Below are 66,654 nucleotides of genomic sequence, written 5' to 3' on the forward strand. Positions count from 1 at the left end.
TAGCCCCGATTGCTGCAATGCAAAAGAAGAGTGTCAATGGTCAGTCAATTGTTTATCTAATGTGTTTGTGGGTTTTTTTCTGAGAACAGATGTTTACATGACACGAGTGTGACTGTGTTTCCAAAACCTCATTTCATATTTGGTCCAGAAGGATTTTTCTGTTTGATAGAGTGTGTGTGTGTTGTGTGTGTTGTGTGCGTGTGTGCGTGCACTCAGATGACCAAATCTCCTGGCCTTGGATACCTCGGCACTTCTTCTGTTCTGTTACATTTCCCAAGGTAAACAACAGTATGTGTGAGTTTTCAATGCTTGATTATAACTCACACTCAGCGCAGAGTACTTAATTTAAGGTAAGAGGTATTGCCTGGTTTGAGCCATCAGAGCCAACTAATTTCAGTCATGATCAAGGATGGGAATATCTACTGCCAAACAAATCATCCAAGTACAACAAACCTGCTCATATCGCTCACATCCAACCACAGTCCCTCAGCGCCCTCAAATCTGTGCTGCATTAGCCCTTCCCAACAACCAATCCTTCGTCGCACGTCTAGGTCCAGAGAAGTTTGCCCTTTGACCTAAATCGGAGTTCTTCTGAGGACAGGGCCTGTAATTTGCAAAATGTCCACTGATTGAAAGTATGGTGTATGTATGCCAAGTATTCATAAACAATTAACTCATGGTCCAATCAAAGTTAATTCGGCCTCACCCTGTACATCAGACTCTTTAAAATACAATCGGACTATTGTCATTTGGGGAGTGTGCAGGAACAATTTCAGGCACTGACCCAAAATTTAAGGCACTGTTGTACACACATTCAAAACAATGGGATGATATAGAATAGAACTGTTGACCCCCGGCCATTTGGACCCGACTGTGGTGGGATCTTCATAGCGTGACTCTGCTCTGTCCTCTGTCATTTCATTATAGCCATAAAAACTATTGAAACTATGAAAGATGAGTTTATTTTACGGTTGGTAAAGTTCATCTCGCTGGTGCCCAATTGGCTAAGAAGGACGCAGATTTTCCAAAGAATAACTAAGTGCCAGGTCATTCACAATCACAAAGAATGTTTCTGTAATTGATCAGTGAGTGAAATATTAGTAGTGATGTATTTTGCAAGGGCACAAATCAAATCACAATGTTTGCTAGAAGAGAAAAAGAGGCTGTGCTTGATTTCAGAGTTATTGTTCTTTTTTGCTCCACCACAAAAGGAGAAGAGATTTCATCGGAGACTTGCAATTCCTGCTGCATTTCTATAAACCATACCAACCATACCAACCTCTACTGTATGTTGCCCTCCTCAATTCATATATATACTGAGGACACCGGGGATGCCAAACACTTTAATACCTAACCATGTCAACAATCCTCACCTAGAATCCAATATGTAGCTTTAGCTGCTTTAAAAAAACAAACTGTACTTGTGCTTTAGTTATGAGAGGAAAATAAACCGGTTTGCTTGGTGCTCGTAGCTGCACTATGCATCATGCACCTTGTGTCATGAAATAACCTCCTGATGTCACAAACACACTAGCACAATTAGCCAACCGTTGCTTTTATATGGAGGCCATTATCACTGGCTATAAACAGCCACTGTAGTCAAGTCGCCGCCTCTATTTTGGTTGGATGCAGGATCAGTCGTATTTTACTGGCCTCATGTGCTTCACACACGTTGAGCATGTGTGTGTTGTCCGGCAACTCTCAAGCGTTCTGTGAGCGAACACTGTGCGTATAGTCCACGTAAGACTCGAGGGATGAAGCAATCAAATTTCTTGCGCAGGCACAAATTACTATTCAAAACAGAATCAAATCATAGGACACATCACAGACAGCAGAGTTTCACTTCACCATAGTATTTGTGGTTTGTGCTGCAGATGTTGCTTGCCCTTTGGTTAAAGAAGATTTTCCAGCTTGTTATGTTATTACGGGTTGATGGGTTGGGTTTTTAATAAAAGGTAAACAGCTTATTTTCTTTGGTTTTTCAAAAATGACTCCAACTTATATGAATATTTTCAGATAACTGATGTTCATATTGATATGCCAATGAAATGTAAGCATTTCCTGCATTATATGTGCATATTGTATGCAGTGTATTACAACATATTCTGTCACTGGAACTGAATAATATACTGTAATGCAACACTTCAATGTTCTTTGTACATTTGCTTGGAAACTTACCACTGCAGGACTTATAAAACTTGCTTGAGTTGGTCCATGAACACAGCACTTAGAGGCTTGGCATAACAACTCGTACACTCAGACACACTGTTCCCTCCCTCACGCTCATATTTTAACCTCCCAGTTGTTGTTGTTTTTATCATTTCATCTTACTTTATTTTATTTCCTACAGCCGCTGCAGATCATTTGGGTTTACTCAGTGTGCAGCACACATTTACTGTCCCCACTGAACACTCCCACTCCGGTCATTAGCAGGAATGAACTTTGGCTTTAATTATGAAAACACCAGCTCTTGAATCCTGCTGTTTTATGGGTCGCGGGTATTTTTATATGACTGGTTTTCAAACATGAAATGGATTGCTTGTGTGAGATTAATCAACACTTGTTAATTGTACGAGCCTCCGGCCTTTTGGAGGGGAGAGTCTGAGACCAACGTTAAACAGAGGCAGAGCAGTGACAGATAATTGATGTTAGCTTTATCATGAACATGACATCCTTCTCGTGTTCAGGTTTCAGAGTTTTGCAAATGTACTGTATACTGTATCTCTAAAATCTATACTGCAATATTCCCAATTGGATACGGCATGATGGCAAGCACCCATACATCTGTTCGTTCATTCAACATAATGAGCAGAACACTGCATTCCGTTTTTTTTAGCCATGCTATTGCTGTTCTCTGGGAATGGCGGCATTGGTTACAACGTTTGGCTGAATTGCCACAAAAGTTTGAACTGATATTAATAATTCCCAGAAAATGAACCACCAAGAAGTTGATATTTTCTCTGTGCTTCGTGAAATAGCGTGACAATTTCTGGATGGACTGCCATCTAATTTGGTCACTTTCACGTTTCCCTCAGGATGAACTGTAATTACTTTGTGTAGCCCTCTCACTCAATTCCAACTTCGACACAACTTCCATTAATTTAATAAATTTTAAAAAAATGCGCTACACATCTCACTATTTTCCCTCCGTCTCGTTTTATTTCTTTTTCCCCCGGCGTCTAGTCCCACCTGTGTAATAATCCGGTAAGTTACCACACTCGTCCCAGCTGGACACCGATTGGCTGATGAAAACAAAATTACACCTGATAAACCCAATAAAGAAACAGAACACGGACCCGATAAGTTCAAGTTCTACTCAAAACGTGGGACATTTCAGCACATTGCCAAAATACACATTACTCCGCATGAACTTATTTACATATCAACAGAAAACAATGTGTCAACAAATTGCATCTGTGCTAACACACAGAACTAAGATGTTGGTTCACATTGTGAGCGACATGCGACCCCTGCCACTTAGAGCAAGTACAACCTCATGAACCTGCTAGCATAGCATCGGCCTTTAGTCTCCCGGGGCCCAATCTTACACCCGGTGTAAACTGACACACAGCAAGTGTCTTTGCTAGTTTCCCACTGACACGGTTGTTGTTTTCCTGTCGAGCAGCCATGTTGTTCAAATAGCAAATGCACTTGCACCCATCTGTGCTCCCATGGGCATGTTGGTCTTAAAATGAGGTGTGGTCATGCAGATAGTTGGCGCATTACTATCTTGAGGTGGTGGAACACGAGTACACGTTTGAAAAAAAACTGGTCTGAAGTCAATGGCGAAGTATTTCACTGTTATTTCAGGGACAGATTATCAAGGTCGAAAATTGCGCCTGCATGACGGCTGCACAACATGTACACACTCTGCTTGTTTCTCACACAGATGGTTTGTTCAAACTTCACTTCACCTTGAGCATGAGCAAATCTGTTTCTTCTGGAGGGAAGTGTTCCTCTCTTACTACCTGGCAAATCTGCTCTTACCACAGCAATCCGCCAAGGGGCGAGTGCACCTGGCTCAAAGGAAGATGGCCCTCTGGTCCGCATGCTGTGTGCAGGAAACCCGGCCATGATTATTAAAGCGACTGAGCACGACGCTGTTGACTATGCGCCTGGCAAAGCGACTTATTTTCCAGCGTTAAACTCAGCAAAATTGGTTGTGGACACGCTCTAAATGCTCTCCATGTGCTTTCAACCATGCACTTAGATCGTTAAAATAGAGTCCTTGGTCTTGTTCAAAAGTCTAAATTTGGTTTGCATTAATTGGTAGCCGTCTGTACAACTGTTCTTGGCTCAGTATGGAACATTACGTTTGTGTGTATCAAATCATACAAAGACCTACAAGTTCATCTCACTGTAAATTTGACCTCCTTTGCACAAATTATCCTTAAATCACTTCAAAACATTTTGGAAGTAGGCAACGCACAGGATTTAATTGTCAGAGGTCTTCCAAGATCTCCGGCGTGATATAATGTGGTGCGTTTGAGAAAAATGAGGCATCACTCCAATGTCTTAATGTTTGGAACATCTGAGAAGCTATTTGTTGACTGTTAAAACCACACTGTCTCAACAGTTCCTGAAATCAATAACCCAACATTAGCCACTGGTAACTCCAGCAGAACAGATGTGGCCAACAATGAGCTCTGCTGGAGGAGGGAGAGTCCTAATTCTTTCACTGGATGGAAAAATGTCTACATTAATTTGCTTCATCAAAAGACAAATTCTCTTTTCAGTGTGGTTCGCCGGGGTTGTTCTGCCTGGGTGAGAAACGAGGGGCTGAATTGTACTTTCACACATGTTTTAATTCAGAGTCTTTCCATTAGGACCCCTTAGAGTGAGAGGAAATTGTTCACTAGAAAAATAAAGCTCAGGCCATCTGCCTTCTTTCAACTTACTATTGCAAGTAATCTTGAAGTTTCCCGAGGACCGTTCCTGGACCATATGTGCTATGTAAAAAGTCAACAAAAATGATTTACAGTATTTGCATGATAATCAACATTCTCCCCGAGGGATGCACCTTTGCAAACTTCCCTGGATGATTACAGGGTTTTGCATCTCTAACACATACACACACACCTACCCTCACACATAGGTTCTCTTTGAGGGGGTTGCCTGACACGAGGCCCCGCAGAGCTGAATGATCACAGGACAAAAGTCAAGGGCAGACGGGCGGCCTGCTATAAAGAAGGGGCAGAAGGGGTTTTATCAGGGAGAAAAAAAGAAAAGACTCCCCATGCAGATTAATAAAATAAACCCTGAGGTTCTTCTATACACACCCTGATCTGCACTCCCTCCCCACACACATGCACACACATGCACATGCGCACACACACACACACACACACACACACACACACACACAGAGGGAATACCTGGGGTCTGCCTCACCTGTTGCCTGGCAACAACTGAGGGGGAAAAAAAGATGGTTTTGCTGTGATGATTAAAATTTCCTAGGTAGCAGCGTTTGATCCCCAGTGTGCTGTCATTGTCTCGTCAGGGTTTCATAAGAAAGTAGCGAGAGACGGAAAAGAAAATAGAAACTTTCTCACTGTTGTCAAGAGGTGGCTGGCTTTGCTCACTGACTTTTTCCTCTAATCTAAAATCAGGGCTCTCTTTTCTTTTCTCCCTCCTGTCATACCAGGCACTTTGACAATTCACTGGGCAGTCACGTTTTTCAAAGAGAAGCTGGGAAAAAAAGCGGAAATACATCAATTGAGGTCGTACCAAGGGTCAGACGCAGAAAGTGGTGGCCTTTCCTTTACAGTCCTGTGCTCAGTTTATTTAAAGTATTGCTGTCAAGGGGGAGAGGGAAGCGGAGACGCCACTTCGGAAGGAATGTGTAGTTAATGCCACGCTCATGGCCAAATTAGTCAGGCCTGTTTGGGGGAAACCTCTTGGGGTCAATTCCATGGTAAAAGACATATATACTGCAGCACATTCACATTCAAGGGAAGCATGCACTATACGTTCACATTCATCTATAGAAAAGATATTTTTATATTATTTATAAAATGCTATGCTAAAATTAGAGAGAGAGAGAGAGAGAGAGAGAGAGGGAGAATACGCTGATGCACGTTGAGGTTAATGTGAGCAGCATTTGCAAAAACTCTCCAGTCCAAATACTCCAGTCCTTATGTCACCGAAATGCAGGTCAAGATGGAGATCACACACACACACACACACACACACAGACACACACACGCGCACACACACACACACACACACACACACACACACACACACAGACACACACTACCGTTCTGTTTTGACCTTCGCTATATAAAAATTCGGACCTGATTTCCCTCTGTGTGTACAGCTGACGGCTCTTGCTCAGAGTGATTATTTGTCCTTGACTACCTTCTCAATCCCTCTTACTATGAAATGATCCCCTCGATGGCCGCAGAATACACACACACACACACACACACACACACAAATGCAGCCACACACATACACACAAGTTGCCCTATACCTTCTGACACAAGCACCTGTCTTGGCCTTGTTCATATGAATCTAATCCCCCCCCCCCCCCCCCCCCCCCCCCCCCCCCCCCCCCCCCGTCTGGGATAATGATAGAATTTCAAGAATCAATAAGAATTTATTCGAACTTCTCCACCAATGTATTTTTGCATGTCTATTTTCATAACATGGTACACCCTCCGCTGCCCCATGTCATGATCTCTCCCTCTCTTTCTCTCTCTCTCTCTCTCTCTCTCTCTGCTTGCTTCATGCCCAGAGAATGCACAGGATTGCCACTGGGATATTTGCAGCTTCAGTAGATGCAATGTCAGAAAAACTTCTTATAAGGCCACGGACTGAGCCAATGTTTTCACAGACCCCAGTGAGGCATGCGCTATCAATTGCTGTCCACACGAAAAGCCCAGCCTAATTCATAAGCTGATGACAGGACAGTGGATCAACATTGTCACTGTCATCTGGGAATTTTATGAGTCATAGGCTGGGGAATGAATATTGGGCGTTCATAGGCACGAGCCTTGTGGTGTCATGGTAAGTTTGCAACTCTGATGCAATTGAGGATCAAGAGCATGATCTTCATGATGAGGTTGATGTAAATGGATTTGTTCAATGTCATATCAGTTTAATAGCTGGGCATCTGCTTAACTGAAAGATATTCCTGGCCCATGCTGGCGGAACGATAAGAGTAATTACCTGCTGATAAAAATTTGAATTGCAGCCTCTTCAAATCTGACATTCCTATTAAAGCTGCTCTAATCCACATTTTCAAATATCCTAAATAAGAAGACCATTGAGAATGTATTGCATAGAACAACAAATATTTTTGTTAAATTCAATCCGAGCCAAACTTGTCATGAATGATGGCACACACTTCTTATGCCCCCCGAGTACAAGACCTTAATTAGATTAAGGCCAAAAATCGGACTTGATGTGGTATTAGGAAAAAAAAAAAAAAAAGTAGTGTGCATCCACCCTTTGTCGGGAGGGTTTGTGCACCTGCCTGACTTCATTTACAGGTGTCGACTGAATCTCTCAGTGGACAGTCACAGGGACTGACCAAGTGACCTTAACCTTCCGCACCCCAGTGCCACACACACACACACACACACACACACACACACACACACACACACACACACACACACACCTACATTCACATACACTCTAACACACACACTCACACACGCTCTTACCCCCCCGGGGATGGTAGGGTTAGTCCAGACTGGGACACAAAGACAAGCATTATTCTTCTACATCCCTTACTCCAAACTACTGGGACGGGGTGAAGGGAGGACGGAAATTTCATAATTTTTTAAATAACATTTCATTGAAATACTTTGCCCTTTTTCCCCATTTCTTTGTAAACATAATGTATGAATGTTCACTTAACATAAATCACCTTGGCCACAGTCTGGTAGAGGAATTACAGTTTTGTTCACCTGTTAATCTCTAAATAAGACCAAACATCCTGCATGAAGTTTGGATTCATCAGTTGGCCTCATTGAAGGTGAACGGGTTTAAACCAATGCATCAGTCTCTGTTATGTGTCACTTACTTGGTCCCGAGTTAGTACAAGACAAACAGGGACGTGTTCCCATGAGGAAGGAGCCCACACTGTGTATGCGTTGCTTTTGCCAGCACAGTGACTGATGGAAGACCAGAAGTCATTGTGAGGAGAAGCACAGAGCTTGTGCATATACTGAGCCCCCCCCCCCCCTTTAAACATCAACACAGGAGTCAGACAAATGAGACCCACCGCCTCGCTTCACACCGCTCTGCACTGATCTCCAGAGGCCACAACTCACTCGACCTGGTGGGATGAAGGCTCCGCATTTGAGAGAATTTTCGCAGCCTCAGCTTGCAGGCTGAGGCTGCGGGCTGACAAATGACAAGGTATTATTGTTTTGGGTTTGTTTTTTTTAAAATCCTGAATGCTGTATTTTAAGTTTTTTTTATGGCTATATTTCTCTTGACCGTTCCTTGGGGTTAAAGGGAGAAGGTCAAGTCCTACAGTTTCCTATCCAAGCCTCTCTCTCATGACTCAAGCTTTTATGGAACTAACTCCCTCTAGAGGTGATAAGATGACAAGCTGCTGGTTCAGCTCGTGTCAATGAGGACATTTTTTTCTGTCTCCACACCGGTCACCTCCATTAAAGACAGTTACAGTTGAATAAGGATCATTGTATGGGAAGGGAAAGAATCAGACCCTCTCCCACCATCTCTCCTATAAACTACATGACACAATTACTGAGCATCTGTGAAGCATCAGGTGTAGTTTTTGCAGTTCAATCTCACATGTCATATTTGAAAAATGAATATGCAGACTTACTGAAGGCTGACATCCTCAAACCAACGTATTCGTTCCCTGAAAAAAAGAAAAGAAATTCTTGACATAAATTTAGAGGGACATTTTACATACATCCTGAAAAAATAGTACAATATAGTCACATTAAAATCATGAATATTTGTGTGTATGGATAAAAACATCCTGGTATAAAGTATTATCTCAGTCAGAATAAGGGGCTGACTGAAAACAACCACCTGTCTTCTTCTGAGGGGAAAGGAGTCAGAGAAGAAATGATCTAATGGGACAACATGACATCTTGAGTGGCATCAGCATTCAGCGTTGATGTAATCCTGGCGGCCACTGGGAGTTTTTCTTTTTTTATCTAAATCAGATTTATTTAACAGAATGTGCAACATTGGTTATCGTGGCTCTTTATTTAGTGGGGAAAAAAACGTGCGTTAGTTATTTATTATGTGCTAGTTACCTCTTAAAACATGGAAAACTCTTGATCAGTTTAGCACTGAGAGGTCGACATCATCCTTTTTTATGGTGCGCATTTGAAGTAGAATGGACGCACGGACCCCCCCTCCCACACACACACACACACATACACACACACACACACCCCTCTCTTTCTCTCTCTCTCTCCCTCTCTGACGCGGGGGGCTTGCCCTCTGAATAAACTTTAGAGCTCATAGGAGAGAGAGAGAGAGAGAGAGAGAGAGAGACACAGCAGAGGGCTGAAGTCATCAGTGGGCCGACAGGAGGGGAGTGAATGGTGAATGCGTCCCGCACGCAGAGCTGACAAGCGCTGAAACTGCGGAGGTTTCGTTTGGTTCAGTTGCCAGCCGCCTACCGCGCGCCAGACGAGAGGTCTCTGCTTTGACAGTTAACAGAACTATATGAAACATTTCAATTAGAAATTAATTTTGCAAGTTATTCGTGGCGGCTTCTTCTTCTTCTTTTTCCTGTTTTCTATTTTTTTGGAGGGGGGTATTTGCCTCAGCTGATGCTGAGATGAAGCCGAGACCCTCCGCGCGCCTGACGCATTAAGGTGTCCACACGCCGGGACGCGCCGCGCATCCGAGCGTGGGATCATTTGGAGTTCTACAAAAAGGATATACATATATATATATATATATATATATATATATATATATATATGTATCAAACTTTTAAAGAGTCAATGTCAATTGTAATTAATAATTCTTTATTTCTCTCCTGAACAATACTGATGTTTGGTTCTCCCTGGAGCGCGACGGATGAAAATCGAGCTTTTGGTGTCTGTTTGTTTTTTTGTTTCATTTCCCTGGAGGGAATGCTCTCCATCACGACACGGATAAAGGATCCCTGAGTCGGTCCGGCTTTTTTTTTTGGCACGCATGAAGACCCTCTGCAAGATGTTACTATTCCAGCGGCCCTGGCATCATTGGGCCACCGTGCGCTACCATCCCCACATCACACCACCTAGCTGGGGGTCCTGCTCTTTCTAGGAATTACCAACCCTGCACTTTCTGCCACCGTCTCGGGGGGAGAAGGAGAAAAGAAATAACGGAATCTTATCCAATAGGTGTTTTGGTGAACATTGACATTAGCGTAACGAGTCTCACCTCTGGGCTACTATGCAATTACAACTGATCTCCTTTGTTTTGATCATCTGGCACTGCATGGATTACTCGGGTTGTCAGCAGCACAGCAGCTCCAGGCACCGGCAACACAAACGTGAGTATGATCAAGTGGAGTGCGGCACGATGCTGCAGGTGTCCCGTGTCTCTATATCTTCTAACCCCCTTTCACTTTTTGTTTTTATTTCATATTGTGCATATAGACTACGAAACTACATTTTAAGTCTGCTCAATTCAGATATGCGTCAAGCCACTAATGCCAGATAATAATCTGACATTAGTAAATTGGCGACAGGCACATAGAGAGCCAACCAAAGACTCCTACACAGTCGTATACGACAGTGATGTGTTCCATTTATTTGAGTCTGTGTAGATATTACAAAACAAATTGGGGCTGAAAATAATAATAATTTTAAGACTCACGGTTGATCCCCTTGACTGAAAAAGAAAAATAATTAAATGTATATTACCAACACAGTTTACACTCCCGAGCAGATTAGACATTATGGGTTTTAATCACTCTCCTTTTTACTAAGTTGCGTAATTGCTGTTGCAAAATTGTGCCATTATTCTTGAACGCACTCTGTCCATTCCCAGCGCGCAGTCCAGCCCGTGACTGTATGTGCCATGTGCGTTGTTCGTCCTCTATTAGTCCCACTGCGTTTCCTCCGAAGCTTGATTGGATTAATTGGTTGTTCCGCCTGACACCTGAAGCTGCTGCCGCCGCGGCGCCGCTGCGCCCTGCGCTCGGTCTGCAGGTTCCCGTCGCTCTCTAGCGGCCGGAGCAGCAGACTTCAGGCGCGGAGGGACTGCAGTGGCCGGGTGTTCACATGGAGACTCACATGCTTCACTTCCCATATTTGGTGGTGTGCAGTTTCCAATGCTCACTTCATTTCCACATACATTGCGACATTTTTTTTGTTTGGAGTATAAGAGGGACCAGTTTTCGTCTGCTGCATCTGCATAATCATATTTTAGAAATCATGCCCATATTGTTCTTATACTTCTCTTCGCCACCCGAGTGAGTGTTTGAATTTGACAGTGGGTTCAACCTGAACACAATGAGCTGTTCCACAGTGAAAACACTCCCCGTGGTCCAGTGTCCATCTCTTTTTCCACAAAATAAGTATCAATAAAGTATATTTCTTTCTGTTCTTCCTATACGTACACTTCATCACAGAGGGTCTCCAGATGTGCGCTGGGACTGAGTCTATTCGGGACGAGCAGTGATAGCTGGAATATTCCATGTGTCACTTGCCAGCGTGGCTGAGAAGTGTCAGTGATCTGCAGTGACAGACCCTCCGAGTGATGTTTTTATCTCTGCCACCTGGGGCTGAAACTTCTCTCCATGATTCTTCCTCTTAACATCTGATCACAGAGTTTTCCTGACCACCAGTGTAGACCCTTTTTTATTTTGAAATGCAAAGAGCTGCGGCGTCTGGGGGTTAACTGTGTGTTTATTGTGTAGTTTTAAAGGGGGTCCGCGGGTTACCTTTGCTCTTGGCAGCACTGTTCGCTGCATTTCGTTCAGACCCTGAGAGCTAAGCGTGGATCTTTTCCGCCGTTAAGCAGGGTGAAACATAACTCATAGACATCAGCTAAACTGCAGCAAACTGACGTATTGATACATCAGGCAAGAATCCTGCTAATAGGAGAGAAGGACATGTATGTAATCATTTGATTATTACAAACTAAATGTGTTTTTGCTGCGGTAACGTTCAGAAGAATCTGCGTCAATGAAGACAGATGCTCTCTGAAACATGTATACTTCCTTCTAAACAATATTAAAGAGTCTCTCAACACAATAGGGGGGTTAATGGTCAATTGTTATTCTAAATTATGCCCCAAGACTGAAACAACGTAGATGTTGTGCTTTTTGTGAAATCTTAGTCTAGTTTTTTTGTCAATATGAATTTGCTTCTGTACAGGATAACCTTACACACACGTGGAGTAGCAGCAGTGAAGCCTAATTCATTGCCGTGTAAGGAAGTTGAAGGCTTAGTTCACGTCCTGCAGGGAGGAGTAATCTGCCATGTAAGACTGACTCAGTGCCCATTAATTGACAAGTGCTTCTAAGAATCCAGTCTTCCTCCGGGGAGGAGGAGGCAGATATCTAACACTTCCCGAGATGTCAGCGAGGATGGAGGGATTAGTTGGCGAAGGGGTAAATGAGTACAGACTTCAAGAGGGAAAGTGGGGGTGAGAGTGAGTCGGGAGTCAATGACCGTTTGGTTAACAGACCGAAATTACCATGCAGAGACAGAACCCGAGCTCCGAGCTTCCTGTCTGTGACGATGCATCCAACGGTGAAGGCCTGGATGCTAATGGCGGCAATCGTGTACATAATTTATAAAGTTTAAGATGATAGGTAATCTTCATGTGAGATGAGGATGGATGGATTGTCGCTCTTGATTGAAGTCTTGACACAGTATATCAGTATTGTGAAGGCAGGAAAATCGAACACGTCACATGATGGAATCCCAAAGAGGCATTTTTAACGCGCTTCAGGCATTTTTTTCAGTTTAGTTGCCCACTTTTTCCGTTGCACACTTTCTCCATGTGTGTGTATGTTTGTGTGTGTGTGTGTGTGTGTGTGTGTGTGTGTGTGTGTGCGCGCGCTGGGATTTGATTGTGTTTATTCATATGCTACTTTGTCGGTGCGTTATACGAGATACCACTGTCCGACTGAGGTTTTGTCGGTGCAAGTGCGAGGGCAAGGCCAAATTCCTAGATTCCAAGACTTACGTGAATCAGGGCAGCTTGGCAGAAACACATGTGGGCAAGTGGACAGCAGTTGTAAAGATTGTCGAGGTATTTTAAACAAGGTACCCATGATCTATGATTAACTGGCAGCTTAGCTCCGAACTTGGAGAAAGAGAAAGGGGGCCCGCTTACGCCATTGGCATGTGTGGCCAAGGCTGGAGAGGAAAACCAATTCCTTACGGTTGCTCTTGTCTGCCATTTGTAGCTACTGAAAGAATTTCCAAACAATGTCTTGATGTCAGTAGACATTGTCTGGCTTTAACTGAAGCGTGGTCTTCCTAACAGAGTAGTACATTAAACAAGTGACCTGATAAAGCCTGTGAAACTGTAACTGTAACATCAGGACCAACGACTTCCTCCCTGATCTACGTAATAGCAGTTATACGGTCATGTGGTTGTCGGTACATATGGACATCTGACCACCCAACCCTCTCTGTTAATGTCTTTGTCGATACCATAAAGGATATGATGCAAAAGTTGTCCATGTGAGTGACAGCGTGAGAAATATACTAAATGTATTTCTTTCCTCTTTAATGCAGTGAGTTCCTTAAAACTTTCAGTCCTGAGTTTTTAACCTTTGTAATAGTTTTAATGTCTACAATATGTTCTCATAACTCCTTGTGTCTTTGTGGCCTTCATCCTTGAAAGACAAAGTCTGCTGAAACATCTCACAAATGATTTCAGAGTGAGGGAGAAACCAACGGAAAAATATATCGCCATCATCAAAACACTCAAGTACTTATGTTCATAAACAGAGTTTTACACATGCTGTAAAACACTGTCATTAGCTCCGTGCTATCAGTCACTACGCTGATAGAGTAGGTTATTAGTCCTATAATAGACACTTAACACTTAATCAAGAACCCTTCAGGATACTGCTTGCTGTGGAATATTACACTTGAGATTTTGGAATGGTGGTGTGTGTGTGTGTGTGTGTATAGCCTATATTAAAGAAAATAGGAGGAACTTTTGGCGTGGAGTGGCTGCAAGTACATGTAGGGTGCATGTTTTTTATGCAGCAGGATGACAGGTTTAGTGGCTCAATGCAACAATACAAGGCTAATATGAATGAGATGTAGAGCTGGAGAAAATTAATTTAACCCAATGAAGTCAGGTATATTTACCTCTTGGTGTCTTATCATGATCTTCATGATCACCTTGACTGAAAAAGAGAATATGGACGGTGGATATGAGTATTTCCTTCCTTAAATTCAATGTTAAAAGAGTTCAATTTTGCAAATAAAAAAGCAATAAACAAAAACTGCTGCTTACCTGCTGCCACAAGGTGACTCCACTGCTGGTTAGTCCACCCCTGACACCAACAGAAAGATGAATTTCTAAAGAAGACTGATATTGTCAGCATGGTGTTAACAAGCACTCCCAAAGTGGCTGGTATTAAACTGGGCCATTGTGGGTTTGCACATGTAGTTACCTCCCCGAAAATGTTTGTATTATCTAAACAGGTCATGCATATCATACCACACGTGAAAATTCATATATGCACATTCCCCCTGTTCCTGTCAACAGAGATCTCTGGTGTGAGCTCAGGCTGCCAGCAGGGTGGCTGTCTGACCTGCTCGGACTACAATGGCTGCCTGTCCTGCAGGCCGCGCTTCTTCATGCACTTGGAGAGGATTGGGATGAAGCAGATCGGGGTGTGCATGACTTCCTGTCCCCCGGGCTTTTATGGCACACGATCCCCAGAAAGAAACACCTGCACAAGTAAGCATGTACCCGTTTTTAAATAAAAACGGGAGCCGGTAAGGGTTGTATTAGTTGGCATATTATTACACACAAACTTGCCTTGAATTAAATGTTGCCTGTTAGCAGCGCATTTTACTTACACATGAAAAGCATAAGCTTGGCTTGAAGACACTCATGAATTGTATATATCAAGAAATGGCTCCAACCTCCGTGTGAAATATGAATTATGTATATATACTGTATGTACGTCCATAAATAACTGAAAACAAACATGTAGCAGTATTTTTCCTTTCGGTGACATTAAATCAAATCAAGTGTTGCTTTACATAAAAATCATACATCACCAGCCACCCTGCTAGTCAAGCCTGCAGTGACCTATATTCTTGACTGTATTCCCAGTTAGACGTGCTCATGCTGTATATTTAATTTGCAGGACACACACACGATAACTTGTGGGGGTTTAAATAAACCCTGTCGGCGGGTCTGTGTTTCTCTTTCAGAGTGCAGGTTGGAGTGCGACTCCTGCTTCAACAAGAATTTCTGCACGCGCTGCCGAGCAGGATTCTACCTTCACCTGGGCAAGTGCCAGGAGAACTGCCCCGAGGGGCTGGTCCGCAGTGACACGCAGAGGGAGTGCATTCAAAGTGAGTTCCCAGAGTTCAAGCGAATGACGCTTAACTGATACAACAAGAAAAATGTTTCCGTGTTGAAATTTGACCACTCTGGTCACAGATACATAACTGTGCTGTTTTGTTATTTTTTTAAGGGTGCCCTGCAGAGTGTGAGTCATGTGTGAGCGGTGACACATGTACACAGTGCCGGCCGGGCCTGTACCAGCTCAGTGGGAGGTGCCACCATGTCTGTCCAGAGGACTACGAGCCCAATGACAAACTCATGGAGTGCACGCCACAAGGTCAGTTGGGCAAATGAAACCACCCAAAAACGGGTGGGTTTTTTAAGCCTATCCCGTTGATAGGGACCCAGGGGTTTTGGCTCTACAGAAGGCAAATTAGCTTGAACAAATGAGCGCAGCCTCGTATTAATCTGTAGGGAACATGTCTCCCAACCCTCACTTCTCGTTCTCCATCCCTCGTTCTCCACCCCCCCCCCCCGTGCAGTGCACTGCGAAGTGGGCGAGTGGAGCGAGTGGAGCCCCTGTTCTCGGCCCGGCAGAACCTGCGGCTTCAAGCGGGGCCAGGAGACCCGCACACGGCAGGTCCTGCAGTATCCATCGCCCTTCGGTAAACCCTGCCCTGAGATCTCGGAGATCAGAGAGTGTCTGGTCAAGAGGAGGAAGTGTCCAGGTAAAGAAAACATCACTGCTACACTAATTCTTTTGTCTCCCAACTTCAGTATGTGTGAGATCCTGATTCAAGGGCCTTCTGATCTAAGTGTCCTTTCCAAACGGGGACATACTATACACTGCCGGTTGCTTACACTAGCTGCTGCTGACCCGTCATACTCACTGCCAACTTTGTATTTGTGACACATGGCACATTCTGCTCTCTATGAGTTCCAGACCTTGCCGCTTCAGCTTGTACAATCAGAGCTAGTTGTTCTTCCGCTCAGGACTATGACTGTTTACTCAGAGGATTGTCATTGTGGTCAGAGTGAGGACAGCGGGGCGAACACACACATGTGCGATGTTGCAATGGGTATGTTGTGTGTTTTCCCATGGGACCTCTTTAGATTTTTTAAACAGTAAAACCGCTTTCTCTGCTCCTAGTAAACAGGCACTAGCGTGATCATTCCTAATGAAAAGAGTGCCAACTGCTTTCAGACGTCTCTTTATAAAACCCAGTGCCGTCGAGCATTTATGATCACTTTGTGTTGTGTGTAGTGCGTGTGTGTGGTTGCCGAGATGGTTGGCGGCTACGGCTGGTTGTTTTTTAGCCTGGGCTCTGTAGTGTTAAATGACAGATCGCAGACAGGGTAGGAGGCTGAGATCCAGCCCCCTGGGGCCTCACACTTACAGAACAAACACAGTGTGTGTTTCCTCGCTTGTGTGTGTGTCTGTGTGTGTGTGATGCAGCAGAAACAGCCAGCTCAACATCAACATCCTCCCCCTGGGAGGCACGCGGCGACCAGGGGATCAGTATTGGTTTATCCCCACAGCTGCCAACACACACACACACACACACACACACGCACACACACAGACAAACACGCGCGCACGCACGTACGCACGCGCACGCACACACACACACACATGCAAACCAACGTATGCACACACAAATCCAGATACAGAAACACTCTCTCCATTTCAAAAGTCAGACAAATGCACAATTTCACACTTGCAAACACACACACACACACACACTTTGTCTCACTGGAATTACTACACGACTGTTGGTGTTGGTGGTAATTTGTGAAACGAGTCAAATGGGTTGACCTGATTAGTAAGGCAGACTGTGAAATGTGCCCTGTGGTACACACACACACACACACACACACACACACACACACACACACACACACACACTGCCTACCACACCAAAGAAAACACAGACCCCATATAAGCTCCCTGTTGGCGCTCCCAGTCATTTTGGCTGAGGCCGAAACTTTGGTGTGGAGCCGAGGGCTCCGTTGATCGCGTCAGAGTGTGGTAAAAGGGGAGGGGGGGGGGGGGTACAGAGATATGGAAAAAAAGAAAGAAAGAATTGTGTGCAGTCTTATACACTACTATTGACTTCGCCCCCCACATGTGATTACCTAGTTGCTCCGGCTCCAACAGCTTCCACGGTGAATGAGAGCTAATTATCTGCCTCGGTGCGTCCACTCCTCTCCTTGCTGTTTACGTTATGCACCCGCTAGGGGGTCAGTGGTCCGACCTCGGAGAGCCCCCCGGTAATCCTCCAGCAGCCCTCAGACACTGATACATCCTCCTACTCCTTTTCCTTTCCTCCTCCTTTGCACTTTCTCCCTTTTTGGTTTTTCTCCCCCTCTGACCTGCCTCTCCTCCTCCGATCCTTCTCCTTTCTACATCGCTTCACTCCTCCACATTACCACGATTAAGTCTTTGCACATTCCTCTCCTCATTCACTCTTTTCCAGCTCTTAATATTTTAAAATGTCCTCATCCATACCCAAACTACCTCCAATGTACTTTTTCCCTTCCTCCCTCTGCAGATCTAGAAAAATTGTTTAAAAGTACAAATTTTGCGTGCATATTTCATGCATTACAGATCAAATTCTATTTTGTATGGTAGGTTGTGCAATACGTTTTTTTTTTTCTCACATCAAGTTTCTCCATCTGATGTGCTTTTGAGTCAGAGATACACAGATTTGACTGTCACAAGCAAGAGAACTTTACTTCTGTCAAACGTACTTTCTCCTGCTTTCAGCAAAAACGCAAATACAGCTATTTCCCATATTGCGTACTCTTATATAAAGAGTATAGACTCAAGCCTCCAGCTCTTACGGGCTCCTGTTCTGACCACTGCAAAATCACATCTTCTGCTTGGTCCCGATCAAACCCCCAAACACCCTTTTAAATTACAGGTATCACGTCAGAAAAGTTGTGAAACATGTTCTCGTATTGATGCTTAAAGTCAGAAAAACTTGTCTGTGCTCCCATGTTATCAATGGCCAGAGATTGTGAATGTTTACACACACATCCTCATCCGCCGCCATGCCTCTCAAGTTAACGCCGGCTAATTTGTCCTTCGATCGACCTGCGGTTCACCTCTCTATCTCTGCATATGCCCTCTGCAAACTTTAGCCCCCCCCCCCCCCCTTAACACTCTCTCACACACACTTGCACATACCTATTACACACAGAGAAACACAGCTTACAGTTAAGCAAGCTAGTTTCAACCAGTCAGTGAGGGGGGATTGTTTTACACACACACACACACACACACACAGAACCCCCCTCATGACATCCTGGCGACCATGCGGCAGGCATTCCACTTGTGGGACAGCCCATAGCCTTTAATCCCAGCCTGGCTCCCGCCAAAAGCTCCCCGGACGACAGAACGCCTGCCACGGAGGATGTGCCACCATAAAACACACAGTGAGCCACCAACCGCACACGCACACGCACACGCACACACACACACACACACACACACACACACACACACACACACACCTCCCCTTACCCTCAGTACCCCTTTGCTCCGTCATTTGATCTGCCTCTCTCTTTCCTCCTCTCACCTTGTTCTTTGTTTCGTTTTATTCTCTCTCCGGGTTGCCGTTGCATCTCTTACTGCCGTCTTTGTCTCACCCACTCACATGCTGTGTAGGGTCCCAGTCAGTAAAGCCTTTGGAAAATAGACAGATTTTTAGAAGTTGCAGCCGCAGACGATGCAGCAGGTCTACAAACTGGTGGCTGTGCAGGCAGGGGTTTAAGGGGAATAACACGGGATGAAATAGGATAACAGATTTCTGCATACACTCCTACTCTTTAGAGATTATAGGAAATGTTCTTAACTTGTACGGATGACAAATACTTATCGGTGCACTGAATGTGGCACTTGTTGTTTGCATAACTTGGGAGCAGTTACAGTCAGTGCTTTGATTGGATGCAGACTCTTCATAATTTGACATAAATGTCATGTTTTTACAGCGACTTCGTACAAATAACAATATCTCAAGTGGAGCATGTAGTGTATAGTCTGCGACTGCAAAGAAGACGAATGCTTATCTATAATCTGAGTGACAGGTTTTGAGAGACCTTAGATATTTACAACTGCCCTCTTACATTACATCATTACTCATGTCTTTGTGTTACATGTTTGTACTCACTTTTATGAGGTATTGCTTGACAACAAAAAGAAAGTGCTTAAAGGCGGAGCCAGGCTAGCTGTTGCCCTCTATTTCCAGCCATTATGCTGTGATAAGTTGATTGCCTCCAGGCTTTAGCTAAATTTGTAACCCACATGAGGAGAGTGAATAAATGTCACACTATTCCTTTAAGGGATGTTACATTATTTGGCTTTGATAATAATTCTGTGTCGTCATGAGGAAAAATGACATTGATTTCCCACGAAAAACTGTGTCTAAATATTCCAATTGTGCAACTTTACAATGAATGACAAACACAGTGCAACTGCATTTCATCAATATCTCACACTTAACTTAACAAATGTAAGGCCCTAAAATGCATATTTAGAAAATGATTCCACTGCCTGACATAAACGTAAATGATACAGTAACGTGTTGACAGACGGATTCCTCAAAACACTCACAGCAGAACTACCAGCTGGAACTCCTACTCTATAAGACAAATGTATCCAGTATATTTTTGTGACGTGCTCCTTTACTGTGCAAGTCTCAGCCAAAGCAGGAATAAGTGATGATGTCCTCACTGTTCTGTTTAGAGTACAGTTCCCTTTTTTTATTGGGAGCCAATTGGAGGCCTCTCTTGAACTTTTACCTACAAAACGAAGCCTTTTCACGGTGCATACAAATACCAATTCGCGGCGTAAGTGGAAGATTCCCAAATGTGTTGATTCAAAAGCCAACAACTCACTGTTCAACAAAAAAAAGCCAATCAGAAACTGTTTGAATCAATTGCAGGTTGGTTTGATAAACACTCTCCTAATCATCTCAACACTGGCATGGATTAGGTTTCTCCTCTGGCTCGACAAAAGCATGGGGGCTACAGTATGACTAATCCACTGAACTTGTAAATAGTTATGGTGTCAGGATAGTGAAAACAATGAGAGCGAAGGGGACTTCCTGTGTTTATAGAGGACGCGGGGCAGACCCCGAATGAGTCAGTGCACCAGATTACTCCTTCTATCCATTCATCCATCCATGCGTCCAGCTGCCATCGCAATCTTTTTGGTATATTTTGCAGTGAAACCACGCGAACTCCGTGCTGTCTCACACGTTAACATGTCCACCTCCTGTCTGCTTGCCCTTTCATTATTCTTAGAAGAAGATGAAATACAGTCGAGTAGGTAGAACTCAGTATCACTAGCTCAGAATGTGTGTGGGTCAGACACTGGTCCCTGGGTCAATCAGAGCCCAGACTTGATTCATGAACAAATGATGGGAGATGATTGGGGGGGTCTAACATGAAGCCAACAGGGGAGAGACACAGACAGAAAGAACCCTGTGTCTGTGCCTGCTGCCTACTTCAGCAGTTTCACAATCCCCGACCGGCCAGCCAAGCAGCCAAGCAGGCCGCGCTGCTCCGCTCCACTCACAAATGAACAGCAGCAGTACAACAACAGGAAAAGGGCCTCCTCTGCTTTCACTTGCAGGTCCTGTCTCCAGCCTCCCTGGCGGTGGATCTTGTTTTTATCATTAATAGCTGTGGCTCGAGCAGAGATAAAAAATAAAAAAAACTTCTGCATTCCAAAACTCTCGGTTTTGTTTATGGGATGGTGTCGCAAGAACAAGATAAACTGTGGGGTTTATTTAAAGCTTTTCTATTTTCGACAAAGGTCTGCTTATCACAGGGGAGAGAGGTCTGCAACAGCTGAGTCTGACAATATGGTTCACTGTGTGATGAAAGACTGACATCTAGTGGTGAACCCGGAGCGTTGCAACAACCAGTGTCACTGCAGAGAACTGCAACCTGCGATGTGTTTGTAATTAGGGCTGCAACTAACGATATTTTCATAATCGATTAATCTGTTGATTATTTTCTGGATTAATCGATTAGTTGTTTGGTCCATAAAATGATGAAAAATGTCGATTGTGTTTCCCCAAACCACAAGATGATGAAAATATTCACATTTAAGAAGCTATCAGCGAATTTTGACTTTTTTTAATAAAAACTACTTAAACCGATTAATCAATTATCAAAGCAGTTGGAGATTAATTTAGTAATCGATTAACTGTTGCAGCTCTATTCTTAATGTCTAGCATCAAGTGTTATTGTACATTTTCCCTAGCTCTGTTCCCTGCTCTATGTTGACAATATTACTTAATATTGTGACATATTCAAATTCATGCAATGTTTTCTAAATTTACATGAGCTCCTTTTCATATTTAAAATGAAAACAATGGAGCACAAACAACAGCTCAGTCCCCCCCTCCCCTATTTCACAAACCTTAATTATGCCATTTTCTCAACTTCCAGGAGGACGGAGGCAGACCAACGAGCAAAGAGAGCGGAGAAATCGCAACAACCGCAAGGACAAGGAGAACCCAGAGGGGCGACGAGAGAGGAAGAGGGACAGGGAGAGAGAGAGGGAGCGACACCCTGTCGACCGCGAGGACTCTGACAACAGGAACAAAACGGAGCACAGGCACCGGAGAGGCCACGACACGGCACCGGTCTCCCCCGAAGAAGGCCTCGTACAGTAGTGCTCTTACCACCTTCCTCCTGCTCTCCTCTCCTTCTTCTTCATCCTCCAAAAAACTTCCCCACCCTCACCCACTGTTTGCCCACCTCGCCCCCTCTGTGCAGGGGTGTTGCTGCTACCTGTATGATTTGAAAATACTGTTTGTGCACAAAACGGGCTTGGGCACATTTCAGGCACAAGGCTCGGGCCACTCTGGACTTTAAAAAAAAAAAAAAAAGAAGGTATATCTTACCACCCTGTAGCCTCTTCTCCTTCACTTCCACCACTGAGAGGTGGTCTCTGTTGAAAGGTGCGGGAGACCCTGCTGAGACTGCTGTCGGGACTGAAGAACAAAGTGAGAACTGTCTGCGGCTGTGCATTGGACTGGCGGACAGACGTACAGAGAGACACAGACATTACACTATGTGCTTGTTGATATGGTTATTTAATGGGGCCGTGGTACAACATTTGCGCGTCTTGGTTTTTTGAATGTAGATTTTTTTCCAACATTATGTAGAACTATCGTCGCTCCCGTTCTTTAGATCTCTTTATTTTATTTGGTGCAGAATTTGTAAAAGAAAAAAGAAAAAGTGCAGTTTGTTCTTACCACCTTGTGACATCTTCGTAACCATCACTGCGAACGACAGATGTGGGAGAACCTGCATGCTGTGAATCAAAGGAGTGAGGTGGGGGAAAAAAACTGAAAACTATTAACACGTGTTCTGTATGTGTCGGGACAAAAGCTAGTTTTATCCAGATAAGTGATGAATCTAATCTACCACTGGTTTTTCTTCATGTAAATGAAATCTGTGCTCTCAGTAAAGCTCGTCGAACTAGGAGCCAACAGCACCTGTATGTCAAATAAAACTATAATGGGTTTGTACCTGTGTCTGTTATCCATTTTCTCACCTGACAGCCATCTTGTGAAATAAACATTTATATGCTTAAAACTTTCTCAAGAGCAAAACCAAGTTCAGTCCAACTAATTGTTGATTAAAAAAGGTAGCCACGGGTTCATTTGGATGGACCAGCAGTAGTAGTAGGAAGATACACCCAACAAATGAACAATATTTTTGGCAATTGAAAAAGACAAATAAGTTGTTCTGTCTTTGGCCTATCACTTTTTTCCATAACTATTCCAATGCACCTACGATGATGGCCTGCATGGTCTTCAGCACATACAGAATTGTGAATCATTAAAAAAATGCAGTTTTTCTGCGCAAGGAAAAACTATGATGACGACCATTACGTAGATCAAACTTTTTACAGCATAAAGCATTTTTTTAAGTGAATTAATTCAAGTGTACAATTAATTAGAATTACTTTTATACATACCTAAATATTTCAGTGTTTTGAAAGTTTGTCAATGAACCAGTTTCAAAATGAAGGATCATCGTTTTTATCTGGATTAAGCTGTTTAGTTTCATGAAAAGTGTTTATTTTTGTGTAACAAAAACAAGAATAAAGGATTTTTTTTAAGCGAAACCGTTTTATTGGTGGGGTTCATAGTTTGCGCATCTGTTAACATCTACTCGCATCACCAGGCTTGACAGTATTTCCTCCCAATTCATTCAGCAGAGAAATCACCATTAATTTAGACTGTACATGAAAATGGAGGACATTTTTGTTTCAATGTGACATTTGTAAAATATAGATAAGCCACAGTACAGTATGTACACAGATTGTAGAGGCAAAATTAAGCTATGTTTGAAAGGGTAAACAATACAGAGGAATGAGGACCGAGGTGAAGATCCCACTGCTAAAACAAAAACAAAAAAAGGAGGAAACACTGCGAGAGACCTTGACATTTACCCAGATGCCTTTTAAGTTATTAAGACAGAACATATAATCGATCACAGCAGCTGGTTGTTCTCAACTAACTTAACGCCTCCTGTTCACTTCATGTTCGCCACGAATTCCTCGCCCTTCTTGATCGAACCCTTCAGCTCGCCAATCGCGTCAGCGACCAGCTTCTCCTCGAAGGCGGACAGGTTGCCCATTCCCAGGTTCTTCTCGATGCCGTTCTTCCCCAGGAGGAGAGGTGTGGAGAAGTACTTGCACTCCGTCTCCTCGGACCTGACGTAGGCGCACTCCACCACACCCTCCTTTCCGTTCATGGCATCCAGGACGGAGAAGGTGAAGCGGGCACCCGCGTAGGCCATGGACAGGGTGGCAGATCCAGCTCCAGCCTTGGCCTTCACCACCTCCGTGCCGGCGTCCTGGATCCTGACAGTCAGGGCGGACAGCTGATCAGCGGGGAACTCTACCTTGGGTGTGCACTGGGAGATCAGGGGGATGATGGTCTTCCCGGCGTGACCTCCAATGACCGGTACGTTGACGCGAGCCGGGTCGAGGCCTTTGAGCTCTGCCACGAAGGCGTTGGATCTGACAATGTCCAGGGTGGTGACACCGAACACTCTGTTGGGGTTGTACACTCCGTGCTTCTTCATGACCTCTGCTGTGATGGGGATGGTGGAGTTCACGGGGTTGGCGATGATGCAGATCATTGCCTCGGGGCAGTTGCGCGCGCAGGCGTCGGCCAAGGTGGCCACGATGGTGGCGTTGGTGTTGAAGAGGTCGTCGCGGGTCATGCCGGGCTTCCTGGGCACGCCGGCGGGGATGACCACGACCTCGCAGCCCTGCAGAGCGGCGTCCAGCTGGTCGGGGCCCATGTGGCCGGTTACCTTGGCCCTGGTCTCGATGTGGCCGAGGTCCGCAGCGACGCCGGGGGTGTGGGCGATGTCGAAGAGGGAGAGGTGACTCACCAGGGGGCTGTTCTTGAGCAGCAGCGACAGCGGCTGGCCTATGCCGCCCGACGCTCCCAGCACCGCCACCTTGGCGTTGTTCTGGGACGAGGTGGACAAGCTGCGGGCGAGGCTGACGGTCGGTCTCACGGCGCGGGAAAACATTTCGCTTCTGTTGACTTGCTTCCTTGATTCAGAGAGAAAAACAATTTTTAAAAAACCCCGATCTGCAGAGCCCCCTTCTCGTCTGTGACACCAACGTCCTCTAGCCACGAGCGAACAGGAAGACTAGCGAACTGTCATGCGTCGACGAGTAAAGGTCGAACGTTGATTACGTCAAACTGCGTCAGCGCGCACTGGTGACGTCGTCGTCGTCGTCGTCTTTATATATCCGCTTCTCTCTCGCGGAGGAAAACAAAGGCGGTTGGCGTCGAAAGTCCGTCAAATCAGTCGCCGTCACACCGACTGCAGCCGCGCGAAACCAAACCCGCGCAGTCAAACATTTACCGGTACGTTGTCTCTGCGGCGAGGAAATGCTCCTCCCCTCTCGCTGTTTATGCTAAAATGAGCTAGCTCCGTCCGACGAACTCCGTCTATTTGCTGGCGCGAGAGCGCTGCTGCCCCTTCAGCCGTTAGCCAGCGGTTAGCTCACAACAGCCCTCGTTGTTATTGTCGCTTTGTCCCGTCGACAAATCCTCTGGCGTTGGTGACGGTCAAAGGGGCAAACGGCCTGGGGCGTTTGTGCAGCTGCTGTGTAGTGCGACGTTAGCTAAACAAGTGTTGACGGACTTGTCATCCGTCTTACCGACGTTGCTCTGGTAACGTTAGCTGCGTGTCCATCCCTGAGCCCCGTCATGAGGCCAGACGAGGGGTTTGGCACAAACGTATCTACTAGTTGCAGTTCGTTAGCTGGCAAAGCAGCTTGTGGTCCGTTAGCACAGAACAGCCCCCTTTTGTTCCGAACACATTGAGTCGCCATTTACACTTCCTGGAATTGCTAACTCGTAGCTAATCCGTTGTTAACACACCGGGCTGAAAAGTGCAAAATTGTTTGTCACATGACGTCATATGATGTTATACTTCAGGGAATAATATCTGCTTTCACAGATGTACTGAAAACAAAGTCTTTGTGCCATTTTTTTTTCTTTTTTGACAGTGACGAAGTTTGAAGGTCCATCAGCTCTCCTGATGATACATCAGCATTATTAAAGATACATCCAGTGAGTATCCGATGGCACGTCTGTCAGCTTTGTTTGAGGTCGCTCGAGTTACATAATGAATTATATCGGTGTTTGTAATCCTTAGTTTGACTTTATCTAGTTGGGAGTGTTAATGTGCTGATGTGACTAAACTGAGTTGAGTGTTAACATGTGATCATGACATCAGCAGTGACATATTTTAAAAAGTACTTTCTTTAACACCAGCACAATAATAGGAAGACTCATATTTTGTTGTTGCTGTTATGAAAATGAATGCTGATAAAAAATATGTATATAACAATTACTATTGTCCCTTTTCCTCAGTACTTCCTAAGGATGGCTAGTTGCGGGGAGGTAGACCACTCTGTGAGCTCGCTTCCATCCAGTAAGAAAGGCAGCAACAGCGGCGGTGGAAGTGGAGATTCGTCGTGCTCCGGCTCCAGCACTTCGTCACCAGCCCTGCCTGTGCCGGAGTGTGCCATCTGTCTGCAGAGCTGCGTCCACCCGGTCCAACTGCCGTGCCATCACGTCTTCTGCTTCCTGTGCGTGAAGGGAGCGTCCTGGCAGAGCAAACGCTGTGCTCTCTGCAGACAGGAAGTACCCGATGACTTCCTGGAAAGGCCCACACTTCTTTCGCCAGAGGAGCTGAAAGCATCGGCTGGAGGTAGGGGTGGCGGAGCGAGCGACCATGCATGGTATTATGAGGGCCGCAATGGGTGGTGGCAGTATGATGAGCGGACCAGCCGTGAGCTGGAGGACGCTTTCTCCAAGGGCAAGAAAACGGCTGAAATGCTGATTGCTGGTTTTTTGTATGTGGCCGACTTGGAGAACATGGTGCAGTACAGGCGCAATGAGCATGGTCGTAGACGTAAGATGAAGAGGGACGTTTTGGATATCCCAAAGAAGGGAGTGGCAGGACTGCGTTTGGACACTGAGGCTGTAACGGGAGCCACTGGAGCAGCCGGTCGAGAGAACTCTGCTGATGGGGCAGATACCACAGTGGCAGGTGTACAACAGCCGGTTACAGGTATCCCTGCTACTTTTACAGCCCCTCCAGCCCCAGCCAGACCTCCCACCTCCCTTGGAGGTCAGCCCAGCACCAGCACTAGCCCCTCTTTGGAGGATGCCCTCTCACAGCTGCAAATTGGTCCCAGGCCCGCTCCCTCTCAACTGCGGCCTGAGGCTGGGGAGGGGGAGGAAGAAGATGGAGAGGAGGAGGAGACTTCACCCTCCAGATCCTCTGATCCTCACACATCTGTGGACGAGTCCGGCTCTGGAGACTGGAGTGACGATGAGGAAGAGGAGGACGAAGAAGAGGAGGGGGGAGACGGAGAGCGCGTGGAGCCCCGTGAGCAAAGGCCGCGGAGGCAAAGACTGAATCCAGAGAACAGAGCCCCTCCCGGGGCAGAGTCCACCTCTCCCTCTTCCTCATCCAGTAGCAACGGAAGGTCCAGAATGCCCGACGGCCAGTGTACAGTGACTGAAGTGTGAAGTCGTCACTGAAAGCGTTTCCATTCCACTAATTTATTCCTGACTTTATGTTGTCATTCACTCAGCCACAGATTAGATGGGGGCGGATTTTGCTTGGTGTGGGAAAAAATGAAACACTCAAAAAAACAAACATGACCATTTTTTTTTTAAGAAAACAACTTACATTTTAGCAGTTTACATTTTCTGGGGTTCACAATGATCTTAAAGCATCTCTTGTGAGTCTCATTAGATTTATACCCAGCCAGTAGAGTTCATGTTGGGTTCCATGTTCAAGCATTGACCAGCCGAGACTTGAGCTACAGCTCGGTGAAACATGCAGATGAATACACCACGTTGTTTTGAGCCATGAGATCTTCCATAGGCATTTCAAGTCTGTACTTTTTATATCCCAGAAGTGAACTAAAAAGATTCAATTGATTCAACAACCCTGCATCTGCGAAACCTAGATGTTGTGTTCAAGCATATGATCTAATACCCACAGGGCGTGCGTGTGTGCGTGTTGGTGCGTGTGTGCCATCCAGATTTGTGATGTGCAGTGAAAGACGGCATAAACGGGGATGTTACTTCTGGAAGTGGAGCTGTGTCAATTTACATCACATTGTGAACGGCCGCGTTCTAATCATCTATCACTTTTAACTCTCTCGGCTAACATAGCAGGCAGAAATGGGCTTGTCGGAGCTCAAAGCCATCCGACTAGTCTGAGAACAAATTTAATCCTTGGAAGAATTGTTCCCAAACTAAATAATTTCCTTACTTCGGATTTAAATCAACGATGTTTTTCCTTTTGAATTTCTCAAACTTAACTATTAACAAAGCTTGTCATGTCAAGGCAGATTGTGGGTTGAAGGTTGTTTATACAGGTGAAGAAAAGAAACGGAAGTACTTGATGTAATGTAATGTCTCAGAGCCCACTAAAGTATTGTGTGGCTACATGCCCGGGATTTGTCTTGGATTTCAGTTAATCTGCAGCTTTGTGAAATCTCCAAAATCTGGTTATATCGCAACTCCTGTTTTAATATTTGACTGAATGTGCATAACAGATTTAAATAATTGGCATTGCAACATGAAGTATCAGTGTTTTTCTTTAAAAGCTGTCAAGGCCCTGGGACCTCATTAGTATTCTTGTGGTCCCTGACTAAAAGTATTCTCAATTGGTGTGTTTCTGAAGTTCTGTGATTTGTGCGTGTTTGAAGAGAGAGTTATTTAAACACTATTGGTCAGCGGGATGTTGAAAATTGATATTTTTGGGGGTGTTCGGTTTGAGTAAATGTTTTTAATTTGTGTTTTTTTGCATTGTTTATGGCTGTAAATCCTTTTATGTATGATGTTGGGAGGCAGTAGGAGAATAAATTCATGCCACGGCTCTTGAACATCCTGCAGAAATTATGTTATGTTATTTTTATATTTGTTACATGCTTTACATCATCAGCTTTTAGACTCTCCACTCTGAAAAATAAAGTTTGTGTAACAGTTCTTGCTTGGCAACTTTTTCTCTTTGTTACAGGGTTTGTAATTTAAAAATAAATTGTCATTTCATCATCCCAAAATGATATTTTTGTACATTTGTCAGTTTGTTTTTACTTGTAAATATATCTTTCTCATTACTACATAAGCTGGACTGCCAATTGATCCGTTCCACACATTTTCCTCCTTACTGATTTTCATTGGAAATAATTACTCACATTCTTCCCAATGGATTAGTAAGACTGAATTTGACTGAATGTATCATATCAAATAACAAGGTATTCAAATTAAGCAGATGGAAGACTCATTGTAGTTTCCCTGAGGACTGAGAAATACACAATGAGAATTGACGACTGGTCCAAAAATATCTTCAGTCTGCATCACAGCCTCTTCTTTGCTCATTGGTTGGAGACCATGTGAACAAGTATATCTGTCATTATAGTGCCAACTCTGGACACCCTCACTCACCTTGGAGGTGTTTAGTATTCTGACCACAGCTGCCATTAGCTCCCCAGCTGGGCATTTGGCCAGGAAACATGACCTCTGGATTGGGAACAGGATGTAAAGGCCTGCTGGCACCTTTCAGGGACTTGTCCTGTTCTCGACACGTCCATCTGTACACGTTTGTGCTTCTGCATTTTCTCATTTGCTGTAACTTATGTTAAGCATGTAATGAATAATGAACCCACCAATTGGTGCTAAACCTAACATAGAATTGCTTTATAAGTTTCTCATGAATTGATGAGAGCCACTGTGCAGACGACAGCTGAATATCTCCCAAATGAACAGAAAGGAGCACAGTGGGGATGATCAAAGCGACCATGACGCACCACGAGCACAGAGGAACATGTAGGAACTGCTGAACTAAAGTGAAAAGAAGTGCAGCAGCATAACTCTCAATCCAGGAGATGCAGACTGCTGCGTCATACTTGTTATACCTTATCCGTAACTACAATATATGTACGCTGCTGCTATCGGTCTGCGTCAGTTAGGCTCTGCCTCGCATTATCTAATCATTACCATAATCACATTCCCGGTGGCCCTGGAGGTAATACGGCGTTCATTTGCTCGACTGATATGGGACAGACGGGATTAAGAAGATGTCCTTGGCTGTAATAGGTCCCTTCTTTTTCCTCCATAAGACTTTATAAGACTACAGTCATTGGAATGATGCAGCATATTCACAGCTTTTTATTATTATAGATATACGCTCATTGAGGGGAAAATGGAAATAAAACAAGTCCATATACAGCATCAGTCTACAGAGAATCAATGAAACAAGATTTTGAAGTTCAGTCAGTAATGTTAATAAAGACTCAGTCTCTCCCCAGAGATGCTGCACCAGTTTCCTTTGTGACATCTTAGAAACCGTCTTCACCATGACGGGGGCTTGGTTTGATCTGCTGAGCTGAGATGCTCTTAAGTTCCTGAAGAGAGACACTTCAACCTGATCATTTGTGTTTGGACTTGCTGGCCAGGGCCTGCAGGTTAGCCGGTCCGCCCCACACGGTGCCAAACACGTCCTTCTCAGTCCTCAGAGCCTCGGACAGAGGGAGCTCTCTCCCCGACAGCACCACCTTCTTCACAGCCTGAATCACAGGGGCAGGTCCTTTTATATAACTACTGAGCCACTTTTCAGCCTGCTGCAGAGGAGTCCCTGCACCCTCCTGTCCCTGCGGGTCTTGCAGGACTCCATCGGCCAGTCCAACCTGCAGTCCAAGTTCGGGGTCCACTTTCAGAGCGCCAGCGAGGAGCTTTAGTGCGTTCTGGCTTCCAACGATGCGGACAAGTCGCGTGGCGCCGCCCCAGCCTGGGACCAGTCCCATGTGTTTATGGACAAACTGGATCACGCTGTCAGATGCCATCAATCTACGAGTGAGTGACACCAGACATAAATTAGATTATTTGCAAATCTTTTGGATTGAAAGTTAAGAGTAAAATAGATTTTAAAGTGTTTTCATCACCTGAAATCACAGGCAGTGGCGAGTTCTGCGCCTCCTCCCAGCGCTCTCCCCTCCACCAGGGCAACAGAGATCAGAGACAACCTGCACTGTCGAAACCATTCTGTCAGCAAACTGTAGTACAGCATATTACATAACAGCTAAACTCCAGCTTCTTTAAGCTCACACTGCTGTTTTTGCAGTCTGCATTGACATTTTGGTGACTACACCTGAGGGATATGAGAGCTTTTACCTGAGAAGTCTTGTAAGAGCATTCTGCATGAACATGCACATCTTCATCCCATCCTACGAGGCAAAAGAAAAACATCATTATATTGTGAGTTTAAAGTCTCAAGCAGAAACATGTGAATGACACGGGAAGACAGACGCTGCCCAGTATTTCTTTCACTGCCCTACCTGTGGGTTAGATATCGCCCTGACAGCATTAAGGTCTGATCCGGAGCAGAACGTTTCAGCGGCACCCCGGACAATGAGGGCTTTGCCATCGGTCCAGTTCTCGAGCTGGCTCACCCGTTCCTCCAGGTCCACCATCATGCTGCCTGGGAGGAAGGCAGAGCTCTGTTTAAACAAAGCAGCACACTGGGAAGCACTGTAGTAGATTGTGTTTTTATGCGTCTTCGCCAGAATGCACAAATCCACACTCGCAAAATTTCATGGCCACAGTACGAGAGTTTCCTTATACCTGACAAGGCGTTCATGCGGGACGGGTTGTTGATGGTCAGCACAGCTACCCCAGAGTCCTGCTTGAGCAGATCAACGGAGCCACCGGGAAAAGCCTGGAGCTTCTCTCTGATCTCCAGCTGGTTGAAGCCGTGGACGTCGGAGTAAACACAGCCACTGCTCCATCTCTGCATACACCTTACGGGACCACACCATTTATACTTCATATGAATGTTGTGTTCATGTTGTTTACCTTTAAACTTGTCGTTCATTTCATCAGGTGGTTGCTTAAAAGCCTGTGCGTAATTGTAGTAAAAAGGAACGGTATTCATTTACAGCCTATTGGAAATCAGAGCTGTGGCAGCTATTGATTAACATTTTAAAAGTGTCAGCAGTGGAAAAAAAACTGCACGTTGCTCATTAGACTTGTCTGTGTTTGTGACACTTGATGTTCTGTTTATCTAGAACTTTATTTCCTGCCACCGCTGCGCTGATAAAATAATGCTGGCGAGACTTGTTCACCTGCCCCAGGCTCCACAGCTACTGCTTCTTTTCAGGAGTTGTCGCCTCAGTGCACAGAGAGCCATCCTGCTGCTGCGGCATCGGAAATATGTGGAATGAAATGTGGGAGAAATTAACTCAGGCATCTCACCTTATGAAAAAAGTTTGACGACAAGGAGCACAGCTACTTTTTGGTGATTTTTTTTTCAAGCTTGTTGTATGAAAATCAAAAGATTACTATGATCTTTGACAGAACTGTGAGTCTGAAAGGCCTTTTCTTCTTTTTTTTGCATTATATATTTTGATTTACAATAGTAGGAATGTGTCTGATATGTCTAATTATAGTCATTAAAATCAACGGTGTGGGTGATTTTGGCTTTAACTTGTGCTTCTTAATAGGAAGTATAGGAGCACATTTAACGGCGATTTGATGAAAATGTAAAGAGGGCAATTTCAAAAATAAGATGTCACTTGATGAACACGTGATACAGACAAATAAGAAAGTTGAAGTAATGTTTTTTTGAGTAGAGAAATGGTTAATGTCAGAAATGTCCATTAATAATCATGTGAAATATTTAACAGTGTATGAACAGAGTTAAGTCAAAATGCTCGTTAATCAGCGGCATCCATCTTGGTTGTTTACAAAAGTCGCTTCCGGCCGCGTCACGGTATAAACCCCGCCCATTATCAGACAATCGGTTGTGATTGGACAGGTAAGTTTTCTTGTTGGAGGGAAATTACTTCCCAATGGAGGTGGATCCGGATTCAAATGAGCTGCCAGAGTTCGTCTGGGTCCCAGGGTGAGTAACATTTATTTTATATTACCACTGTACCTTCAATTGTTGATGTCAATCATTAAACACCATGTATTCGTGTATTTCTAACTGGAAACAAAACAGCCCAGTAGGCCCCTGAATCAAACCAGTAACACAAAGCGTCAATAAATAGCCTCTTCTTAAAGCATCTGACGCATCGACGTTTGAATTATTGTACAAACTCTTTGTGTTTCGGGAACTGAACGTCACACAAGCGTCTGTTTTTAACTTCACCACAGACAAAACGAGCAGCCGAGAAACGAAACACAGTTGGCAAGTGAAACATTTGCAGGCCGCTACGATAATCACAAAACATTTAATTTACACAATGCTGAAAACTAACCTTCATGCAAGTCGCGTGGTGTTACACTGAAACATGTCCCTCTGGAAACTGCTGCTTCCTTCTTCTTCTTCTTCTCTTTGGGGTTTTGCGGCAGTTGGTATCCTTCGAGTGTTTTTTACCGCCACCCTCTGGTTTTACTCCAACATATATTTTTTTGTTTTTATTTTACAGTCTTGTGATAAAACCAGTTGCACTCAAATTCCCATTATTATTTTCTTTACACTTAAGCGTCCAACACGTCTTTGTCCTCCTTGTCCCTGCAGCCTCAGCCATCACAGACCGTCTTTCTTTGTCATATTTGTAGCATGAAATGAGGATTGTGAAGAAGAAATGTGTGATTATTGAGAGCGTTCTGTTAAAGTTGCGGCGGCTGCTTATTAATCTATTCCTATTCATTCTTTTCTGTGTTTTTCCATTGTTCTTGTCCTATACTTCAACTTGTATCACATTTTCATCTCCCTTTGGTTGCACTATCCCAATACAGTTGCCACTGCTGGATTATCTACACTTTTCACCTCAGATTTTCAAAGTTTGACATTTGTGAATGTGCTTGTATTCACTGGAACACAATTTATTTCCCCTCACTGGCTAACCCCCGTAGAACTAAACAGTGTTTTGTATAATAGATGTTGATGGTTTCTGGCTGATCCTGACTCGATACTTGTTAATGATGACATAGTAACTACAGATACCTATTTTACTCGCTGCTATAGTTTCAACCCATTCTAATACGAGCAGAACTGCACGTAACTCAGCAGCATACGCACACTCACATAATCTGATCTCCTTTTATTGACTCCCCCCATCCAGTGACATGGAATAACCACTGCTGCCTCTGTTAGTGGATCCTCTGTATAAACCTGTATATGCTCACTGTCATTTTTTCTCCCTGTGACATTTATATTCCTGCCTCAGATATGCTGTTTTGTTTATGTGCCTTGCACTTGGTAGCTCCATGTACTGTGCAGCATCCAGTATGGTCTCACAGTTGGAAAAAAGCCAGTTTTATGCACTTTCATTTGTTTTGCTGTGTCCTCTCCTCTATTTTGCACTCTTCCCCTCCCCCAACAAGTCCTCGCAAGAGCCTCTCACTTGAATGACCCTCACTGCGTCCCCATTAGATTTATCCTCCCATGGAAACTACTGTAGAACTCTTTGGTAATAGAAAAGGCGACACGCATGCGTAGTTCTTCGACTTCTCCACCGGGTGGTGCCACGTATAGCAAATCACACATTTGACCTCATGCAAAGAGGTAAAAGTGTCCAGTGATTGTGAAATTTGTAATATTGAGCCTCACGTCTCTGCCATGTTTTGCATTCTTCAAGCAGTGAATTTTTTTTTTTGGTCAACATGAACAGTGATATTATTCATCTTAGGTCGATGCAGTTGCACGCCGGAGAGATCTGCTCTTTGTCTGTCGCAACTCTGTAAACACTGGCTCTACAGACATGTCCTTATTCAGTAGTATTGACAAGAGACTTTATGTAAACACCTACACCTCACATTAGAGCATTGGCACAGGCAACATTGTCCTTTGTCTTTTTAAAAAAAATGTAAAACACTTTGAGCCTTTCAAGCCCTTAAGCACCTTTATTTATAACACCAGTGAGGTGCCTTAAATCTAAAAGGCAAGACATGTCCAAGCATAATGCTCTGCCAATATCTTGTCAAACAACATCCTGCTCTGGGATTTGGTTTTATGTTTGAGTAGTATTGATTTATGAACAACACAAGCTGTGATAATTATTAGAATAATATTGTCTCTGCACATTTGACATCAAAAACAAACCCTAAGAAAATGCAGCGTATGTTTGACATGACTTATGTTGTTCGAGTCCTTTCGAGAAACGTTGCACCACGAGGGGCAGTGACAAGTGTGAAATGCTCCGTGTGTAGAGGGAGAATAATGTTTGATGAGTGAGAGTTAGAGATGAGGGCATTCAGACAGTGAGACAAAAAGGTGTAAACATCCAGGAGTGAGACGGTGATACAAAGACCAGGGGAGATGAAAATGGGAGGTTGAGACACTTCCTGTCCTGTGGTCTGATCTACGGCTGCTGGGAGAATGAATCCAAACCACTTCTGTTCACACATCCTCTGTAAAAACAAATCGAGGAACCAAAATACCTTTGTGGGGATTCTTGAGCCGTGCTGAATCCAAAGTTTAAAACAAATTCCAGTACTTTTCTCATACTAAAAACCATCACTGATCTTACAACTCTGCTAAACCTACTTCACATCTAAAGGAATCACTCAGTCAATAATTTTTTCACATACTCTTTCATGCACAACAATTTATTTAGTTTAGTTATTTATGACACTGTAGTGCTGCCGTCACTGACACGAATCAAGTGTATTTTTTTCCCTTTACTGGATGGTTTAGTGGAACCGAACTCCTTCACGACCGTCCCACAAACAGGATACGGTGCACTGCATCCAAGACGGGAGTCAACTCTTCTTTAAAGCCCTCCACACCTCTCTGGTCTATTTAAAAGTGGGGAAGGAATTCAAAAAGGTCGGTGAGACTCTTCCCGGGCGAGCATTCCAGACACACTGACTCTCCTTCCTGCTCCGTACAGTACATTCAGCGAGTTCAGCTACAGCCCCGCAACCTGTCTTTAAATATCACTCTGTGAAGTGCAGCACCTGGACGACACAGTGGTCCAGTGAAGTTTCCACAGCGGCCTCTAAATCACCCTGTGTGTGTGTGTGTGTGTGTGTGTGTGTGTGTGTGTGTGTGTGTGTGTGTGTGTGTGTGTGTGTGTGTGTGTGTGTGTGTGTGTGTGTGTGTGTGTGTGTGTGTGTGTGTGTGTGTGTGTGTGTGTGTGTGTGTGTGTGTGTGTGTGTGTGTGTGTGTGTGTGTGTGTGTGTGTGTGTGTGTGTGTGTGTTGGTCTCTCTGGCTTAGATGTGTGATGGACCAGAAAGTTTCCCCTCCTTCACAGGCTTCAGTTTTGGAACAATAATTCTGACGTTGCCAGTCAACGTTCATCCATCATCTGCTCAGCTCTTTCAGTGGTTTTGATTAAAGTCAGCCATCCTGTTTTTATAACCCGGATGTCAGTGATGCTGTTGCAAATGGAAGCCTGTCTGAAATTACAACCTGGCTAATGGCAGAGAGAGAGAGACAGAGAGAGGAGGGGCACAAATGCTGTTGCATGTACAGTGTGTGTGTGTGTGTGTGTGTGTGTGTGTGTGTGTGTGTGTGTGTGTGTGTGTGTGTGTGTGTGTGTGTGTGTGTGTGTGTGTGTGTGTGTGTGTGTGTGTGTGTGTGTGTGTGTGTGTGTGTGTGTGTGTGTGTGTGTGTGTGTGTGTGTGTGTGCGCGCGCGCATCATTGTGCGGTTGTGTGTGCACTGTCCGTGGCCTCTAAAGTGATGCATCAGCGTACCGATCAATATGCAGCTGTCTGGGGCAACACAGGAAGTCGGAGAATTCACTGCAGTCAGCAGGCTATGTACCAACTCACCAAGATAAGACACGCCCACGCACACACGGATCAGATAAGTGCCAGTAAGGGCCTATTTCAGGGCAGGGAGAACGGAAGGTTGGCAGGTGCCAGAGGCCTTGAGGTTTCCTGTTGTTTGTTGGGAAGACAGTGGAGCAGGGGGACCGAGGGCCAGGAGACACTGGAGGACCAATGAGCACTTTTACCACTGCAGCAGTAATTAAGATGTTACTGAACGTCAGGACCACTGAAAGACAAAATACAACCTGTTACTTGTTGATGATAACATAGTGACATAGATAAAATAGTTTAGGTACATAATGAACCTTAAACTCTTTTGGATAAGAACAGATGTATTTTGCAAAGATAAACACAAAAAGCATGTACACAGTGCCACAATGTCGCCTTGACACCAGTCAACAGTCGAAGGGGAAAAACTGTTCATTAGAATTCCTGAGCAGCACAGTGAGGAAACGTTGTAGTCGAGGTTGTATACTGAAGGCTCTAAGAGGATGGAGACTGCAGAGAGGACCAGCTCTGGTCTCTAGACCCATCAAATCATATCAGATCAAGTTGTGTGCGAGGCCAGTGGGCGCCAGGTGTCTGTGTGCATATGGAATTTCATTATATGCATCAGTGGAAACAAGCTCTATGTGGCAGCGTGATTAGACAAAAGCAAGTATTACAGGAAACCCGTTATTACAGAAAACTACTAGCACGTTTCTTTTGATTTTCATGATGTTATCTTGATTGCTATATTACTTGTACTGTATATTTCATTTAGTTTATCTATTCAATTAACTTGTTTGTTTCATTACCTGTTAATCTTCAATTCTCTTTAGTATTGTAATAGTGTTATGGCAACACATGTAAATCTCATGCCAATGAAGCTTACTGAAATTGAAAAAAAAATTAAAATAATTCTGTTTGAATAGCTGCTGTGCGTACAGTACATTTGCTGACAATCATTTGTTAATTCACCGCATCCACTTCTGTGCTTGAGGGATAAAACACTCAACTGTTCCGTGAATTCTTTCCAGTGTCATTGTGTTTTACTGGAATTAAATCAGTTAGTGCCGGTTATACAATGATTTCAGCATCTGGAAACCTCCAGACTGGGAATCTATACACTCCTGCCCAAAATCTTGGCACAGGAAAACAGGGGTGAGACAGGCAACACAGAACGAGGCCGGGCATCAGGAGAGGATGACAATATTTATATCTATATCGGTGCTGGGGTAGGATTTCTGGCACCGTAATATTGCCGCACCTGTTATTTCAGTCAGCCTGGGGTGCCAGGTTTCAGGGTGAGAGGTCAGGTGTCTGTGCCCCTCAGGGCCAAGAGTGTATGTGTGTGTGCATGGGCGCGTGTCCCTTTGTATGTTTATATAAGTGAATGTCCGTGTTTGTGTGTGTAGAAGCACAGAGCTGATTCATTTACTAGACAGCGCTGTAAAATTACAAATTAATACAGATGTTTTCATGTTGTAGTCAGGCAGACAGAAGTGAAATGCTCCTGATTACACCACCAAAATAACACATCTAGATAAATGGATGCATGGAACATACTGTACACACACACACAATACACCCACTCACACTGATCTATGATGGATGAGGTGGAAGGTTTCTCTGCTGCCGTCACATAGCTCTGCAGTCATCACTCAGAGGAAGAGATCACCGTGTCACTCAGGATGTCCGCCAGCTTGAAGATTGAAGGAGCCAGACGGTCGTTTGGTTCTGGTGCTTCAAGATCTTCTTCTTCGCCTCGTACTCCTCTGCATGCAGTCACAGAAATATTTATGTGCACTGTCTGATTGATGGTCAGAACTAATTATTGCTCATTCTGCAGGCTAAGAATTGAAGAGGCCGGCGCTGGAACACGGAAACTGCACAGTGGATAGGTGAGCTTAGTTTGTAGCTTGTGGACTATATTGTTGGAGCTTATTGGAAATAAAAAAACTGACATACAGATTAAATAAAACGCAAAGGGTTTGTCTCCAAGGCTACTTAACTTTTGAAATGCTACTTTATAATAAAACTCCCTTTTATAGTGTATTTTGTTGCAGTGGTGCTTTCACTTTCCAAATGAGTTTAAGCTGCCAAGAAACACCTTTGAGAAACAGAGGGATTTTAATACAAATGTAGATATTGAGTGTTCAATTCAATTTTTTATTTGTATAGCGCCAAAGCACAACATACATTATCTAAAGGCACTTTACATATTAAAGTTGAGACAGAGAAATCCCAACTGTTCCCACGATGAGCAAGCACCCGGCGACTGTGGAGGAGCAACAACAACTCAAGTTTAACAGGGAGAAATCTGTGGCGGAACCGGATTCAGGTGTGGGCGGAACATCTGCCGCGACCGGTCAGGGGGAGAGGAGAGGGGGGCAGAAAGAGGGGGAGAGAAGAGAGAGAGAAGAGTTGTATAACCATTGCTTTAAGTTCTATCAGACCAAATCTTATGATTACAATAATAATACCGACACATAGATGCAATGACATTGTTAATAATAATAATAATAATAACAGCAGATTTGGATCCTGCAGCTCTCTAGTCGGAGATTCCTGCACTAGTGGAGAGAGAAGAATAGTATTTGGTGTGAAAAAAGAAGACAAAAAAGGGTAAGTTCTTATGTTTATTACACAAAAAGAACAGCAAAGGCCTCACCTTCATATCATGTGTTATGATTCACCACTTTGACCCCGAAAAACTGTACTACTCAGCAGAGTGTCCTGATATGTGATCATTCAGAATTAGTAAAAGTAGAAAAGAAAAAAAAAGGCTTTTCAGTACTTTTTGTGCACAGCATTACTTATACACAAAAGCAGGCTCTCATGAATGATGTTATACATATATTTTGATTGGAAAACTATGGGTTGACAGCCAACATAATGTCATCACAAACAATGCATTCAATTTTCAAATCAGCATAATGCATATAAAGAAACCAGCTTTCGGTACGAAGTTATAAAAAAAAGTAAAGAACTCACATTTTAATCTCTGTTGAAATCAAGTAAATGTTTTTGCTTTGACATGAAATATGTAAAACCAGAGAAAAATGTTAGTCACAGGCAAGGTACAGTCCAGACACGTACTGTAGGTAATATACAAGAAGGCAGAAAACCAACACTGCTTCATTTAGCACATAGAGAGAGAGAGATGTGAGGGAAAATCTCCACTGCTTTAATCTGTGAAAGCAATATGATGCTGCATAATGTGTATGAAACATATTTTGTGCAAAAATCAGCACAAAACATGTTGCACGTGAATTACAAAATACAGTACATATTACATACATTATTCTGGATTTCATTTGGTTGACAGTTTGTAGAGCATTTGAAGAAGAGCTAGCTTTACTTTTAAAGGCGCAAATACTTTACACATGACAGAAGGAGTAGTGAAGGGTCTGTTGTTGGTAAATCTGCAAGGCTACACTAGGCAAGGCTATAATCCAGACCTGAGCATAGGATATCCATTCAGATGGTTGACGCATTGGATGTGACTGTTCCTTTGGAAAGGGATGTTTCGGAGTCACTTCTGAGTCTTTAGGCGTGGAGAAACAGTCTGCGTTCTGTATGTACAACAGCGATGACGAAAAAGAGAAAGGGAAGGCTCGGCGTTTGTCACTGAAGGCACCTGGCCGGTTCAAACAGTGAGGTGGAGATCAAATAATGACAGTCTCTATGTGAAAGGCGTGCGAGTAGGTAAAGGAGGAAGTGTGTTTCTGAAGGGGGCAGGGGGGCGGCACGATGGGGGTGGTGGAGGGAGATGAGGAGGTGGAGGAGGTAGAAGTGGGCGAGCGGCTGGCCCATCGGGAGGGGCGGCGGCGGTTGGACGGGCGGGCGGGCCTCGAGAAATTCTTCTGGACAGAGGAAGAGGAGACAGACGACTCTTCGTTGTCCTGTGGAGAAACAAATGAATTAACATTTAGGCTTATCACACCATCCTGTCGACAATCCAACTCACACACACAGATACTTTACATTTTGTCACGTGTTCCATCTGTAGTCTTCTTGACCCTATAGGGAAAACAACAGGCATATTTGAAAGGGCAACACTGATAAAATCCAGCACGCTCATGTGAAAAGGTCACATAAGTAGAGCCCATTCCTTTGGTCAAGAGGAAAGAGTCTGAACTGAAATACCTTGCAAGTGCTACAGTTCTGCAGCAACTTTACCAGCACTTCAGAACCATCTCATTTTTTGATCTAAGCAGTGCCCCCCGGTTGAGGCTGAACTAAAGTGGTGCCTCGAATCATGACATTCTTTTCATGAGGTTAAATGAAATTGGCCTGATAATTGCGCCCACAATTTCTTTAACATGTGCATGACTTTAAAGCAGTGTAATCACTTCAGCTCTCTTATTTACGTGGTCTGCCAAAGGCTTTTGTCAGCTGGCTTCTTGCAGATAATTCTGTAAATACGACACAAAAGCCAGGAAAAAACATTCCCACTATGAGGGCCTGTGGCAAGGAGAGATAAAAGACAAGCTGTGGAGGGTCATAGACCTGCCAAGCTTAAACTTTCAACGCCACATCGCCAGTTCTTTTTGTTAGAAGCCTAAAAGGCCTGGCCCAGATGCCCAGATTATAATGGAGCCTTGGCCTGCTTCTGGCTCTTAGAACATACCAGAAATAAACAACATTCCCACCAGAGCTGTCCTCAGTTAAAGACAATCGCTTGGTATTTTTAATGGAACAGAATGAAATGTGCTAGTTCATCCAGGTCCACTGGTCTAAATTGGCATTGGAAAGATGAAGTTCATTTTGACTTAATAATATTTTAGTCAAAACTAAATACAAACCAAAATTTCATTTCAATAGAATGCCTCTCGATGTTTAACATTCAACACCTGTAAATTTGTGAATCTCAGATTCTACCCACCTGCACTAGAAGCTGTATCTCTTTCACACCCATGGCAGTGTGGCAGCTGAGCTGTGAATGTGTAGTGTGTGTGTGTGAGGTGTGTGAAGTCTTTGTGTGTCTCAGAGTAGGGGGTAAGGGCAGAGGGTCCATGTCCAGCATGTCTAGCTCTGTGACGTTCTCCTCCTGCCCGACACTGAGGTTAGTTGACGCCGTGTCATTCGGTTGGCACTGGCTTTGTTGAGCCCGAGCTGCACTCTCGTAATTCTTCAGAATCCTTTCCACTGCCCCGTAGTTGGACCTGGATCCCTCAGGCCGTGGGTACGCAGCCAGAGTGAGGGGCTTCCAGGGATGGTCGTTCATCATTCGAGGCCCCTGTCTGGAGGAGTCAGTCTGGGAGGGAGGTACAGGCGCATGCCTCGGCTGTGTCATCTGCCTTTGTTTGTTCTCGACAGGCGACTGCTGGAGTGAGACGCCCACTCTGGCAGGCTGAGCCTTGGCTCCGTTCTTGGAGCTGGAACCCTCCACGTTGTGACCTGGCAGCTCATGTGCATGCTCAGAGACGAGAGCCTCTGTGGCTGCTCTTTGTCGTGTTTTCCTGGAAGGACTGCTGGCTGTTTGAACTTTGTGCTTGGGCTCGGGATGGCGTACGGGACTCTGAGGGATTATTGTGGTGGCCTCCCGAGGTCCAACCTGTGGCTGTTCAAGTGCAACATCAGACGGGGTTTCTTGCTTCACCCTGGCCTCTTGACCTTCTAGACCACATGTCATTCTCCGTGATTGGACATCTGGATTTTGCATTGTGAAATCAAAAGTGGAGGGACATGATGTGACTTCCTGTGACCCGTGCACACTGCTCATGGTGAAATTACTACAGTGTGGCTGAAGCGTCTCCCTGGGAGCTGAAACCTCATCTGAAGCTGTGCGCACAGCTAGGCAACCCAGGGAGGAGGCATCTGTCACAGTGAAACCGTCTTGTTCCTTTACACCGCGGCCCATCTCAGCTTGGAACAAAGTTCTGTTGAACTCAGCCGTTTTTTGTTCCAGCATTGTGTTTTTTCTTGAGCCCTGGAGGTTGGGACTGGCGGGTGTCATTTCCAGAGAGGACAACAACAAGTCCACAGGTAATTCTTTGACGAGTGGAGCCATTTGCAGATCAGGGTCTTTTATGTGACCAACACCAGGGCTGTAATCTGAGTGAAAGTCTTTCCCTGCACTCAGTATGTTGACTTCAGAGAAGCTCTTCTGTACTGTCCCACATGCAGACAACTTGCTGCTGCTGAACTTGCTCGCATCACAGGACCAGCGGTTGTGGCAGCAGCCCATGTTACAGTTAGAGTTAGTAGGTACAGGGCATGATCCTACCGTACCATCTACAAAAACTTTCCCCTCATTTTCTTGTAGCATAGCCCCAAACTTTCTGACGATGGACGGGCTGCTACACTTTCTGTCCACTAGAACACAAGGACTATGGCACTTCTTCACTGTCGTCACGGGGGATTCTGGGATGTGTAGTTCTGCGTCTGGATGGATCGGGGTGCTCAGATTCCAGGAGGAGGTGCGAGGAGGTATGGGCGGAGCTGCTGTATCTATCTCAGAGATGATTCCAGGGCTCGTCTGTGCGTCTCCAAGGCTGTGAGGATCAGCAGCACTTGTTCTCCAGGATTCACTCAGAGCTCTGTTGGCCTGCCAGGTGTTATCTGGTGACAAGGTGATCCAGTTTTCCCTTTCCAAGGCTCGGAGGTCGTCGTAGATCTGGCTGAGGTCACAGGGCGTTTTATCTACCTCCAGTTGGCTTTCATCATGGCCTAACAGCATCTCACTCTCCTCAGTTAGGCACAGGGATTCAGGTTGATTTCTGAAGGGCAATAAACAGAATTATGAATGTATTTTTTGCTCTTATTTATAACATATTCAATTTTTGTCAGAGACACATGTTAAAATATGATTTAATTTTTCACTTACAACAGACATGGCACTGAGCTTATGTGCATAAGCACATCAAGACCCAGCATGTAGTGAGGATCATAGTTCTGTGTTGGTGCCAGGAAGTTAACATTGCTAACAGGGACGTATTTACCTCTTATCTCCGCTCTTCTTTCTGATCTCATCCTGGTAGCTACAGAGCTCCTCGCTTACACGGGCTATCTCCTTCAGAGCCTGCGACACAGAGATACAAGGAGACGTCCTGGATATGGTGTATTGCTGAGGAACTGTACAAAGGCGTTGACTGATCAAGAGGATTGACGATTCAAAGAAACCAAGGAATGATGAAGACGGGTGTACAGGAGACAATTCAGGAACACTCATCAAATAATCATTTGACAGCAGAACAAAGACGCAAAGACAGAACGCGACATGAGAACCACACCCATGTGTCGCCATTGTATATAAATATATTGCTTTCAGCAAAATGGGAAAATTGTTTGAAACACTTACAGCATTAAGAGCAGTGGTGTTCTTCTTCTTTTCACTGCCACAACTCAGCTCTGCCCAGACAGGACTTTCTTGTGGACCAACACGGACGTCGTTCTCATTCCAACTATAGGCGTCTTTCTGTGGCAATCCACATCCAGGAGCTCCGTGAAAAATGGCAGCCAGCTCTCTTGTATCCGCAGCATCCTTCTGATCATCAACAGAGTCTTGTTGCCAAATGCCTCTGGATCTCAATTCAGCCACCAGCTCAGGTTGTGAATGGTCATTCCGAGTACTCTGACCACCAGTGTTAAACTCACAGAGGCTGTCTGCTTGGAACCAGGTGTGTTGGAGAACCTCTCGGCCAACAGAACCACCGCCGCTGATGTTTCTGTGTTGACCAAAGCCTGGTAATGACCTTCGTCTGTGCGGCTCTGATTGGCTGCTACTGCTCAGCGGCTCGGAGCGGGAGTTGTCACTGAGCAAACTGGAGCCTGTGCTGGTGGAACGTATGCTGAGCCTGTGCATGACGTCATCATCGTCCTGCCTCCCACTGTCCAGTCTGGTCCCCCCTCGCTTGGTTCTCACTTCACAGTACAGCTAGAAGAAGAAGAAAGATGGAGGTCATCATTTGTCAGCAAAACTGCAGCAGTTTTTTGTTGAATGAAGCATTTGGGTCTTTTAAAGAACCTTACATTATGATTGTATTTGCTCCATTTTCACTCAATGCTTTGAATAAGATGGAAATATATGATTCAAGATAAAAGCTCAGACAGTTTAAAGAACATAAACTACAACAAGTGATTATACTAATGGTTCTATACCATACTGAATCTGGGCTACAACTCCTGCGTAAACACAAACTAATAAAGGACAATGAGAAGTCAGGCTCGCAACAATTCTTATGAACATATTTAGACTGCAGAGGATTAAAAATAACATTCAAAGAATTCTTTCACATAGAATTAGATAACCTCTGGCCTCCTACCATGGAATCTGAAAATAGTAACTACTTCATGTTGACTGGGCTCCCTTCCCATCATGCAATTTCTAGATGGGACTTTTAGCTTTTAGTCTGCGTTATTCCTCTGCTGTTTTCCTCTCTCGTTTTCTGGTCTCTGAGGGGCAAATGAGAGCCACATGTTTCTTTTCATAGCCAGTTGTTTCAGAGCCTTCTCACTCTGTCCAACTGGCCGTGCGTTTGGCCTCCTTCATTAAAAACACTTTTACAGAATTGGGCTTTGCCACAACCCAAACCCATTTACCTCTGTCCCTCTCTCTTTGGCTCATTAATTTGCCCTGAATGACGTCCCTGTCTGTCTTATCTTGTCCTGTTATAGTTCATCATCCATTTTAACCCAGCTATCTGAAAAGGTTAGTTGTCATTAGACCTGAAACCAACATTAAGTTGGAAATTTCCATAACAAGTTCCTAGATCTTAATATGATGTCTTTGTTTTTTTTGTCTTAACAACAACTCGTGTAACCAGAAGATTCACTATCATTCATTTCTCTGCAATTAAAAAACTTGAACACATTTTTAGCAAATCTGTTTTGGTATCGTGACTCCGTTTCTGTCGCAGGCCAGCTTCCCTCTCTACACCACTCCAGGTCACAGACTGTCTTAATCCCTGCATCTGTCTCCCTGCACCGAGGTCAGAGATAGAGCAGAACCCACACCCTCCTCCCTCCACTCCTTCCCTTCCTTTTACTCTGCAGCTGCACTGCATAGGGAAATAGTTTTGACAGCGTTGGTGGTGGACAGGATGTGTAGGAGGGAAATGTAACATACTTTAGGCCGCTTTGTGCATTGGGCGCCATATATCATAAACACAATATGAATCATTAAACCTTAGGAAAATTTAGACATACTGTATTCTCATTCAACCACACAATCAGAGCATCTTACCTCCTCTATTTTCCTCTGCATGTCTTTCAGCTGGCTCTCCCACTCCCTCCTCTCCACGTCAAACCTCTCCAGCAACTCGGCTTTCTCCCTCGACCAGTCCCTTTCGTTGTGCTCCAGCCGACAGCGCAGGTCCATGGCCGTTGAGTGTGTGTCTGCCAGGAGCCTCCGCTGCTCTTCCCTGTCCCGGCGGAGAGTTGGGGACTCGCCGTGATGTCCTTGAGCGCTCCGTGACTCCACAGGGCGAGGACCTACTGCTGACTGGACCCCTCCACTCACCGACCCGGTACCCTCTTTAACCTCCAACTGAAGACAGAGACAGACAATGTGAGCAGAGATCACAGAGCAGAAGAAAAAAAAAAGGGAAGGGAAAGAGACAGTGGAGGAAACAGTCAGTGTTGATTAGGGTTGTTGATGTAGATTGAAGTTGGAGAAACGGAGGTCGAGAGCCACATGACAATACAAGCAGTGCAAGAGTGGGAGACATAGTTAAAAGGGGAATTAAGAGAATGAAGGAGTGTCAGGAAGAGAAGGTGGAGGAAGTGGGGGAATTATACACCATTGGGGACGAGTGTGAGTGGGTTCAGAGAAGGGAAGAGACGAGACTGAAATGTTAAAATATTCTGTAAGAACTCACACACAGAGTTCATCGGTTCAGAGGTCGAGCCTCTTTTCTATGGCACATCACTGAAACAGGATACAGTGCAGGATATGGCAGATTCAAGCACAACAAAATATGTCTGCAGAGGATGCATATGGCCGCAGGCAAACGATACTCTGGTGTATCCGTTTTTAGAGGAACACAGATTCATACAAAGAGGCTCTCAGTCTCAACAGATAGGACCAGGCCTCGAATTCCTTTCAACAGTGACATTATAAAAATACCAGTTGTATTAGCTTCAACTGGATAACTCTGATTTACTGATGTGTCTTGGTTTACTGGGCATTTCCAATCCTTTATGTTTGAGTACATAGATTTGTACATTCTGTGGTAAATATGTGCATTTCTGTTGCTCGTAAAAACAGGGAAACATTTTTGGCTTTGGAACTGGAGAAAGAGGGAGGGACTGCACACAAGCATGCCTGAGTGTTATTTCAGTTTTCAGTCACAGACATTGACCGAAGCCTCCTTACAAGCCTTGTTCATGGTTCTATTTCTGCCTGTGGCCTGGGGTCAAGAAATTATGGTGTATAGAAAAACAAGTCAACCCTTTTTTGTCTGCCTGTGGCACTTCTCTAACGTTCTCCACAATTACAGCTGGATGATGATAGGTGCTATCCACAGTCTATTTAAGCATTCAAATGTAAACAAATACCGAAAGTGCAAAAACAATATGGTTCAAGTCATAATAAAAGACCTGAGGAGAGTTTTTGTCGACGGTTAAGACAACAAAGGCAAACCGTCTTCCTAAAGGAAGTTCTGGAGGAACTGAACATGCAAACTGATTAACTGCTCCACAGACAGCTCAGGGAAAGACACGCTCAAGCATGTAGTCTCTGGGTGCCATATCCGGCTACTCCTGACCACCCTGTCTGTCACCGTTTGGCACAGGGTACATAAAGGTAACCGTGTCACCACGGTGACCCACTATAAATAGTGGCCCTAGAGCCTCGTACAATGTCACATTCCTCGGGGAGGTGGAGAGACGAGGTAAAGGGAGGAGGGGGAGTTGGCTGCTAAGGGATATCTCCTAGCTGCCAGCAGCTTTCATAAATCAGTGGCACGCAGAGAAATATGCCTGGAAATATCTTGACTATAAGACCTTTGCTTGGGACCTTAGATGCTTGCTTGGTAGTTTGGGGGAAAGATGTTCCCAAAAAGAATGTGGAACACAACATGTAGTTCATAGCTATGCTGCTGCTTGGTTATAGGATTAGGACTTAATCTCTGGTACAAATGTATGACACAGTACAGTGATCAAGTAAATATGACAAATTCTAAATTATACAGTGATTTGGCTACACTTTTTTTTATGGCTACACACCTTAAGTTTCTCTGACATTCACATGACCAGCAAACAGATTTAACCACAGCTAAATATACATAGAACAATATAATAATAAATATTAATGTTTAATAAAAAATATAATGATATAATTATCTTAACCCAAGTCCTTACTTATCCACCACCGATTCACTTACTTCAGGTTTGTCTACACTTGGCTGCTTGGATAATCCTCTCATGTATTCTGTCCCTCCCTTTGACAGTGTTTACAGTGATTACATCTCTCTTCAAAGTGCAGTAATGAAACAAACAAAGCAACAGCAGCAGAATACCAACATGTCTTTTATAGTAAACTGTGATGGAGACTTCAGTGTAGCTCTCCGACTGTGGAACACACCCAGTTGAACACGTCAAAGGGCTCTTCTCAAACATACATGCTCATTCTACAGTTACTGCTCAACTCTGTACTACTCATCGGTGTGTTCAGCATTCAAACTGCATTTACAGTTACCTTCTACCTCCTCAACACCCGCACCCCTGTTCTCACTCTGCGTCTGAGATGGCGATGGGTGCTCCTCTTGTGGAACGTAACTGAGGAGTTTCTCACCCGAGCTGAAATTGTTCACACATTTCACCTCAAAGTGACATGGGAGTTACACCCATTTAGCATTGATTTGCATGCATTCCTGTCAATTTTCCAGCCTAGTTCCTGATCTCTGAATTGCCCCCCATATCTGACTTGATCGAAAATTTATATCGAAATGCAGTGGAAATGAAACAATTTCAGTCTGCTTATCAAGCTACTATTTTTGTTTTCTGTCAAAATCTAAAACTAACATGGATTCGAAAAAGAATCCTAGATAGATAACAGAGCTGCAAACGATGTCAGAAAACCTCACTTGATGTATTTTGAACCTTATGAGCAGAGCCTTGGATTAGCACTTTGTAAACATGCACTGCAGGAGAATAAACTGTAGCAGGATGTGGCATCAGGACAAAACAACTTTTACAATGGAGCTAACTCCACCCAGTGTGCATTCACTCCAAGTCATTTCCTTTGGTGTGTTTGTGCAATCAATATAGAAAACTGCGTGCGTGTGTGTGTTTGAGAATGTTCAATAAGAAATGACTAAAGCCTTCCCACACGTAAAGATACACAGAATACGATGAGCTTGATTAGTCGGTCTCACATCATCATCTGAACATCGGTGTGTGTGTATGTTGCATACAGGCATCATTGTATAACCTCCTGCAGTAGATCAAGCCTCTTCTCTGGCTGTCGCTTTTCAAACACAAAGCAGAACAGTAAAAATGTCTCTTTTCGCTTTTGTAGGGTTCTTTGTCAACCACAGTGTGAGAAAGCAAAGAGCCAGCAGGACGAAGAGAAAGAGAAGAGCTGGACAGTAACATCGTGCCATCTACTCACACAGAGGGAGTGACATGATGGCAGTTAAACCATGTACAGTACTGTGTGTGTGTGTGTGTGTGTGTGTGTGTGTGTGTGTGTGTGTGTGTGTGTGTGTGTGTGTGTGTGTGTGTGTGTGTGTGTGTGTGTGTGTGTGTGTGTGTGTGTGTGTGTGTGTGTGTGGTTTTCCTCTTCTTTTTTTAAATCAAAGAGTGAACTAGTCTGATCAGACTTAGGCCAAGCACATAAATCCATCATCTGATATAACCAGAAAAATATGCTAAATCCCCTAAAAGCCACATTGCTTTGAAGAACAACTATGCATGGTCCTTTTAAGTGATCTGTGCAACGCCTGATACAGAATGGCACCGGTATGCAAACGGATCCCTGTACTTTCTCCCCATTTCAAGAGGCCACTTTATCAGTAGCTGTCCGTGGTTGCAATAGGTTAAAGTTTCGTGAGTTGAGAGAGAGAGAGCTGTTAAAAGCCAAGCTTGGGTGTCTATGTCTGGCTGAGCGGGGATAACTGAGTTTGTCTCCCCCGGTGCAAATCTTTTGTCTAAGCTGAGGCTTGAGTTGGAGGGATGCCAGGGTGACTTATCACGCTGCCATGTGGGTGGCAAACGTGGCGAGCTCCAGTTTTACACCAAACTGGAGGCCAGACATGCTCAGACATGAGGCAATCAAACAAATGGGATACACAAGGAAAGAGCTATATGAGAATTTGTCAAAATGAAATATCAAGTAGAGCATAGTACGGCACTTAGATTTTCCCTTTCTTTGTTCATAGATAACTCTGGTTATATCCTGCTAACATATAGAGCTATACATTAAGTAATACATATGGTGCTCAACTAACTCCCTGTCTCACTGACACACACTCCAATGACTAATTATTACTATAGACCCCAAAAACCCCGCCCACAAATCATAATCTTCTGCAGCATCCTTCAACCTACCTGTGCAATCCTGCATTTGAGCTCAGCCTTCTCCAGCTCCCAGGCACACCTGTCCCTCGTGTACTGCAGCTGGAGCTCGCTCCTCTTCGCCTCCTCTCTCTTCACCTCCACCTGCACTTCCTCCAAATCCGTCCTCAGGTCCAGCAGAATCCTCCTGTTCTCCCCTCCCTGCATGGAAACACAGTTGGCAACCTGGTACCACCGGAACTGACATACATTTACTCTTCTAACCAACTGAAACTAGCACTGACGAACCACTACAAATAAACCTGATGCATGAAACCTTTTCAAAGCACAATATCATAAGCCCACACATACATAGTACATAGCTCCAAATTACTTGTATGTCAGCCACTTCTCTCAACAATGACTCCTTCTCGCGCATCCAATCCTCCTTGTCCTGCACATGTCGCTTTTTCAACTCGTCAAATTTCCTTTTAAGCCTCGTCGTGTGTTGCGTTTGCGGCGGCTGCGGTTGCTGCGGCGGCTCGGGACGCGGCCACATTTGTCCGTCGAGAATCTCGAGCTGTGTCCCCGGCGGCTCGCCGTCCCCTCGGCCCGGCGGCGCGCCGAGCTCGTGGGGCTCGCAGAGCTGAGTGAAGGCGGCGGGCGGAGAGGAGATCCGTCTCGGCGGACTGCGGCCACTGCCCCTGCCGCGCTCTGCCCTATCCATCCCGGCGCACGGCACGAACTCCCATCCCTGCGACGGGACGTATCCCCCGCCGGCGCCGCCCCCACCACCGTGCAGCCCCGAGCCGTTCACGAGCGCACTCCACATCTCTCGAGCACATCAAAGATAAATAATGCACAGCGACTTCAAATGATCAAAAGCTGGTGGTCAATCGACGATTCAAAATACGAGTCAAACACATATTCATCAGTCGACCGATGGCACAGGGGTTCCGGCCGGATCCCTCGTCGTGCGTAACCGCTGCGCTCGGGACACCAGTCGCCGCGGTGCTCTGGCGGGCGACGGCACCGGACGCGTCGGTCGCCTCCATAACTTCACAGGCAACAAGGTCAAGCTCTTGTGCCGAAGGGTCTCCCCCCTGCGCGCGGTGTCCTCCTCACCGCCGCACTCGTGCGCAGTATTTCCCCCTTTTTTTTGGTTTTACATGTTTACATCGAAATCCTCTCCCCTGACACACACACACACACACAGAGAGAGAGACGAGACACTCGTGGGGTGTAGACGACGACAGTGCCAGAGAAGAAATGCACAGGCGAGCCGCGCGACCGACGACGCGGGTGGCACAAGTTCCCAAAAATATCGCGGAGGGAGCGCACTGGTGTGAGAGCAGCGAGGGTATTTTTAACCCCCCCGCTGTCACCATGACTTTGAGCCGGAGAGCCGAGCCGAGCCGCGTCTGGAGGAGAAGGCACGGGAGCGACGAACAACCCATCAATCAACACCGGGCCTCTCGAATTATGTCGCGGGAGGCGCCACCACCTTGCGCTGTAGCCATGGCAACACATCGGTCCGCGCAGCGCGCCGCGGTTAATCAGAAGCAGCTGCGCGGTCACCAAGCACTTATTACGACTCGCACGTGTCCGTTACTCTGCCAGAAGCTGTCTCCTTACCTCGCCTGTGAGAGGAGACGGACCTGTGGTTTTGCGTATTTCCTTAATCCCTTTCTTATTCGAAGCCTGGCGAGAGAGACAGCCTCCTTGCAGCCTCCCGGCCGCGTACCCGAAGCCTCCCCGCGCAACGGAGGAGGGTGACTATCACGAGGGTTGAATCATCTCGATTTTTTTGTAAGATATGATAGCACACGTTGCCAGTCGCAGCCTGTCGGTAACGTGAGGCCCGGGAGACAGTACAGGTCGTCGCTCTGTTGTCACTCGCTGTGACGTTCACGTGTCAGATGTTCGCCCCCGAGCTGGAAGAAAAATAGACGACGAAGAACCCAGGAAGCACGTGTCACCCGGGAGAAAATCACAGACCCCTTTACCTCTTCTGCTAATGTGATCCCGAGCGTTACAATGAATGTCCTCCTTTCGAAGACACGAAGCAGCAGATGTGGAGTGGGGAGTGGGGAATGCAGCTCGGCTCCGTTGAAAACAACTGCCGAGACAGCCTGCAGCCGAAACGATGCTTTCATTAACTCACTCTCTCTCTCTCTCTCTCTCTCTCTCTCTCTCTCTCTCTCTCTCTCTCGCTCTCTCTCTCTCTCTCTCTCTCTCTCTCTCCACAGCTGGCCCTAATATGTGACGTCAGACATCCCACCGATGGGATGAGAAGAAGAAGTGGACCGGTTCCGCCTCCGTCCGGTTGGTCAGGTCCGTTTGGTTCAAACTGACTCACCTCTGTATTCTAACACATGTTCCGAACATCAAATAACCCAAATCCCCCAAAATATGGGCCTACACTATACTCCACTGCTCCTATCATATCCCCCCCCCCCCCCCCATCTGATGACTCACACAGTTGTGCCTGAGCAGAGTTTTTTTGCCAGAGACATGTGCCTGATGTTAGTTTCAATATCAGACAGTGTGCTACTGTATGTGAGTGTCACTGTTATTGCTGAACGTGTGTGTATAGTCTGTGTGTGCATTGCCGTGACATGACAGTCATAAACTCCAACAGGGTATTTACAATGCACTGCTATTCCTGCTGATGTCACGTGAAAGCTCATCGATACAAAGGAATGGTTATGTAATTTAAAAATAACAAGAAGTCTTGTGCCCATTGGACATCAAGTGAAACAAAAATATGGTGCACAAGCTACAACCAATATTTTTTTTCACCTGTAAGCAACGTGATAGATAGATTCCTCACACTTACAGTAGCAACAATACAGCCCACAACATTTTGAAATCTAATAAAAGGCACCTGCCCACTCACACAGGGGATTGCAGTTATTGTTGGACTGAGCTAATCAGGGAAGTATAGTACAAACTGCCACCAGTCTCTATTAGCAAATGAGAAAATGGTGTAAACTAACGGGAAAGTGAGACATATGTCAATCGATTACGGTCGGGACACTCGTGGAAATTTTAGACTGTAACATCTGGAACCAAACTGCATATTATTCACTGTCAGACAGTTTATTGAAATACTCACCCAACACTCTGTCCACTGCCGCTCCGCGGTGTTTGCCCTCCGATAAACGCTGAAAGCATCTTGAGTACATGAGTGGCTTGGCTCGTACATGGGAAATGATAACGTCCTGTACCGTGAGTGACCTTGTGACATGTGACGTGTCCAACATAACAGCATGGAAATGAATGATTAATTAAAATTTTTAAAAAACTGAAATAAAGAAATAATGAAAAAAGTACAAAACATGACGTTGAGTTTGTGCTTTATAGAACAAAGAATAGGGTGAAAAGGAATACCAATTTAAAAATGGTGGCATAAGAGAGTGAGGAGAACAGAACGAGAATGAGGATCAGCAAAATAATGGGCTGAAACATCTTATGAATGAAAGGATGAAAAGGGGGAGGGGGACGAGGGGGTGAGAGACACATTGACAAGTTAGATAAGTGGATGTTAGACGACAGGAAAAAAATGACAGTCATTAAAGTCATACAGAATCCAATCATGTTTAATTCTTTGCCTTACAGACAGTGGCTCCTCTGCCTGTTTATCCTCCTGCCTGGGGACGTCCAGCCGATCTATGAAGCTCTGCAGCTCCTTCCTGAAGGCTTTCAACTGGGCGTTGATACGATACAGCAGCTCATGCTCTCTGATCCTGTAGAGCAATCATAAAGAATGTTTCGACCGAATTAATGATAAAAACAAGATTTTCCAATTTGACTGTAATGTCAGTAACAGTCCAGGACACTTCAACTGATCACAGTCTTCTTACCTGCCACCTTCTTCATCCTCCTCCAGCCTGGCAAACAGTTCCCCGTTGGTGACGTACACTCGGGCCTCAGCGATGATAGTGCTGGTGTCAGCGATGAGCCTATCGATGGTCCGACCCAGCCTCTCCGCCTCCATGCAGATGTCTATCATCTGCTGCCGGTCCTTCAGGCTTCTGGCTAAAAAACGACTGTCCACGGGTGAGTAGAGGGAGCGCGTCGGGGTGAGGCAGCGGATGTTCCTCACCTCGTCCGGGTCGCTCTCCCCTCCGATGGGGCCCTCGCGCTTACGGTGGGGTGGGAGGAGGCGAGGGGAGGACGCTGAGGCCGAGGGCGTGTCATCGTCCCGGCCGCCGTCGCTCTCGGCGTCGCTGTCCCTCGGGCTGGCGCGGATGCCCAGGTGGGAGGCCAGGTCGTAGCGCTGCATGTTGGAGAGCAGCACGCGGTTCTCGTACTGGAGCTGCATAACTTTTCCGCTCAGCTCATTGATCTGCAGGCGAGCCACTTTCAGCTCCTCCTGCAGGCCCTCCACTTTAGCAGGGTCAGCTCCTCCTGGTGTTGAAACAAGGTGACGATGAAAAGTGGAACACTTGTTTAAATGAGACTTTATTGTGCAACGTCTGCAGGCTGTATGAAACACATTTTCCATGGGATATATTATGCTGAAAGAGAAGAGAAGTGTGTGTGATTCATCTCCTGCAACGATGACAGTGAAAGACGGTGAGAAAAGAAAGACAAACCTCCTCCATGTCTCGATCCAGCTTCATGGGATCCGGCCTTGTATTTCAGTTTATTGAGCTCGTTTGTCACCTAAACATAAAACTGAACGTTATTCCTCTGTGTGCTTATTACTGTGTGGGTGAACAGCTCACACACTTTAATTTTATTTTCGTACGAGGCTTAGAGAGGAGCTAGTTTCTATAAAAGGCCTCAAAGTCATTGATGATACTAATGATAGCAACCAAAGAGGAGACACATAAAAATTGCATCCTACATTATTGAAATTAAAGCAGCATTGCTTTGCCGAGTAATATCCAGAAGTACTGTATATACCAGATATTATTTACTGTCTTTTTTCAAACAGAACCAAACAGAAACCAGTCCTGGACAGAGAAACTAAAGCAGACTATTCCTGTTGAGTTTCTCTGCATTTTTTTGTATCTGAATCTTGTAATATCAATGCAAAGGACCCATTGAGGAAACTGCGTGTTTCTTGAATGCAATCTAAACTGTTTACCTTTTTGTTCTCTTCTTCCACATCTGCTAAATTCCTGCGAAGGAGTTCAGCCTCGTCCTCCACCAGCTGAAGCTGCTGCCTCAGCTCCGACAGGGCCTCGCCCTGCTCCCTGCATTGTTGACCTCCGCTGCTAGAGCCGTCCAGGCCTGCCGCCGCAAGACTAGGTGAGGAGCAAAGCATTGATAACTGCAAACGTGCATTTACAGCCCACTCTTTTATTTTGCTTTTTCCTTATCACAAATTATAATTTTTTATTCTCATCATCAATAATCTGGGGAATCTGCAAAGTACCTGTCCTCCCTCATGTCGTCCAGCTCGGCCTTCAGCCCCCTGTTCTCCACCTCCAGCTCCACAATCTTCCTCCCCAGGATGTTCGCCTCCTCCTCCACCAGGCGCAAGCGGAGCTTCAGCTCTGATTCGCGGGTGGTGGGAGGTCCTCCAGCTTCACCTTTGGGCAGAGGGCTGTCCACGTCCCCGTAGAAGGAACGGTACTTCTGCAGTTCCTGCTCCAGTCGGTCCTTTTCCTTGTCGATCTTTGCCATCTTTTTCCTCATCAAGATGGCTTCCTCCTTGATGAAGGCAAGCTGACATTTCAGATCCTCATTTTCTTCCTATGGAAAAGGAAGACAGTTTGTTGATATGCAGATTAGTTATTACCTTATGAGCTGTCTTTTTTTTTTTTCACAAACTCAATATGGAAGAATACATAATACACCAATAATGTAGTTTCTCCCCTTATTTGAATTTCTTTGGTAGTGTTCCAGAACATCTACCAGCCTTGGAAATGTTTCATTGCCTGTACATATTATAACGGGGTGATGGTCATACTCTTTAAGCTCAAGGGCCTTTTCGCAGGTCCCTGCTCGAAAATGAAAAGAGTATATCTCTGCAACTACAAGGTCTATATGAATAATCTTGGTTAGTATATAGAGGTAACACTTGTGAGATTTCAGCAATGCACATGTTACTTGGTCAGAGGAAATGAAAATGGAACACAACATAAATGAAAGATTTAAGATTTCATACTAAGCATCTCTGCTGTTGCTCATAGTATCTGATATTGTAAATGCTGACTTACCTCGATTGGGGTCTGTGGAATCCTCCTCTCAGCTCTCTGTCCATCCTTACTTCCTTTTCTTTTCAGTGAGAGCTGCAGGGAAACATCAGTTGTTACATCAGCAGCAGCAGCAGCTCGCTCTTTTCTCACTGGGGCGACTGATAACATCCAGATGTATGGAACACTGAAGGCTCGGTAATGGAAAAAAATCGTCCCACTCTAACTCACTCTCCAGAACGTTGCTGGTCAAATATTCAAATGCAACACGTGGTGATCACGAGTGCCAGTGTGGATTTTACAGCCTTCAAATGGAAAACACCTGCAGCAACATGCATTTGTAAAATTCTTTCTGTCTGAGAATGAGTCATCTAACACATATTAAAAAGATATCAGGGCATAAAATCTCTTATGTTACTGTACTTTTCTCAGTGGGATTTTCAACTCCAGCTACTATTGAAATGATTTAAGATTCAATGTCATCAACTGTTCAATATTCTGTATTCCATTTTAATTATGTTTGGTCAATAAGGTATTTATTCACTAAAGATAATCTACAATAGTAACTTTATTTTACAGTGTCCTTCAAAAGCGCACAGTCCTGTATTGCCTCTTATCAACCTAACGTCTGTTATTGTTCAGGAAACTATTGGGATTGCATTTCCCCAAGCGCGCACACGCGCACACACACAGAGAGAGAAAGATGGAACAAACAAATGCACACACCGCCCTGTGGCCCTCACCTCTTTGGCTTTCTCCAGCTCGTTCTGCAGAGCCTGCTTGGTGACCTCCACCTCGATCAGCTGCTGCCTCAGCTTCTCGTTCTCCTCCTCTGTCTTTGTCCTCTTCTCCTCCACACTCTCCAGCTCATGGTGCAGGCGCACGGACACGTCCTTTGCCACCTGCGTGACCAAGACAGAGGAGAAGAGACATGATGAGAGATTTAAGGAATGCAGAATACAACTGCATGATGCTGGGGGATCTCCTCGGACTCACTTTCAGGTCTTGCTCCAGACTCCGGACCAGCTCTCCGTCCACCTGGCCGCTCTCCGCGAACCGGAGTCTCTTCCTCTCGGCTTTCTTGAGTCGGTACTGGAGGATCCGACAGTTCTTGTTGGCTCTCTCCAGATCTCTGCGCATGTCCTGGAGCTGGCAGGCGTCCTCCTCGTAGAACGTGTCCCGCATCTCATCCATCTCTGCCCGCATCTCCTCGATTTCAATCTAACAAAACACAGGGGGGAAAGAAATCTAAATGTGCCAGGAAGTAATTGAATCCATTAAGTCCAGCCACTGAGGAAAATTGGCCTTTTTAAAGCATATTTTTCAAAACAACGCCTGAAGCATTATGTATAGGCTGGGACAACAGGTGTGACTACTGCACACGCTGAAAAACAACAAATTGTTGAAGCAAATTGAAATAGTCTGAATTTCAATGTAACCAGTTTACCTTAAGATCCTCGTTCTCATCCTCCAGCCTTTCGATCTCGTCTTGCATCCCCTGGTCGGGCTGTGGCGGAGCGGGCTGCGGTCGGTCGCGCTCCGGGGACAGCTCCGGCTCCGAGGCGGGCGGAGACGCGGATCTCGGCTGCATCTTTGTCCCTTTCTTCCCCAGGCTCTTATTCAAGTGGAACTGTATTAGCTCGGACTGCAAGCATCCCTCCTTCCAGAAACCGGGTCCGCAGCCCACGGTGCCTTTGGAGCCCTTCTTGGTGCCGCTCGTCGCCGCGGCGGCGGCCTCCCCTCCCCTCGGGTTTTTGCTCCTCAGTTTTGGGGACTTGGATGCGCACGGCTGGTCGGAGACGACGCGGTTCGCGTCTCCTCTGGAGGGCGAGGACGCGTCGGGGCGGGCCGAGTCTTCCGGTGTCTGGACGCCGCCTCTGTCTGCAGCCGCCGCCGGCTTGTGTGGCGTCGGGCTTTCAGCACCAGCAGCCTGGACAGCGGCCGCGCCTCTGGTGGCAGCAGCGCCTCCGGCCTGCCGCTCCCTGCCGGTGGAAACGGGAGACTGACCTCGGCTGCTTCGCCCGCTCCCTCCCCCTCCTCCTCCTCCTCCTCCTCCTCCTCCTCCCTGCTTTGACGCGACGAGCTTCGACGAGTTGCTGCCCTTCTGTGCGGCTTTGGATCCACCGTCCTTGAGACCGGCCGGGGACGACGACCGCGGCTGCTGCTTCCGGCTGCTATTGTCTGGCTGCCGCGGGGAGTCGGCGGAGGAGGATGGGTTCATCATGGTGTCACCGGCTCAGCTCATCCCCAGCAACATCCGCGCCCTTCACCCGTGTCACTGTCCCTGGAAGAAAAGGGCCCTTTCATACTTAGGCTATAAGGCGGATAAGGGGGTAGGCGAGATAAATGAGAACATGTTAGGCGAGGGACCGAGCAGTCCGTTTGTGTGACCAAGACTTTACTGAAGAGAGGATGGGAAGAAGCCGGGTGCCGCACCAGGGCGCACCGCGCTTGTAAGATGGAGCTTTTTACGCACGGCTAATTAGGCCACGGTCAGTGGAAAGCGCCCAGAGACGGATACGTGACCACCAGTGATTATGCAGTCGGCCATTCAGCCCCTGTGTGTGAGATCAGCTGCTGCTCGGGCAATTAGACAACCCACACTTGTGCCATGTGCGCGGCCCGCAGGGCAACGGGAGAGAGCGAAGAGGAGGCGATGTCATTGGCTGTTAAACCCGGAGCAGCAGCGAGCCAATTAAAACCGCGCTGCTTGTTCCGTTGACAGAGGACGGGTCCTGAGTGAGTGGCCCCTGATCCGATCCCCCACCGACCCAGGAGAGACAAAGGACCACCCGGCCTCTCCATCGCCCGCCGGATGAGCCACGTCCGAGCTGCTGAGAGGAACCGCTTCCTGTCTGCCATCTTCATCGAACTCCTCATCACCAACCTGCCCGATGACTCAGGTAGATGGAGGAGGATGGAAGATGAGCTATACAAGTGTCGGCGCCAACGGCGAAACCCCCCCCCCCCCCCCCCCCCCCCCCCCCAAAAAAACCCCTTTCTTTTGTCTAACGAACAGGTGGAACAGTTAGTGCATTTTTCTTTTCTCTTTGTCTCTTTGGGTCTGAAAAGCAAAGACTCGCCTGCGAGTCACAGAGTCTCTCCCACCCCGCCTCTCACTATAAGTGCTGGTTAAATGAAGGATTGTTGAAGAGACCAAACAAGGGAGGGAGCGCGGCTCAGTGTAGAATCCAGTGGAATACAGTTTTCTATATATAAACAAGCAGGAGCAGCAACAGTACATCAAGGCACCTCGGGAGGCCTGGCAGCACAGGACATGATGTGGACCACAGTCTCTGCTCTGCCCTTCGTACAGGTCACACGTGGCCTATACGTGCTCGAAGACACAAGCATTGTGAACACCAAAAAATGAATTCCTTACCTGTTTAACGTGTGTTTTGTCGGACGCTGGAGGGTGATGGTGATGGTGATGGGGAGGCAGGAAGGGAGGCTGACTCTAGCGCCGCCCGGCCACCGAGCAACCTGTTTCAATATTCATGACATTACATCATCGGCTGGGAGCAGACTGCTCTCATTGGAAGACGACACGATGCTCTCTCTCTCTCTCTCTCTCTCTCTCTCTCTCTCTCTCTCTCTCTCTCTCTCTCTCTCTCTCTCTCTCTCCTTGAATTCAGACATTTGAACTGAGCTTTATTAACAGGTTGAGGTATGATTTCTCATACTCTGACAATTATTTGACTTCGGTTCCCTGATCGGAAAGGAAGTGACTCATCCATCGGTGGCATTGATTTCAGTGACGTAGACCTTAATGGCCGTGGAGCTGCTTATTTTTAAACCTGTGGTTCAAAATGTTTGTTGCTGTTGCCACCTTTCTCCCGCAATTTTCTTTTCCACAAATGTCAAAACACATCTGTGAAACACCACAGAGAAGCAGAAGTGATGTTGTGTGCAGCATCCTGTAACCGGTTTGCAGGAAGTGTGAGGGTTGATTTGGATTGAAAGCTTTAGGATTTGCTCTGCTCGGAAAAGTTTTATGGCAGGGATTTGAGCTTCTGTCAAAGGTTCGATAAAAAAACAAACATCTCTCAGGCTCTTACCTGTGTGTGTCACAACAGGCTTTTACATTCTCTATATCTTAATCCGTTCAGAAACAAAACTGTTCTCAGTTGTAATCACAGTTTGATTACCAGACAAGATGTCGTGGGGAATGATGGTCCATTTTCTCTGAATAGGATAACAGATGTTTGGGGTCCTGCACTCCTTTTCACTCTCTCTCCCCGCGCACGCACACACACACACACGCACACACACACACACGCACACACACACACACACACACACACACACACACACGCATTCATCACTTCCCCCCACCCATCCTTCTTCTGCCCCAGGACTATTCAATCATTTGCCTGCATTTAAGTGACAGATGTCTCCATTGTGGAAGCTCCCGTTTGCACCAGACAGGAATTGTTGATTCTTTTATCTCTTAGGTGAAACAAAAGAAGGGGTTTATACAGTGTTTGGTTGAGAAAGTGTCTTTTATCATGCACAGAGAACACACAATTTTTTTACTATTAAATCTACACATGGGGAAAACACTGTAGACGTTTGCACATTTTACATCTTTGTTATTTAATCCGGCAGCATAAATTTAATATATTTACAAAGTGGATAACGTGTGTGTGTGTGTGTGTGTGTGTGTGTGTGTGTGTGTGTGTGTGTGTGTGTGTGTGTGTGTGTGTGTGTGTGTGTGTGTGTGTGTGTGTGTGTGTGTGTGTGTGTGTGTGTGTGTGTGTGTGTGAGAGAGAGTGAGAGAGTGTGCAGATCCTCTTCCTATGCACTGGTGCTATTAGAGAGGTAAAGAGAAAGAGAGCGAGAGAGAAGATGATGAACATTTTTCTAAAAATAACACCCTCATCCATTTCCCACACCCAAGCCTCTCTGTCATTCTCACTTTCTCTATTATTCACACATACCCTCACCCCAGATCACCTCAGTGAAGTCATGTGCAGGCAGAGGGATCCCAGACTTCGTGTTTGTTTGTCACTAAGCAACATTATCAGGATTAATCTGATGTGTCATACTGCAGTTTCTGTGTGGCATGTAATATTTTTATAATGCAACGTATAGACTGAACTGGAGTCTTTCACAAGCCCCACCACGAAACTCTACACTTTTCTTGAACTTTGTGTGGTGACACGTTCAAAAGAATAACGTTTAAACAAATACATTTTTCAACAAAATGCATTCAAAGAGTCACATGCGGAAAATGTGTTCAATCCATTATTAATAATCACGCATGCCATCGGTGAGGCGTATCCTGACAGATAATAACCAGCTTGTTTGTGAAACTATAGTGCCTCATTGGTGCAATGTGTTTCTCCCACAAGGCTAAAAAAACAAACCACGCCTGTCTCTGGTTTCGGTTGTTGTGCTCCAGATATCCACCGAGCTTCTGACTGGCAGGATAATTGTTACTTTTCAGTGAGATCCACATGGGATTTAACTGAAGGAGACGATGCAGCACAGATATTCAAACGGACGCATACATGTTTTCCGTCACCTGAATCCTGACAGGTGTTTACTGTATGCCTCACATATACTTTATATAGATGTACATATACATTATCTCTCTCACTGTTGCTCTGTTTCTGTCCTTGTCCTCTGTTCAGGTGGTGTCTGGAGAGAAGCCAGGGAGGCTGTTTTGTATCTTATCAAGAGCAACATTTGAATGAAAGCATTACGCTGACATAAATCTGACAAGCCACACGTTAATGAGATTATACTAATTAGAGTGAAAAACCCATGCATGACACATGAACTGACATTCTTATGCTATGAAGCTGAGGATAATAAGCAGGCCAAATCAGCCATTTTATTCATTACAATACATTGTTCTTTGGTTTTTTTTACACGGCCTGACTTATTTTTAATAAAGCACCGGGAGGCATCTGAGCGCCAATGTTATTCTGAATCTTATTTCACAGCTTCTGGCTCATAAAGCTGTTAATCATTTGTCCTGCTCATGAAGACATCTCCGAGTGTTTACGCTACAGAGACGTGCGTGTCTGTACTGAGAGGACGGGGGTGAAACAGTTGTAAGGCCATGGGACACCTTCCAAAAGGAAGAGTGGCTGATGATGTTGTGGTTTTCTGTTACCGAGTTGTGAAATTATGGCTCTGGGGTGAGGGAATAACACAAACATCATCCATGTAATACCCCTCAGCTAGTGGACGCCTCCCACTCATAAACTCTGCAGGGGGGGTTGCACACACACACACACACACACACACACCCTCTGCTGATTCAAGATGAAGAAGAAACAGGGGGGGGCTGGGTGAGTGGGAGGTGAGGGGTTTGGGGGGTTTGGGGGGGGTCAGACAGCTGCTGTGTACAGTCACCATGGAAACCTTTGTCTGAACTTTTCAAAGTGAAGAGGGATGCGTCATGCTTTAACCTCAATTTTAATAGTTCATTCGTTTTAATAAATACTGTTTATTTTGAGATTGTCTTTGGGCAGACAAGACTCAAACATGACCCCTATTGATTGACACTTATTTGTGATATACACATAGACCAAAGTGAGAGGTCTTCAAAATTGAATTTAAAAAAATGTAACATTCATATCACTGATTTTGCAGCGTTGACAGCCTGATGACTATTGCACAGAGAAGAGCATAAAAACAAAACAGTGGAAATTTCACAACCATATCACTATCAGATGAAAAAATATTTTACAGTAAGAGGAAAACACCTTACAAGTCCTGCAATTCAAAAGCTTGTTTTCTCTAAGTTGAAGTGCAAAAGTATGTTTAACTAAATGTATCTAATGTATCAAAAGTATGTAAATGAACTGTACAGTGAGTAATATTACTTGTAATATACTAATAATATACTTTGAAAATAGGATTTGACTTATAATTAAAGAGGAGGATTATATTATTCTCTTCGTGTTATAAGAGCTGATAAGGTTGGATGCTTCCAAAGGTTGGGAACATGTTGAGCAAACTATAATTGTGTAACTGCAATGCTCATTCCCTAAAATGAGACCTTGTCGCCCTCTAGTGTTTAAAAACTTATTCTGCAATGCTGTTACCAATGAGGGCAAAGCCACAGATGGAGTTTATGTACAAACAAAGTCTGGATCCACAGAGAATGTAAAATAATTTATATCCTTGTCAAGGAACCATGACATTTACTGCATTGTGAAGTGAAAAGGGGAAGCCAACATTTGTACAGGCATACAGTTTAATTTAATTTGAAGAGAGTTTTCAAAGTTATGGGGAAAAAAACACACAGAGAAGCAATGTCGGCATAGAAATGTCCAAGTTAACACAATGGGAAGATTCCCAAATGCACAGTGTACAAAATGTCACAATGTAATATGTACAACACAAAAAGAAGAACACAAATACACAGACGAGCGCTCTCAGCTAGATGGAATTTGGTATTTACATGAAAATAAATAGAACAAACTGATAAATAACATTAAAATGCATTGGCTGATGGATGACATAAGCTGGATTTGCAGATATAGAGCCGACCACTGATTTATACTCTATATACTACAGACAGAGCAACGTTATTATTCATATTGGTATATAATACACAGTCACTATAGAGGTTGACCAGTTCTTTTTGTAATGAAACCTTAACTTGATCTATTTAAATCCAAATAATTTTTCCCCTGATTAATTTACATTCAAGCCAGCTCAGGATATGGATTGAGTCCTGGAAACATAGAACACAAAAAGGATATTTGATTGAATGTTGGGAGAAAAATTTGCCAAAAGTGACTGTAAGCTTGTTCTCTGCAAAGGGGGAACCCAGGTCACTTCTTTGTTCGGCACACGACATTTTCACCAAGCGCGTAAGACAAACGACTACGTCAGAGAGAATATAAAAAGACATATATTTATCTGCAAAGACAAAGCTCCAACTGCTTCTCTTTCAAAAGTGGGAAACACTGAGATAATCATTCATTCGTTTTTTTTCTCTCTGGATAATATTCATTATATTTCATGACATTACATACAAGTAGAGCTATATAAAACGGGTTGTATACAGAAATAGAAAATCTAAATTTCAACCTACTATGAGCTAGAGTTGAGGATTATTTCATCTCACAACAGTCCCAACGGGTTAGAAATCTATCTTTTTTCTTTTTCTATGTACATCTTACCTCTGGATATTGATTTATTATTCTTTAAAACGTAACTGTGTGCTAATGGATGAAAGCTGGGGGGAAAACAGAGTCCATAATATGAAATAAATAGGAACAAATAAGACAACTTCAGAGGGCGTCAGTGGACATGTACTGTAAACTCAGGTGTCTCTCATGTAACACGAATAGTATCTTCAATAAGACGAGGACATGACATGAAATTGTACATCATCGTCATCATCAGTTTTATATCAGTAAAGGTGAAGAGCCAAAAATCCAAAAAAAAAGCTCAAATATCAACTGACATGGTTCTGCACGTGTTCTGATGTGTATTCCTGTCTCATTACAGCAGTGATCACTCGTAATGATGGTAAATCAACCTTTTTCAAGCAGCTCAGGAGTGTTTAATGTGGCGTTCCTACCGTAGCCTTCCACGTGCGCCTGCTCAACTCTGATGTCTCCTTGCCAGGCTCAGTTTTTAAGCCCAAAGTCCCTCTGTGTGTGTGCCCCGTCTACAGTAACTACCCCCACAGTAAAGAGAGGGAATACTCCCGCACCAGACACTGCTGTATTTTGGGTTATTTGCGATAACGGTCAGTTTAGGCACGACCTTTGACACCTCTCACTAACACAATGATCCTCTCTCAACACAGGCCTGTCTCAAGATTGTATCTACAACACTCAGATCATGACTTAAAATAAACACGTCACACTTTAACACATCCATTCATCTACATCTTCCTCAAATGAAGTCTTTCACGTTTTAGCACTAGCAAAACCGAGAACCCAAAGCAAAGGCCCTACCTGCACCTCAACCCCTCACACTCCTCTTCCTCTAATCCCTTTTAGCTCTTCCTTTCCGCTTCCTCCTCCCAGAGTTCTCCTGGGGCTTTTCCTCTTTGCTCGCCATCACCATTGCTCCGTTGGCGGCCCTGCTGAGCCCATTCGGGGCCCCATTAGAGAGGGCCTTGCCCGCTTTGGAGGCGGAGGCGGCGTCGCGCCTGGGCTGCTGGCGGCGGTAGGTCTGGTAGTAGAAGTTGCCGAAGAGGATGATGAAGGTGATGGCGTAGCAGATGAGGGAGTAGTGCATCCAGTGGGGGAAGTCACAGTTGACGTAGAGGGACAAGGCCGTGTGGCCGATGGTGACGTGGAACTGAACCTGAAGCACAGAGAGAGAAATGAAATCCTGTTTCTTTGCACCTGCCAAAAGTTTCTCAATCTCTTAACTGACTCATTGTTTTTTTTTTTTTAAATCTGTTGAATTAATACATTTCATGGAAAGCAATTGCCACAGAGGTAACGAATGTTTTACCATCTGGATGATGGTCAAATACTTCTTCCACCACAGGTACTTTTGGATCTTAGGTCCGCAGGAGGCCAGGCCGTAATACAGATACATCAGGACATGGATCATTGCGTTCATGTGCGCGCCGAAGAACGCTGCAAATAGAAGAAAAATATCGGTTTAATTTTAAAAAATAGGGCATATGGATTCAAAATTAAAACAATATATATATATATATATATATATATATATATATATATATATATATATATATATATATATATATATATATCGACAGGAACCGGCACAAAGTATAATCTCGACAGTTACTGTAGCATGAGCTACTCACACTGTCCTCCTGCCACCCATTTGATGCCGATCCACCAGAGCGTGAACATGGTGCAGTGGTGGTAGACGTGCAGGAAGGTAACCTGGTTGAACTTTTTCCTCAGGATGAAGAACACCGTGTCCAGGTACTCGATGCCTTTCGAGATGAAATACCACCACAGAGCTCCGGCCACCTGTCTCGGACATGACATGAGAGAAGTTGAGGGGAGAAGGCAGGTAGAGGATTACTTCATTTGGACTCTCTCTCTCTCTCTCTCTTCTAACTTGTTGCACGATCGAATATGAAGCTGTGGGAACGTCACTTAATTCCAAACTTATGTGCACTTCCTTGATCTAATCTACTCTGCAACATCTCCTCCTCAGGGTCACCTGAGACCACACGACTCTGCTTTCTGTGTCAGGTGTGTGACTACGTCATGGAGCAGCAGGAAGGAAGGTGAAACCGAACACCCGCCGCCACGATCCCTCACCCAGCTCCCACTTTTTTTCTGAAAAACGCGACCAGCGTCCAAACTAGTGGAGGGCTGATCAGGTTTCTAAAAAAAAAAATACCACTGAGCGTGCAGCTT

General features: G+C 45.1%; 6 protein-coding genes and 1 long non-coding RNA gene across 22 annotated transcripts in view; 3 read left to right on the forward strand and 4 right to left on the reverse strand.

Moving 5' to 3' along the window:
* Positions 1 to 9,494: 9,494 nt before the first annotated feature.
* Positions 9,495 to 22,985, forward strand: rspo3 (R-spondin 3). Its single transcript, XM_035623575.2, has 6 exons — positions 9,495 to 10,489; positions 14,683 to 14,877; positions 15,360 to 15,503; positions 15,626 to 15,772; positions 15,978 to 16,163; positions 21,898 to 22,985. Exons 1-6 carry the CDS (start codon positions 10,390 to 10,392, stop codon positions 22,122 to 22,124), a joined length of 999 nt encoding a protein of 332 aa, XP_035479468.1. The 5' UTR covers positions 9,495 to 10,389; the 3' UTR covers positions 22,125 to 22,985.
* A 586-nt stretch (positions 22,986 to 23,571) lies between these two features.
* Positions 23,572 to 25,157, reverse strand: mdh2 (malate dehydrogenase 2, NAD (mitochondrial)). Its single transcript, XM_035623562.2, has one exon. The coding sequence runs from the start codon at positions 25,009 to 25,011 to the stop codon at positions 23,998 to 24,000; it is 1,014 nt and encodes a 337-aa protein (XP_035479455.1). The 5' UTR covers positions 25,012 to 25,157; the 3' UTR covers positions 23,572 to 23,997.
* A 57-nt stretch (positions 25,158 to 25,214) lies between these two features.
* LOC118299653 (E3 ubiquitin-protein ligase rnf146) lies at positions 25,215 to 29,086 on the forward strand. The gene is made up of 3 exons (XM_035623550.2): positions 25,215 to 25,355; positions 26,003 to 26,066; positions 26,370 to 29,086. Exon 3 carries the CDS (start codon positions 26,382 to 26,384, stop codon positions 27,534 to 27,536), a length of 1,155 nt encoding a protein of 384 aa, XP_035479443.2. The 5' UTR covers positions 25,215 to 25,355; positions 26,003 to 26,066; positions 26,370 to 26,381; the 3' UTR covers positions 27,537 to 29,086.
* Positions 29,087 to 30,166: 1,080 nt separating this feature from the next.
* On the reverse strand, positions 30,167 to 33,355 carry echdc1 (enoyl CoA hydratase domain containing 1). Of its 2 annotated transcripts, none has more exons than XM_035640205.2 (7): positions 33,281 to 33,355; positions 32,144 to 32,215; positions 31,644 to 31,819; positions 31,358 to 31,500; positions 31,194 to 31,246; positions 30,965 to 31,045; positions 30,167 to 30,869 (listed from the first exon to the last, which is right to left on the reverse strand). In XM_035640205.2, the coding sequence occupies exons 2-7, from the start codon at positions 32,206 to 32,208 to the stop codon at positions 30,452 to 30,454; spliced, it is 936 nt and encodes a 311-aa protein (XP_035496098.2). In that variant the 5' UTR covers positions 32,209 to 32,215; positions 33,281 to 33,355; the 3' UTR covers positions 30,167 to 30,451. The 2 variants fall into 2 exon arrangements, with proteins under 2 accessions (XP_035496098.2, XP_047187597.1); XM_047331641.1 differs by having other exon boundaries at positions 32,144 to 32,212; positions 33,281 to 33,346.
* On the forward strand, positions 32,489 to 56,728 carry LOC118314107. Of its 9 annotated transcripts, XR_004794591.2 has the most exons (9): positions 32,489 to 32,922; positions 38,578 to 38,629; positions 39,279 to 39,353; positions 45,949 to 46,242; positions 49,195 to 49,320; positions 52,421 to 52,505; positions 53,793 to 54,233; positions 55,312 to 55,433; positions 55,558 to 56,728. It is a non-coding gene; the product is annotated as an uncharacterized LOC118314107 (long non-coding RNA). The 9 variants fall into 9 exon arrangements; XR_004794598.2 differs by lacking the exon at positions 39,279 to 39,353 and having other exon boundaries at positions 55,117 to 55,433; XR_004794599.2 differs by lacking the exon at positions 39,279 to 39,353 and having other exon boundaries at positions 55,584 to 56,728.
* On the reverse strand, positions 39,355 to 59,817 carry LOC118314024 (protein SOGA3). Of its 7 annotated transcripts, XM_035640163.2 has the most exons (12): positions 59,706 to 59,817; positions 57,771 to 58,607; positions 57,320 to 57,544; positions 57,067 to 57,225; positions 56,348 to 56,419; positions 55,561 to 55,880; positions 55,270 to 55,429; positions 54,773 to 54,842; positions 54,038 to 54,584; positions 53,791 to 53,920; positions 53,290 to 53,411; positions 50,232 to 50,393 (listed from the first exon to the last, which is right to left on the reverse strand). In XM_035640163.2, exons 2-12 carry the CDS (start codon positions 58,545 to 58,547, stop codon positions 50,360 to 50,362), a joined length of 2,616 nt encoding a protein of 871 aa, XP_035496056.2. In that variant the 5' UTR covers positions 58,548 to 58,607; positions 59,706 to 59,817; the 3' UTR covers positions 50,232 to 50,359. The 7 variants fall into 7 exon arrangements, with proteins under 7 accessions (XP_035496023.2, XP_035496015.2, XP_035495998.2 ...); XM_047331637.1 differs by lacking the exons at positions 50,232 to 50,393; positions 53,290 to 53,411 and adding an exon at positions 53,418 to 53,642; XM_035640130.2 differs by lacking the exons at positions 54,038 to 54,584; positions 54,773 to 54,842; positions 55,270 to 55,429; ... (4 more) ...; positions 57,771 to 58,607; positions 59,706 to 59,817 and adding exons at positions 39,355 to 40,633; positions 41,617 to 43,453; positions 43,676 to 43,755; positions 44,035 to 44,610; positions 45,919 to 46,221 and having other exon boundaries at positions 50,226 to 50,393; positions 53,791 to 53,919.
* Positions 59,818 to 63,441: 3,624 nt separating this feature from the next.
* Positions 63,442 to 66,654, reverse strand: part of elovl4a (ELOVL fatty acid elongase 4a) — a 6,076-nt gene continuing 2,863 nt past the window's right edge. Inside the window, exons 5-7 of the mRNA XM_035640191.2 lie at positions 66,087 to 66,258; positions 65,765 to 65,892; positions 63,442 to 65,611 (exon numbers count right to left, since the gene is read on the reverse strand). Coding sequence (XP_035496084.2) covers positions 65,288 to 65,611; positions 65,765 to 65,892; positions 66,087 to 66,258 — 624 coding nt within the window. The 3' untranslated portion in view covers positions 63,442 to 65,287. The remainder of the gene's footprint in view (positions 65,612 to 65,764; positions 65,893 to 66,086; positions 66,259 to 66,654) is intronic.

Source organism: Scophthalmus maximus, chromosome 1, assembly GCF_022379125.1.
Source record: "Scophthalmus maximus strain ysfricsl-2021 chromosome 1, ASM2237912v1, whole genome shotgun sequence".
Lineage (NCBI taxonomy): Eukaryota > Metazoa > Chordata > Actinopteri > Pleuronectiformes > Scophthalmidae > Scophthalmus > Scophthalmus maximus.

Coding starts and splice junctions, on each gene's coding strand:
- echdc1 (XM_035640205.2), bottom strand. CDS start 32,208: ATGGCTCTCTGTGCACTGAGGCGACAACTCCTGAAAAGAAGCAGTAGC. Junction 31,501..31,643: donor CCGCATGAACGCCTTGTCAG/GTATAAGGAAAC, acceptor CCTTCCTCCCAG/GCAGCATGATGGTGGACCTG. Junction 31,247..31,357: donor GGGCGATATCTAACCCACAG/GTAGGGCAGTGA, acceptor TTTGCCTCGTAG/GATGGGATGAAGATGTGCAT.
- LOC118314024 (XM_035640105.2), bottom strand. CDS start 51,003: ATGTGGAGTGCGCTCGTGAACGGCTCGGGGCTGCACGGTGGTGGGGGC. Junction 44,611..45,918: donor TGCAGAGGAAAATAGAGGAG/GTAAGATGCTCT, acceptor TTCTTCTTCTAG/CTGTACTGTGAAGTGAGAAC. Junction 43,454..43,675: donor AAGAAGAGCGGAGATAAGAG/GTAAATACGTCC, acceptor ATTGCCCTTCAG/AAATCAACCTGAATCCCTGT.
- mdh2 (XM_035623562.2), bottom strand. CDS start 25,011: ATGTTTTCCCGCGCCGTGAGACCGACCGTCAGCCTCGCCCGCAGCTTG.
- LOC118299653 (XM_035623550.2), top strand. CDS start 26,382: ATGGCTAGTTGCGGGGAGGTAGACCACTCTGTGAGCTCGCTTCCATCC.
- rspo3 (XM_035623575.2), top strand. CDS start 10,390: ATGCAATTACAACTGATCTCCTTTGTTTTGATCATCTGGCACTGCATG. Junction 10,490..14,682: donor CAGGCACCGGCAACACAAAC/GTGAGTATGATC, acceptor TCCTGTCAACAG/AGATCTCTGGTGTGAGCTCA. Junction 15,773..15,977: donor CATGGAGTGCACGCCACAAG/GTCAGTTGGGCA, acceptor CCCCCCGTGCAG/TGCACTGCGAAGTGGGCGAG.